Here is a 66,067-nt window from a genome sequence, read left to right as displayed (position 1 = left end):
ATTTTATTTCGCACATCAATATATAAATGTAAATTGTTTTGCATACAAATTCATAGATAATAGAGCAGGATTAAATTTTGCATTTTAGTTGAATATTTACTTTGGTCCAATTTTTTTTTCTCTAACTTGTGTACTTTAATATGTACTATAATTAAGATTGATAGTATATTTTTTCATTTGTTAAAAAATATAAAATTAATTTTTCAAATTTTTTTGTTATCATCCCATAATAATTTTTATTATTCTATATTATTATATTAACCGTGCATCGCACGGGTAAAAATCTAGTTATGTGGAATAGTAACTAAATTTATGGAGCCCAAATTAAGCCTAATATGCACCTAAATCATGAGAAAAAACTAATATGGTCAAGTTACAACAAAAAGACAAAAAAAAAAAAAAAAAAAAAACTGTAGTTCGTGGGACGACACGCATGTTATTAGATTGTTGTTAACATCTTTTTGTTGAGAGATGTTGAATTATGCGGACGAGAAGCGACGGATTAGGCTAACTTTTTCCTTCGCTGCCGCCCTTTGACTGTTTTTGTCCGTCCGTCCCCTCTCCGCATGCGGACTGTGCGGATCCCCGGTAACAAGGGGTTTAATCTTCTTCTACGAAAGAAAAAGAAAAAATCTAATTCTTTTTTCCTTTTTCACTTTATTTACTTTAGTTGTTGGATGTTACGATTTTCAATAGGGGCTTCTTTAAATATAAATATATTCGTGCTGTGACCTACTTAAGCTGCAGTTTCTTACCAGAAAAAAAAAATAAAATAAAGAAAATCGTACATAGCACAGTTAATTAAAGACTCAGGTGGTTAATATGCGAAATATAGTTGCTTTGCATTTCTTGTTAAGTTTATTTTTTAAAACTAAACAAAACAAATTGTTTGCTATTTTTTCCCAATAAACCAACAAAAAACAGAACCAAAAAAAGACCTCATTTTAAGCAGAGTCACCTGATTCACGGGTGAGTTGCTTTTTGTTTACAAAATTCTCTCTAATTTTTCGGGAAGGGGTATACACACTTCTTAGTTCTTACCACTTTAAATAGAAAATTATTATATAAATTAAGCATCGAGATCTGCTTCTGCTTTTTTTTTTTTTTTTTTTTTTTGAGAGAGAGAGAGATAGGTAGCATGTTATTCGCTTTGTTTATTTTATTTAAAAATAAATTTAGCTAAAAATGTGAATTAACTAAGATTCGAATTTGAGATATCGGGTACAAATTATTAAGTCTTTTGTCACTTGCGCGAGAGACGATCAGTTCTGCTTTTCTCTATGATATTTTTGTGGTTGCTACATATAGAATTTATAGTAGATGAGCATGAAAGTGATTCCCACCGAATCAACAAGTTAAGCGATTAATAAAGCATTTGTACTTTTTACAGTACTAGCTAGTAGTTGGAGCGGGGACGGTTGGTCCTTAAAAAAAGTGAACAGATTTGTTTGTTAGGCAGTTTTAGGATGCATCTGATACAATTTATTGCGCATGGGTCGGCTAAATTGTGGGAGCGAGCACAGAGTAATTGGTGGTTGGTTCCTCTAATTTTTTCTTTTAAAATTAAAAAAAAAAAGAGACAGGGACTTGTGGGACCTATGTATTGTACGAATAATGAATCTATCCTGCAATTTTTTTTCTCCCTTCCCATCCTTATCCCCAAGCACTCTATGAGAAATTGACTGGGGTTCCTACTTTTCGTATCCCGATTTCACATAAAAATGATCAAATTCTGACCGTCTCTAGCACAAATGGCAAAGAACTTAGTGATTGATAATCGAGATCCTAATTGTGAATTCTAGTTGATTCACATTTCTAGTTAAGTTTATTTCTGAATGAAATAAATGAAGCGGATAGCATGCTATTCATCTCTTAAAAAAAAAAATAAAAAGCTTTAAATATCATTCCTGTCATTTTGCACTTTTTTATTTTAGTACCATGTGGTTTAAAGTGTATCAATTTAGTATCCGTGGTTTTATTTTTCTTTTTTTATTATTCCCTTTACTAATTTTTTTTTTATTAAATCAGTTACAAAGTTAAAATTAAAAGATGTTAAAGTAAATATTCGATAAACTTAGATCGAATATCTGAAGTTTTTTATATATAATTTAACGAAAAGTTAACAGAGGAGCTCACGAAAAAAAAAACATTGTACTAAATTGATACACTTTAAACCATAGGGTATTAAAATGAAAAAGTGTGAAACTATAGGGGTAGTATTTGAAGTTTATCCAAAAATATATTCGGAGTTGATCTCATGCATCGCATTGAGAATTTTGTTGTGAATTATTGATTTAAAAATAAGCTTGGAAAAGGTATATTTTATGTGTTGGTTGTTCGATTTTGCTCTTGGGGCTTGTTGTGGTGAGTTTGTTTTTTCCCCCTTTGAGAAAATGGTATCCTGCTACATTTTCGTTTATTTTTTTTATATATTGTTGTAGTGAGTTTTATAGTAACATTTTGCTAGAGAAACAAATAGCCAAAAGTCCTTTTAATCAGTACAAAATTATACATTTTATCGGGCAAAGTTGATGATATATAAATTAACAAACATGATGTTATCGAAAGATTTTAGAAAAAATAGATGTAAAAATATTATATTTCTGCTGAACTTTGTTCCCTAAGTTTTTTATTTGAGTAATCTTATCTGTATATTTTTTAAAAAAATTATATATGTTTGTACAGAGAATATTTTTCTTATAATATATTTACCTCTTTATGCAAGTTGATCAGCCATGTTACTATCCTTGATAAATGTCTCCGAGTAACAGTACATCTGCATAGGGATGCTTATGTTTTCGAGGCATTATTAACAGGGACATTTATATGATGTCACACAAAGATAGGGGCCAATGTTATTTCATATGGACTCGCAACTTGCAAGTGGCATAATCTTTTCTCCTATGTCCAAATTAAGTCATAGTTTGAAACGCTTTTCTTTTCTTTTTTTTGCATTTTGATGTTTTTTTTTCTTTTTTCAAATTAGAGATAAAAGACACGGATGTTAAATAATTATGAACCAAATCAAAGAGCATCTTTTAATTCCCCGTGCCTAATTTTCTATTTCGGATTGTGGTGTTTGGAGCACTACGTCTCTTCCTTTCTTGATTCGGTGAAGTTTTTAATTATTTATGAACCAATAACACGATGAGCTTGTGATAAGTAAATCTACATTAATATGTATGGATTGTCCTTTGCTATACAGATATTGTGACAGAGACCATGCATGTTTGAATTAAAATAAAAACGTTATGCTGTATATTTTATACGCTATATCTCAATTATTCCTTTTATATATATATATATATATATATATATATATATATATATTGTTACTTCAATTTCTATTTAGAAGATGCTTTAATTACCTTATCTTTTTCACTTGAATTCTTACCCTTATATTGTATTGCATTTTTATGCTTTTCTATGTACACTCTTGTCTGAAAAGTTTCGGAGCCAATTTCACATGATCATACCGAAAAAAAAGAAAAAAAAAGAATCATAATACCAGAACAAAGATTACTCAATCATGGACCAATAAGAACAACTCCAGTGAAAGAAAAAGAAAAAGTTAAAAGATTTCTAATGATGGGCTACAGTTAGAAAGGATGATACGTAGATATGGGATTAATACTTTGTTTACTTCCCTTGTAGATCACACCATAGGTGTAAACCATTTATGTTCCTCTCTATAACCGTCCTTTTCTTTTCCTCTATTTATTTTTTACCTTTTCTCAAAGAATGTGTACATAAATAAATACCATCTTATTCCCATCTTTATTAATTACCTCTTACACGCAACGCATTTAGACATCAATCTCTAACTAATCCCTTTGTTTTTTTCTTTGTAGCTTCAGCTTCAAGCTTTTCTCGTAAGTGATAAGCCCATGCAGAGGCGTGGGCAAGGACGCAAAGTTGTGGATTGTGAAATATGTAGTCGTTATAGGTGATATGATGGGTCACTTTAATTGAGCTAAATTATTGCCTTGTAGTTGTAGATATTGCTTAGAAGGAATTAAATTTTTTTTTTCCTTTTTTGGCCTTTATCTCCTTCGTACTCCATCCAAGTATTTTGCCTTCTAGAAGATGATATTCTCAAAAAAGAAAAAAGAAAAAAAGAAAAAGCAATTTAACTTTATGTGACCTAATGGAACTTAAAACCCCTTAGCATATGTGCATGCATGATGCATTACGAGCCTCTCCAATGATACTATCTTGGGCCATAAGGAAGATGAGCTTAGTGATCTAATTAGGTGCCGTTTGAAAAAAAAAAAAAAAGTGATTTGATTAGGTGAGTTGTGGGAGTCTAATAATGTAGAGCATATGTGGAAATGGTTTTGTATATTAATTTCTATGTACAAGAGGAAATGATTAGCTCAGCAAGATCTTAGTGTGGAAGAGGTCGATCTTTCGTTGTTGCGAGTAAAAGTGGGTTTTTAACATTGGACGACAAACTGTATATCCTGTATAGGATTTATATATAATCAATTGTGTTTAGTCACATGAGATAGTGAATGATCTAATCGATTACAGTATTAGAACTCGAGTCGAAGTGATGTCGAAAAAGCAATAATCGTTGTTGTTTCAGCATCAAGCAACTGCCATAGATAAGATTATCTCTTTTCTCTCTCGCTTCCTCTGTGCACGCATACGCACACACAGAGGTGTCAAAGAGACAAGCTTTGTTATGATGGATGGGGCATCACTCCACCAAATTTCCCACTTCAAGTCAACAACAACCTAATCCGACCACCTAAATACCAAACTTTAGAATTAGAGGCCTCTGCATGAAGTGAAGTTTGAACAAGAAGCTGAAAAGTACATAACAATCTCTATATTTTTCTCATTTCTTTTGGGGTCAAAAACCAGAGAATCTACTTATAGTGTCAAATGCCTAATCTAATTATTAATCTCGGACATAATTAAGTTTAGACCTATCATATTTGATCCACATGGCCTGTTAATAATAATTTCTGCTCGATTAATATTACTCTAAATGTAGATTATAGCTGCATAATCAAGTCACATACCACTATATATCTTTTGAAAATAGAGAACAATACTAACAAGGGCATCAATGCGACGGTTGTTTTCCTCCAACTAAAAGGTGCTCTTTATGTCAAACCACGCTGTAATATTTTCAGATCGTAAATACGACCATGTCGAATGGTCAATGCCGTAAAGGAAGTAAAGATCTTCTCAAGATAGTGAGAGGGGGACACCTTAAACTTAATGGACATTTACAAAAGTTAAAAGGGCTCCTTGTAATATGGATTATAGATAGCATGCGCCTTGAAGTTGAAATGATCTATGGATTTGAAATGATAATAAAATATTAGATCCCTTCGAAGACTAATTGGAGTGCCCAAAAAGCCAAGATTATTTTGGCATTTACAGTGGTGAAGGGTCGTTATCTGGTATTTTGTAGGCGCAAAATTGCTTCTTCATAGCAAATTAGCTGCACTGTAAAGTGTTCTAAACTCAAGGTAAAAAAAAAATATTGCATGATTTGAGAGTATGAATCTTTTGATATATCAAGCAACTTATGTGATTGATCTTTTAAATAAGCATCTCATCCTACCATATTATATTAAACCCAGAATACATTGCTCCTTTGATTCTATTTTGATACATGAATATTTTATTCAAGATTTTTTTTTTTTTGATATACACAAAAAGCATGAATAATTTATTATTAAATATCTTATTCCAGGCATCCAAATTCAAGACTTTAATATCATATCACCTTCAAATATAACGATCTTTAATTTGTATCTAACTTAATTACTCATGATAATCTCTTCTATAATCTGTGCTAATATGTCCCATATGCTTGACCCATGGCTTGGGACACAGGCCCTAGCATAGCAATATGATGCTCATATTAGTTGCACTATATATATGTGGGGCAAATACACATTTGTAGCATGTAGGCTATTTCCTGTTAGCAAGGAACATTCCTTTATCCTACGCAAAAACTAGTAAATCCTATGGGGCCAAGGCTATGTTGGTACCAAATATCTCGACACGAAAAAGGATAATAATACGGTGTTTAAATTGTCATCGTGCATCAATAGCAAAATGTATCTAAATTATTATTATTAGATGATTCAACTATATTCTATTAATTCGTTTGTAAAAATTTTCTACATATGAGAGATCAAATTTACTTTTTAAATTAGTAATTGGAGAGAGAGCGAGAGAGAGAGATAAGCCGCAATTACAGTTAGCCTTACTCAGTGGTCCAATCACAACCGTCCGATCTGCATCCGACGGTCCAAATTAACGTTATGGTAATAACGCTACGTGATTGGGTGGATGGGGGTTACACGTAAGGGTTAGAGAAAAAAGATGGGGCCCACTTACTCATTTCCCACCAATATAAATACAACTCATTTTGCTTCTCACTCTTCAATTCCCCCACCCTGGATTCTAGTTTTTCTCTTTCAAGGAAAGAAGAGGAGAGGAGAGAGAAAAAATAATTTTTTTAAAAAAAAAGAAAAAGAAAAAAAGGGTAGAATAAGCAAAAGCAAGGGAGGAGGAGTAGAGTGAGAAAACATTTAAAAAATAAAAATAAAATAGATAGGAGAGAGAAAAGACAAGGGTCAGGGGAAGTGGAAACGTAGAGAGAGAGAGAGAGAGAGAGAGAGAGAGAGAGAGAGAAAAAGTAAAAAAATTTAGTAAAAAATATATATATAAACCAGCTGTTCTTGTGTCCTTCTCCCTCTGCCTCCCTCCTCCCCAGTTCCCACCATTTTCTCTCTCCACTCTCTCTCTCTCTCTCTTTCTCTCTCCATAGAGAGAGAGGGGGAGAAGTGTTGAGCTTTAGAGGAGAGGAGAGGACCCAAGGAGCCATTTTTATGGGCGGCGGTGGCACTGCTCGTTTTGGCGGCGGCGGCGGCGGCGGCGGCGCTGCTTGCTCCGGCGGCGGCCACCGTGTCCTACGACCACAAGGCCATCACCATTAATGGGCAGCGGAGGATCCTCATCTCCGGTTCCATTCACTACCCGCGGAGCGTCCCCGAGGTCCCCTTCCCCTCCCCATTTTTGTTCCCTCTCGTAAATGTGGCTCCTTTATATACGCTGGTCTCCTATGGAGGAGCTTCTTAGCTATTTTCTACTCACTTTTTCGTTTTATTTAATTTTTTTATTTTTTATTTTTTGATTTGGGCCCTCTTTTTCTTTTTTGGGTGGGGGTCGGATTCAGATGTGGCCGGATCTGATTCAGAAGGCTAAAGATGGAGGATTGGACGTAATACAAACTTATGTCTTTTGGAATGGCCATGAACCTTCCCCTGGTCAGGTACCAAAAAAGTTTTTTTTTTTCCTTTTTAAAAGGAGCTTTTTTTAATCTCTGTCTCTGCATTTAGGAACTATGTCTATATTAGAGATTCATACATGGGTTTTTATTTATTTATTTATGTTTTTTTGTAGTATAATTTCGAGGGGAGATATGATTTGGTTCAATTCATCAAGCTGGTTAAACAAGCAGGGCTCTATGTTCATCTCCGCATTGGTCCCTATGTTTGCGCCGAATGGAATTTTGGGTAAAAGAATTTAATAAATTTTTTTTTTTTCTGATAAGGACTCCTCTGATCACTGATTTAATATTTCCAATTTGGCATTAATTTTTCAATTTTATCCTGTTCGATTCTCAGAGGTTTCCCTGTTTGGCTCAAATATGTCCCTGGTATCAGCTTTAGAACCGATAACGAGCCTTTCAAGGTAGGAATCTATTAAAATCCTTCTTCTCTTCGCCTTTCTTTCTTTTTATAGTTTTTGTTGATTAAAATTTACTATCATGTTCACATTTAACTGTTGGCTATATTTTGAAAACTTTTTTTTTTTAAAAAAAAGGCGGCAATGGAGAAATTCACGACGAAGATCGTCGACATGATGAAGTCCGAAGCTCTGTTTGAATCGCAAGGTGGTCCTGTGATTCTTTCTCAGGCATGTCCTGTATCTTCTATTTTTTTTCCTGTTGGCATATCAATTAGTCCTGTACAAAATATATTTAGGTAAGGAATAGAAATTGATGGAGCTTTATTGGGGTATCTTCTTCGATTCGCCAACTAATATTTACTATATACAGATCGAGAACGAGTTTGGGCCTCTGGAATGGGACCAGGGGGAGCCCGCGAAGGCCTACGCGTCCTGGGCCGCTAATATGGCGGTCGGCCTCAACACCGGAGTCCCGTGGGTTATGTGCAAAGAAGACGACGCACCCGATCCAGTTGTATGTATACCCCTTCCTCACTTCACTAAGCCTCTTTCTCTCATCACTTTGAATCTAATCTGTTTCATACTATTTCGCTTCACTTCATTGTTCGTCGCAGATATTTCTTTATAGATGGCATCATTTTTATTTGTTTTACTCTTTTGATTTACTTTAGATTTTCTTTCCTCTGTGGCTCCTACCACAGCTTGTACTTTACTCCCCTCAATAATTAAAACCTGCAGATTAAATAGCCCATTGAATTATTGGAAAAACCTGCATTTTTAGTACTTCACACCCCTACGAAACAGGGTAAAGTGCTAGTGGTTTACGATTTTAGGGTCGTTTTACATATCAAGGGCGTAAAGTGCAGAGTACGATATATTTGGTCGAGTTATCTGCATTTTAGCCTTACGTATAATTCAGGGTTTTATTTTGCTAGTGTTTGTTACTGTAACTCAACTGTATTTGAACTTGCCACTTACAGATTAACACATGCAATGGATTCTACTGTGATTGGTTCTCACCAAACAAGCCATACAAGCCCACTATGTGGACCGAAGCTTGGACTGCTTGGTATTCTTTTTCTACTTACCAAACCAACTAACACTCTTATTTATTCTTCCGTCTAGAATCGGAAGTACAAGTCCCCAAATCCCCCATTATGACATCAACTCTCGCATGTCCTTATCTGTTTGATGAAACGCAGGTACACAGGATTCGGTACTCCGGTCCCTCACCGACCTGTCGAGGATCTGGCATTTGGCGTTGCCAAGTTTATTCAAAAAGGCGGATCTTTCGTTAACTACTATATGGTGAGAAATCTTAATTTAAACATTAAATTTGTTGAAACTTTTGGCATGCCTGCCAATTTAAGTGTTGCTTATTTTTTTTCTGCTTACGTTTCAGTACCATGGAGGAACAAACTTTGGCCGGACGGCTGGCGGCCCCTTCATCGCGACGAGCTATGATTATGATGCGCCAATAGATGAATATGGTGAGCTGAACTTGCTTCTTTATATTCTTAAATTTCTCTTGTTGGTTTAAATTCTAAAATTTTCCTTCTTTCTCTCAATTTCTCTTGTTGGTTTAAATTCTAGATTTTTTCCTTCTTTCTCTCATTTCGTCCTACATCGTACAAGGTGCTTAACTAAAAATTTGCTCTTAGAGTGGTAAAGGACTTGATGGTTGGTACCCGAGACCCAAGTTCGAATCCTAGTTGATTCACATTTCCAGCTAAGTTTATTTCTAAATGAAATAAACGAAGCGGGTAGCGTGCTACCTATCTCTCTCAAAAAAAAAAAAAAAAATATTTACTCTCAGTTATTATTACAGGACATGGTAAATTGATTTCATCACAAATTTGCTCTAGTTTTGTTTGCAACTGTTAAATCACAAGTCTTCACCACTCACTCTCTCGAAAAAAAAAAAAAGGAGCAAAGGAATGAAAGGAAAGGAAGGAGAACAAAGGCGTATAGCGATAATTTTGTTGTTTCTAGAATCGTGACATAACTAACTCAAATTAGTTGTCTTGTTTACAATAATTATTTCATATTGGAAACATGGGTTTAAATTTGTCCACTTTCAGGTCTACTAAGGCAACCAAAGTGGGGCCATTTGAGGGACTTGCATAAAGCTATCAAGCTGTGCGAACCGGCTCTGGTATCCGGCGACCCTGTGGTCACGTCACTGGGAAGGTCTCAACAGGTTCGGATTTTTAATGCAGCTTGATCTTTCCTTTCTTCTTTAGGAGTATTTTGATGTGGTTTGCAACTAATACTTTTTTTTGGCTTTTTTTTAAAAAAAATTGTATACAGTCCTCTGTTTTTAGGTCGATCTCAGGGGATTGCGCTGCTTTCCTTGCAAATTATGATTCGGGGTCTTACGCGAGAGTAACTTTCAATGGAATGCACTATGATCTTCCGCCTTGGTCCATAAGTATTCTTCCTGACTGCAAAACAACAGTATTCAACACCGCAAGGGTGAGGATTTAAATGCTTAATTATATGTATTGTAATTGCTTCTTTCTTCTTAATCATTCATAACAAACCTTTGTTCTTGTTGTAATTGGTCTAGTGAAACACTATTTTCTCTAAAACTTTAGCACTCTCATTCAAATATGCTTGAGGAGATTCCTTTTTAATGTCAATGGTGGATAAGGCTGGTCAGACTTAAACTTAGAACCTCTACTACGATAACATGAGCATGCGAACCTATCACTTTCTATAAAAGTTTAAGCTGCTAGAGAAACAGTAAATAATATTTCAATGTGATAATAATATGTAATATTGGATTTTTACCTTGCTAAATGCACTAAATCTATATGCTTCTACTTATAAATCTCAATTGCTATTAGCAGGTAGGGGCTCAGACTTCGCAGATGTCAATGGCGGCTGTCGGAGGATTTTCATGGCAGTCATTTAATGAAGAGATTGACTCCTTGGATGATGATTCTTTCACGACAGTTGGATTATTGGAGCAGATAAATGTCACACGAGATACTACAGACTATTTATGGTATACGACATAGTAAGTACTCGACTTATTCCCGGCTTGGACGTAAACTGTGATAGAAGTTGATAGATTCTTCTGATCTGACCATTGTGCTGAATTTTTTTATTTTCAGCGTGGACATAGGCCAGGATGAGCAGTTTCTTAAGAACGGGCAGTATCCTGTCCTCACCGTGATGTCAGCTGGTCATTCGTTACATGTTTTCATTAATGGACAGTTGGCAGGTTAGTTGGCTTCCCTTGTAAGGTTTACCGAAAGGGACTTTTATATATATATATATATATATATATATATATATATATATATATATATATATATATATATATATATATATATCTCCCTGCAAAGTGCAAACCATATATTTGTAAGATATGAATTTTCATATGTATCTCGCTCCTAAGTGCAGATTCTTATGAAGATATAGGCAAGGGTGTTTATATAAGTTTGTTTTCCGAGAGCGAATATCAAAATTGATACTTTTGCGACTAGGAAGAAATTAGAGGACTCTTCTGTGTGTTTAATGTGTCCCTTTTTTTGGCTTAATCTTTGTTTTGTGTCTTCTGTAATCCTTTACCAGGGACGGTGTATGGTAGCATCGACAACCCTAAATTGACATATACTGGAAATGTGAAGCTTTGGGCAGGCAGCAATACTATTTCCATCTTAAGTGTGTCGGTTGGTCTCCCTGTAAGTTCATCATTACCTCTCGTTGGGTATCCAATTAGAATTTGGTGTCTACCGTGTGGTTTTCTGAAAATTCTGCGGGTGTCCTTTTTTTTTTTTTTCCAATCATCGTAGAACGTTGGAGAGCATTTCGAGACATGGAATGCTGGAGTACTTGGTCCGGTGACACTGAAGGGTCTAAATGAGGGAAGAAGGGATCTCACATGGCAGAAATGGACTTACCAGGTTAAAATCATCTCACGACAATATGTTTTAATTAGTGTTGAATTTTGTACAACTTAGTAATTCGATGAACATGTGCAGATTGGTTTAAAAGGCGAATCTTTGAGTCTTGATACACTAACCGGAAGCTCCTCAGTTGAGTGGGAAGCAGCTTCTCAAAATCATCCTCTAACATGGTACAAGGTGATGATTTGCAACACATAATTCAGTCATTTCTACATTAAATTTCCTATGATTTTCGCACTAAGTAGTTACTACTACGACTAAAACATGCAACCATGTGGTTACAAGACTGAGACCATTTCACCGAGCAAATGGCCCTTGGAAAGAGAACCTGAAAACTAACATATTTTTCTAAAATGGGCTATTTCAGGCTTTCTTCAATGCACCGGGTGGGGATGAACCATTGGCCTTAGATATGAGTAGCATGGGAAAAGGACAAGTGTGGATTAATGGACAGAGTATTGGTCGGTATTGGCCCGGTTACAAAGCATACGGCACATGCGGGAGTTGCGATTACCGTGGAACATATGATGAGACTAAATGCCAAACTAACTGTGGAGATTCCTCTCAAAGATGGTAGTTATTCTATTTCGCTACAAAATCATCTATTTTCATATGTAACTCTGTAAAATCTTAATTTCCATATATATACCTCTTGAATGTGCATTTTTTTTCAAATATATGAAATTCAAATTTTGCAAGGATGTATACTGAAGTAGATAATTCTGCAGTGGTATTTATCTTTGTATTTCCAGCTTAAATAATTCTGCTATTCTTGTGGATCAGGTACCATGTTCCTCGTTCATGGCTGAATCCAACTGGAAACCTAATAGTCGTATTGGAAGAGTGGGGTGGCGACCCCACCGGTATTTCTATGGTGAAGAGAACTATTGGGAGTGTTTGTGCCGATGTCTCAGAATGGCAACCATCGATGAAGAATTGGCGCACTAAAGACTACGAGAGGTCAAAAGTCCACCTATTTTGTCATCCTGGACAAAAAATAACACAGATCAAATTCGCTAGCTTCGGTACACCACAAGGAGTTTGCGGAAGCTTCTCGGAAGGGAGTTGTCACGCCCATAAGTCATACGATGCTTTCGAGAAGGTAAATTTTTTATAAATTGTTTGCTTCAAATATCATATGCTTTCTTGGTTATTTTAGTGAGGATTTAAATTGGTGGTGTTTATTGTAGCACTGTGTCGGCCAAGAATGGTGCTCGGTGAATATATTTCCCGAGGTCTTTGGAGGAGATCCTTGTCCAAATACAATGAAGAGGCTCGCAGTTGAAGCTATATGTGGATAACTTAGTAAAGGAACAAAGAAGATGAACTCATCTCTCTTCTTTTCTCTTTGTATACACACATTCATGGTTCTATTTATAGAGTCTCGCTTTCCATCTGAAGTGTACACAGCTGAGTCCCAAGTACTACTGCTTTTGGCAAGAGGCGTGAAGTCGCAGGAACTGCATCACACTTAAGGTCAGAAGCAGCAAATATAGGTTGTATGAGATCGAAAGAAGCTATTTTTATGTACAAAAGTTTAGCTGATTTGTTGATGAGAAAGAATGTGTTAAATTGTGTGGGGAGGGCAATTGGCGGCCGTTAGGTTAGAGAGTCGAAATGAGACTCTGCCTATATTGAGTCCATTTGGAGCAAAGTGCTCTTGAAACCAAAGGGAGCGAACCCTTGGGTTGCGTTAGATTGTAATTTAATTATTTTCATATGAACACATTAGTTGTGTAAGCTGTAAGGTAGCATTTCTTATTGTTCCATTGAATAAAGCATGCAATTAATATATGTTATTTCATTGTACCAATGAAAGATTGTTGGCTCCACGGACCGCAATTGACAGTTTTTCCTGATTCTTTGTCGTAGTTTGGCCTACCTCGTTAAAGCGGCCCTATTCAAAGTTTTTGCTACGGTGAGAAGCTGAAATGAGTTTTATGTCTATTTTCTTTCGGCTTTGCTTTTGCTTCCAACTAAACCACATCCATAAGCACTGTTCTGCTGTTGGTGAAGGCTGATTAGTGCTTTCTCCTTGTATGCTATTGAAGCAACATTTTAGTAATCAAAAGTTCAGAACTAGACCATCAACAAAGGCTAAACAGGTTCTCAAGGCCTCAAGCCAGAAGCTCTCATTTAAGACTTCTCTTCTGCCACAGAAAAACTGTCGCGAAATTTGTGCTTCTGCGGCCGGCTATGTCAGCCTCTTCCTAAATACATTACATTTGGTGATGATTAACCACTGTGTTACTACTCACCATTTGCTGTAGATATATACTTTGGACATCATAAAAGTTACTAGTACACATGATGTGATCCATAGAAGTTGTTTGTAGACAAAGAAGGTTATGGAATTACTTTATCATGCAACTTTACAAAGCACAATGAGCTATGTTATAGTGAAAGCAGCAACCACCCACCTATATTTCACTTTGTTGAGCTATGAACACTTGAGTTAGCTTAGAGGTGTAATAAAAACCATTTAAACCTTCTCTCTCTTGCAGCTGTAAAAGTTACTTCTTCATGATTTCTCAACTACCAAGAGGAAGGCATTAATATATTCTCTAGTTGTAAAGTGATTTGGGCTTTTGATTATAGTAAGATAGATCTACAAAGAGCACTAGCATAAATAGGGTAATGATAAGTGGAAGTTTAAACTAATGAGTTGAGTACTCATTGAACTGAGAATTGTGTTGAGATGAAATAAGTATCATGTTTGAATTTCCTTGAGATATATATATATATATTTTTTTCTGTTGTCCAACCAAACATCTCTATAGCCCAAACCCAGCTCTGATATAATCTGCAGGCCCGGCCTACTCCCTTAAAGGCCCAAACCAACACTTTCCAGCCCAACATGTGTATAAATCTTCGGTTACAAAGTACAATATTCTTTCTTGTTGTTACATAATAATAAGAATAAAAGGAAGAGACTTGTCACAATAGAAGGGGTGAAAGTGGTTAGGATTAGGAATGTATGGACATCAAAATTTAGTATTCAACATGTAATCTATCCGAATTCGAATTCAAAAAAAAATTGCAAATATGGTTTCTTCAAAGCTCTGACCGTATTTGACATGTTTTCACTCCGAAATTATAAAAAAGAAATTAATATGAGTAAAGCTACTATGCTATTGAAAGTATAAAAAATCTAACACTTCCAACTTTTTAGCCCTTAGATCATTTTTAATCATTTTTAACTTTTGGATTAATATTATTATCCTATGGGAACCACTCAACCCTAGGGGTATTATTAATATATATTGTAGCTCTACACTATTAAATTATCTATACTTCCGATATTATAGTAACTCTACACTATTAATATATATTGTAAGGGAATAATTTAGTAATTTTTTATTGTGTTCTTCATTTATTTTACTATAAGTTTTATTTTAAAATTATGTTTGTATTTGTTAAAATATAAAATTTTATTGAATAGAATATAGGCATACAAAATTTATACACGAGTGTGAACCTTAAATTGCATTGTGTATCTTATTTGCGCTAATGTTAATTCATATTTATATTTACATATTAAGATATATTATTATTCGAATACAAATATGACTCGTATATAAATCCGAATCTGTTTATATAGTAATAAAAAATTTAGCATCAGCATAGAATTCTAGCTCAACTCTATATCTATAATAATATATCTTAACTGGCAAACATCCCTTCTAACAGGCATTATTACCAAATATACATATACACACATATATAGAATTGTTTTTTCTAACTATCTTCTATATCTATAAATTATTCTTCCTGAATTTGTCAATGACAATATTTCCTTTATTGGGTGCAGGCTCCACTCTAATCAACTTAAGTTCTTCATTTGTTTTTTAATCTTTGCTTGAATCGAATCAATCATTGTTGAATGTGGGCTTTCCCGAACCGGCTTAAGTCCTTCATATGTCTTTCTTTACTTGAACCAAGTTGGATTTTTTTTTTTTATTTGAACCGAACTAGATCACACTTTTGCATTAATTGGGCTTAAATGTTCTTCTACTTCTTACGACTGTTACCTATCTTTATCGGCAAGATAAATTTCATCTCTTATCGTCGCTTATTCTATCGCTATTTCCTCTTTTTTTATTATTGTTTTCTATTTGTTTTCTAATTATCTATTCGTCGTATCGTACGGATTACTATACTGGTTAATAATTAAGATCAAAATTCAATAAAATTTAATTTTTTTGTATAAAATAAAAAATAATAGTAATTCCAGCACTTACATATCAAGCTATATATTAACCCCTAACTAATATTATGGGAGGGAGGGTTTCACCACCTACTCCTCCAGCTTTAACAGCAGGTGGCGCGAAAGCAGCACGCGCGCGCGACACGTGTGAGGAGCGCCCCCTGCATGCACTGGCCCATCCTCCTCACGCTTTCAACGCAACCATCCCCATTGCTGCTCTGCTATGCTATTATGCTCTGCTCTATACGAGACTATATATATATATATATATATATGCTACTATTTTATTTCATTTTATTTTATTTTATTCTATTTATTCTCTCTTCAGAGAACAGAAAACGCTCGTCAAAGTCCACGTGGCAGAGGATGTGCGGGGTTGGTGGTTGCCCGTTACGGTATCCCCTTTGTCCGCATCCGATACGCCACGGAATAAACCCCATCCCACCCTCCCCATCCGACACGGCGACACGGGAACGGGGTGGCGGGGGAGGTTATTTTTTTTATTTTTATTTTTTTTTTGCATTATCCTGTATTTATATTTTTTTAAAAAATTAAATAATTTGAATTATTTTGAGAATTTGTTAGGAAAAAAATTTTGGCAAAAATCTTTTATCACGACGAGACTATTTACTACTGTATATTAATATTAATAATAGAATTAGACTATTATACTAACGCTATTCTTATTTATTTTTGGGAGCTCACATGTTGAATGAACTAGGTCCAGCGGGGAAGGAACAACCGGTCTACAGATGACGTGGTGGACTAGGTACAGGCAATGGCAATATTTGCAAGAGTAACGGCGTTTCGCGCTACGGGATCGGCTCGTGAGCGAGCCGCGCTTTACACGGAACGGGGCGCCCCGAACCCGCGATTGGTGCAGCGCCCTGGCTAAACAGCTGGGCACGTGGGACCCACCACCCCCTAGTGGAAGAGGCCGCGTGATTGGGCGGTCCAGATGCGTACACGTGTCGGCATCACGTCGGATCAGATTTGATTTGCATGGGATTGGGCGGTGATCCGAACGAGGGCGCTGAAGCCCATTTGGCGTTCTTTGAAACCGAGTGCACGTAAGAGAACGGGTAAAATGACCGTTTTGTCCCGCTATGAACTAATACCAAAAATTTAAAAAAATTAATGGGGACTATCCTCAATAAGATATCGTCCCATCAGTCATTCATACTGTTTTGAGATTCTTATTAGCGTTTATATAACGAATGATAAATGAATCGATCTCACGTTATGAATTATCTCCATCAAATTTAATTTTGTTCGGCTAAAGGACTCTTCAAATGGAGAATTTGAATAACCAAGCTTAAGCTTACGGTGGTGTTACTAACTGATGCTTGGTTCAATAGACAATAGCGGAACACATTTGATAGTTGGCTCAAGTGTTAGCTTATATAACAAAAGAAACTATAATTTTATCCTTTTTTTAAAATAAATTTAGCTACAATTAGAATTCGAATTTAAAATCTCAAAAATAAATCATTAAACCATTTGTTCGTTGCGTTAGAAACGGTTGGTACCTATAATTAAATGTTACTTGATTAGAATTGTAAACAAAACCAGGTTGAAAACGGCTAAGAGCTTCATTACCTACATTCCATACAAGCACTGGATCTTCGGTGCTTGATCGGTGGAAATGTCCAATCGTTGAACAGTCGACGCATCCTACGTATAGTATCTTAAAATTTTTCAAATAGTTAGTTAGTAAGAGGATTACTTGAGTTTCAAATTAGAGTTTCTGATATCTAACAAATACTTATAAGAATGGGTAAAAAAAAAAAAGCACATTAACATCAAAATCACAATAAGTTCTGCATGATAGTCTGAAAATTAAGCATGATACATAGAAACTGCATGCTGTATGTTATCCATTACACTGCAGCCAAGCTAATAAGCTACGTGAGAAGCCAAAAACCTCAACTCCTCTCTCTCTCTCTCTCTCTCTCTCACACACACACACACACACACACAAACACATTCTCATTAGTAGAGGAATTAATCTCTCTCTCTCTCTCTCTCTCACACACACACACACACAAACACATTCTCATTAGTAGAGGAATTAATTAAGGGGTAACCAAAGGTCTCCTTTAAAAAAGGCCATTGATTCCCGGTGCAGTGAAATCAGAGCCTTTTCAACACTTGGCCTCTCCCTCTCACATACTTCCACCACTCCCTCCTCAACACTCACTCCACCTCCAACCCCCACCCTCTCTATCTCAAATGCACTCAAAAATATTAATAGAAAACAGCTCAAACAAAATTGTTATATTATTTTGCTTTAAGATATATATATATATATATATAATAATTAAATAAATTATATTATGTAGACTGATTGAAAAGATAACGAAAGAGACAACGAAATAGCAAACAATAAGTTACGCGATTTATGATGAATGTAAAAACTGAATCAATACTTGATGATAAAGTGAAAAATTAGAATTAGAACCGGGTCCGATACCACATTTATTCGAAATATTAATCTAATCTAATAGAAAACGACGACCATGGCTCAAAAAATAGTCCTCTTGTAACATTTCTCTCGTGTGCCTCTCCACGCGCTCCCCCTTATCCTTTTCTCACTATGTTCTCTCTCTCTCTCTCTCTCCCTCTCTCTCTCTTTCTCTCTAAATATATAAACCCACATTGCTCCCCCTCCTCCTCCTCCTCGTACTCCACGCTCCACTTAAACCCTAGTTATACTTAACCCTCCACTCTCCAACACCCATCTCTCTCTCTCTCTCTCTCTCTCTCTCTCTCTCTCTCATGGCAGGGCCCACCAAGAACGGCGCCTCCTCCTCCGCCGCCGCCGCGGGCTCCGACGACCTCCGCACCGCCGCCGCCGCCGTCGGCGGATTCCGCGCGGGGCGGAAGCGGCGGTCGTCCGGTCGGCAGCGCCGCCGCAAGCCGCCACACGCACGTGTAAGCTCCTCCTCCGCCGCCGCCGCGGCGCCGCCCCCGCCACTCACTCTGCAAAAAGTTTCACGTAGATCGGATATCGCCTCTTGCAGTGTTTTGTAACACGAGAAAAGAGATCGATCATGAAGTTGATGGGCCGTTTCGTAACATGGGCCCATTGGATCCGCTAATGGGCTTGATTTTTTAATTCATCTTTTTCCTATTTTTAATCTATTGGGTTCCAATAGAAAAAATTAACTAATGAACTCACTAATCTTTTTTGGGAAGTGTAATTAGTAGCTTGATGGATCTTTTACATATTGCTGTTGCACTTCAGATGAATTACCTGCTCATAGCTTATCCACTAATTTAGTTCATCAATTTTGGGCCCATTATGGTAACATATGAGTTGGTGTGCATTTTTAGGTCTTTAACTATCATGAAATGAAATGCTACTATAAATTAATAATTCTGCTTCAGTAATTGAACACAATTATTATGAGCTTTGTTTCTATATATATATATATATAGCTAGTTGTTAGATTGGTGTCATGATTACATTAACTGTTGATCGCCAAATTCTTGGCGAGATCAGGAGAATAACGGCCCTGTCGGTTTGCCGATTCATGTTAATGTTGCACTGGTTGCTCGAGATTGGATATTGTGCTTAACGGTGTATATAACGATCGTTGTCGTTCATTCGGTTGTCGGTACTTCAATCCATTTCCGACATGTTTATTGTTGTTTATCTGTTTGAAATTGGCTAGGTTTCCTCTCTTTTGATTGTACGTCGATGTCGTTACTCTGTTAAGTAAAACATGTTTATGTGTGTATAATCGTCTAAGATTTACTGCACTCTAGTGATGATTATGCTACTTAAGTAAGTTCCCTGAATTGTCATGTTGAGCTTTTAGTACAGTTAATTTTGGTAATTCTTACGTGAATCACAGAAAAACTCCTTATTAAGATTTTAGTGTAGGTTGCTCTGGTGATTGTTACTGCTTTGTTGATGTTGTTTTGTCGTTCTCGTTGTCTCAAATTATCTTTCATAATAGCTAAATTTGCACAATGGTAATGTCCTTGTTAATTACTTCTTAACCCTCTCTTCATGTGATGTAGTGATGCATCTCTTGTTTGCAGGAAACTGCGCTGGATTTGAATGTGCCTGCTCTTGATCCTGATGTAAGATTTATGTTCAAAGTCTGATCAACTTCTTTTTGTTAAATTATTCGATCCCTAAATCCCTGTCGAGTGATTCTTGGTGATCTCTATTGCATTTAATAGCAAGCTGTGGATGGCTTGAGATTTATTCTTCAAAAAGAGCTCAGAAACAGCGATGTTGGCCCGCTCGGCAGGATTGTTCTTCCAAAGGTCAGTAATTAATACAAATCTTTAATCTACTTTGAAGTTAAATTCCTCTGCTTATATCATTTTCAAGCATTACTCAATGTATTGTATGCATTATTTCCTTTTTTGCATCCACAATTACAGAAGGAGGCGGAGGCGCATCTTCCGACACTTAAAGCTCGCGACGGCATAAGTATAAATATGTATGATTTGGAGACCTTTCAACTCTGGACATTTAAATACAGGTGTGGCCTCAGAGTTTCGCGACATGAACCCATCGATTCATATGCTTTTGGTCATTTTTATTCACCAACAAATCATACTTTTAAATATGATCTTTTATGAGATTGTGTTGGTTGTTCTATCTTAAAAGATGATATCTTTGTCTTTAAACTTTGAATTGTGATTTTTTTTTTCATATATTCTCCATTATTTTTCATTGTTTTTAAACCTTCTTTCTTTAATTTTATGATAGATATTGGCCTAACAATAGAAGCAGGATGTACATACTTGAAAATGCCGGTAACATACACTTTGTAATTTGCTGATCTCTGCAATAAGTTATTTCTCCTTATGTTTGCTACTAGTAATTAGCTTCTTATCTGAACTTTTTTTTTTTTGACTCAGGGGAGTATGTTAAGTCTCATGGTCTTCAACTTGGTGATTACATCATGATGTACAAAGATGATACCAAAGACAAATTTGTATCCCTCCCACTTCTGTTCTGATTCTGTTACTGTAATCATATAAATCATTTCCCTTTCTTACTCTTCTTGACTATTTGACAAATAGATAATCCGAGCAAAAAAGACAGCAAACAAGGAAGAGGCTGTCGATTCGACAGACGATGGGATTTTCGACTCAATCGTGCCGGACATTGTTGTAGCGAGTGCGAGGTACTCTGACCTCTTCCTACCATTGGGGGATGGTATGTCCATGGCATACAACCTAAGCTTCGCATTCGCAGCAGATTTTTCGATGAGTTTCCCCGATGAGAGAGCAATGGGGAACGACAGCATCAATAAGAGCGACGGCTAAGTCCTCCGATCTCCAAATTTGAGATTTAATTAAGTTAATTTTTCGCGTTTAATTATGTCTTTTTGGTTGCAGTTCTATTCAGGAACTGTTGTTTGTTGCTTGGTGAATAATTCTGGTAAAAGCCAGATATGTGGGATATATAATATGTATGGCCAGAAACATGTAAAATGTACTAAAAACTATTTTTGTTTATTTGTGAGATGTGTTGTGTTCTAGTATCATCTATGACTCGAGTATTTTGATGACCTGAATATTTTCCAATTCCGCCTAATGTTTTCAGGTGTTGCCGACAATCTACTGAACTGAAGAGTAATAACTTCAAAGCAATGGGACCCTACTTTAAATAATATCTGCATAAGAATGAAAGATCATATAAACCTATATAACAGTAAAGCATATGTTTTCAGTGAGCAGTCACCACGGCGGCCTGTTGTTTAAGAAGAAACTTGGGAGAATTTAACACCATGTATCCTAGTACTACTAACAATCAAATCCTGTCAAAAGTCTGATGATCACCTAATAGCATTACATAGTAAACTATAATAGATAGCATTTAAGCATAGCTTACCTAGTTTAGACCAAAAACAGTTCCTGCAGAGACTGACCATCATGAGATAATCGACATTGTCATTGCATGTGTCCGAAAAATTCTAGTGTCACCGACCGTAGCAGCAAAAAACATCAACTCATTAGGAAAGGTAGAATCGCACTGCATTGTAGTGTCATCCTGGTCCACAACCTTTCAACTGTTGCAATTCAATCTCCGACATTTGCATTTCATTATAATCTCTTTCATTTTATTAGATCCTTCGGTTAAACGTTGGCAGGTTAAATGTTGGCAACGTAAGTTGCAACAACATGGATATTCCTATACAATTTAGCAGAGAAACTTAGTGAACTGATAAGATTGCAAGGAAATGCAGAAGATATGGACATCTAATCATAAAACTGACCGTCGGGAACCAAATTGAAACTCCTAAAATGGTTTGCGACCAAATTGAAGTATTCACATGACAACCGTTAAATGCATGGCATCACAAGAAAAGAAAAAAAACATGCAAAAGTAAACTCCTTCAAGCAAAAGAAGATGTCTATCGGAATAAATTTCTATTTAGGCGCATTCCAGAACAAATTTCTAACCATGTTAACTATTTTACTTTTCTACAAGAGATAGAATCCAAGCGAAGAAGAAGAATATATAGCAATTTTATTTGTCTACAAGAGTAAGAATGTGAGCAAAGAAGAAGAATACACCATGTTATGTGTTGAAGCACTCGATACTGGTGAGTTCACTGGGCCTCTTTGGATCATTTACAGTAGCTATAAATCATGTAGCTTTTCTGCATTGCTGCTATCTTAACCTCTTCAGAGATGCTGATTCCTCGGTTCAACCACAAAGAGGCATCATTGCCACAAGATGAACCTGGGTTATTTCCAAGCGATACACAGGCTTCAGAACTGTACTCTCGGTAATGCACGATAAATGGAGCTTGGTTCCAATCAACTGGTTGGACCAATCTGACCCATCCGATATGCTGGCTTGGATCTTCATAGGTTGGATATCAGTGTAACCAGCTAATGAAGTATTTGCTTTCTTAAGAACCCGAATCGGTGTGCCATCCATGTACCAGCTTCAAGAATGAATAGAATGCTTTCAGTTTAAAAAGTTTATCCAACTCTTTTCCAACAGTAAAATGTACAATGTGGAGAATCCCTGCAGTACCTTATTTAATACTCGGTGGAATTTTGTACAAAGTTAAACAAAGTGCCGAAGAAAAGTTCAGTGACCAAGTCGCTACATCGAGATAGTACAGTGACTATCAATACATTTTACCTTATTTTCAACAAAACTAAGTGATTATTCAGCTTAAGACTGAAGACAGAAGCAAAGGATTTAAGGGTCGCATGAAAATCAAAGTTAACTCACATTATTTTTTTTGGGTTCCAACAGATTGGTGCAGTTGTGGAACTCAGAAGTTGGGTCAAACCAGAATTGAAACTGTTGCTCTCTGCTGCCATTTCTACTTTCGAAAAGGTTAGTGTGTAATATGTACATGTCTTCGCTAGTGTTACCCAAGAACTCGAGATCGACCTCATCATGATTCTTCAGTGGTGAATTGAGCTGCAGAAAAATAAACAAACAAGCAAGAAATCATATTCAAGATGTAACCATTTTATCCCGATAGTGCGATGAGACTTATTTCCAAATCTCATTACACACAACAAATAGAAAAATCGTACCAACTAAAATCATCATTATAGCAACCGAGTTTAACGCGACAGGTAAATTCTAGCCAATTAGGGAAGAAGAAATTTAACCAGCAAAGATCAACTTACATAGAAGGTTGCGATTGTGCCTGATGAATTTTCAGGAATAAGTTTAAACTGCACATTGAATCCACCAACGAAAAAACTCATTTTTTGATTCGACGACCAACCCTGAGTATCTACCGATCATAAGCTGAAGCTCTTGTCCGTCATCCAATATCTTTGCACGCCCATCTCTCCACGCAATATTGAAATGAGAGTTAAAATCTGCTGTCGAGAACAGAAAAGTTTCAGATAGAGAAAGAAGCACCAGTGCGAAAGATGCTGCTAGCCTCCAAGAAGGATACATGTTGGATAGAACAATGCAGTTTGCTAGAGAGAACCAAGTGTATAATTTATAGAACTAAAAGATACTTTTAGGAAAAGATTAATTGAAAGGTGATGCTGCCGAATTGCCCCACAGATTCGACTGGCAAGAGAATGCAGTTTTGAGAAAAACAAGTGTAGAAATACTCTTATTAGCTATAAGTAATACTCAAAACTCTTCTGCTAAATAGTGAAAAAAAAGCCCAAAATACTTGCAGATTGGTTGATCCGAGAAGTTTTCAATTTAAGGGGGAAAAAACAATTTGTCTTTCACCAACAACCAAATTTGACGCATTTATTTTATTTCTCTAAAGAAAAGAGAAAGTTTTATATACTTAGTGTAACACCACATTGATGCGACCATGCAAAGAAGAGTTTAATTTTTTCTCTGTTTTTTTTTTTTTTTTTTAAAGTAACCTCATTATTACTGAGTCATGCTGAGTAAGGGCAGCATCAGCTGTTCTCTTCTAATTAGCTACCGAAATAAGACACTTATGTTTGATATTAATTCCTAATCTTTTCAATGTTGAAGTAATTAGTGTTAATTATATAAAAAGAGTTATGATACTAACATGTCCCTGTTATGCAGAGGATCTCAAATTGGCACAAACTCAACTCCAGTTCGGAAACCTTTAAATCTCCGATTTAATCCAACTTGTAAACTAACTTCTTTCTTTTCTTTTTTTCTTTTTTTGACATATAAATCAGACACTTAACCTCTTTGTCTCACTTAAAATTTAAATTTTTTCTCACAGGGAGCGTGTTTTTAAATTAAATCATCTTCCAAATCGAAAAACCTTCACTAGATATCCAAATCAATATGTGTGATATCAAAAAATCTAAATTATGTGTCCATGATTACCATGGGAAGTTCACATCATCATAATCAACTTAAAATACAAAATAAAATGGATGGAAGAGCTATTCTAAATCAACGCAGCAGCGCAAAACGCAGTTCCAAAGTTAAAAAAGCCCATTATTACTATACACTAGATAAGATGAAAAATTTATAGAGAAGAAGAGATACTCACTGCTTCATCAGTGCACCAATCGAAACAGAGCCACTGAGCACCGAAATGGTCGATTAGGGTTTCATCCTCTGGAACCATTTGAACCAAAACCCTAAACCCTCGACGCTCCCTCCCCATGAGGGTGATGATGAAGAAGAAGAAGAGGAGCTTCGGCTGTTACTCTAAGCCCAATGGCCCGGCCCAATAATTTAAGGTCTTGTGACTGCGTTTTTCGTAATTTGGCCCAACCGACTATCATCTATATTAAGCCCACAGAAACTAGGGCCGGGCCCAGGAAATGAATCATAGAAGAAAATTAATTTTGGTTATGTTCTATGATCCAAAAACAGAATTTTTTTTAGAGCTTAATTTGGCCCCCTTAAAATTTTTTTTTTTCACAAATAACCCCATCAAATTTATAATTACACATTTAGCCCTATTTCCGCCACGTAGGCGCCACATCAGCGTCACGCCAGTTGGAGGGGTGTTAAGTTGAACACGGTAAATCATTCACCGTGTTTCATACTTATATTCCCCTGTTAGACACGGTGAATGAATTACCGTATTCAACTTATTTCAGCATCTCCCCTTGCTTGCGTGGCGCTTATGTGGTACCTGCGTGGCAGGGATAGAATCAAAATTGCAATTATAGATTTACTGGGATTATTTGTGAAAATAAATTTGTTGATGGGCCAAATGCAAAAATACCCTTTTTTATTATATATATAATTTATCTTTTGAAGTATAAGATAAATTATGTATCTTTTGGGTTTGTTTCGGTAACAGTTTATTTTTTATTTTTTTTCAAAAAAATTTGTCAAACTTATTCCAGCCGAAGGACAAGATTCCATGGTGCTAGTAAACTAAAGTGAACAAGGTACAGGTCAATTTTTTTTGCATCTTTGATCGCTAAAAGCAAGAATATTACACACAGCATTTGATTTATACTCCCAAAATTCACTGCTAAATTAACTATACAATTAAGTAAAAAAAAAAATCTCAATTTCCCATCCCTCGGTCATTCCCATGCTTGATCATTAATCAGATATGGTATGTACATTCACATGATTTCATACGCTCAAAAAAGAAAATCTAAAGTTCCTTTCAATCTTTTTTGCCTTTTGCTGTAAAATTACGGTAACAACTGTTGCTGGAGAAATATATGATTTTTTTTTTAGAGCACAAAAGTCGGTACTTTTAGCCACTGCAACACCAAATGAGGCCTAACTGATGCGACCCAGCTTATCGGCAAATCAAGTAACAAAACTTGCACAAAATTATTCACATGAATTACAATTGAGCAGTCCCTGTTCTGCTAAAGTTCAGGTGATGCATTTGAACTGCTCAAAGCTTCTGCAAACCTCTTCAACACAACCTCTTCAACTGCATCAAATTCTCCAGGGTCCATCTCCGAACCGCGCCGGTTTGGATAGAAGACGGGACTCCCCTCTCCGAATTCCGTATTCTTTCCATCAAAGGAAAATACAACATCGCTCCTCGACCGCGAGTGGTTCTGCGGTCGTCGGAGTTGGTCGCGTACTTGTTCCGGGGAGAGGCACGAAGAGAGACTATCAAATGACTTCCTCGTAAACTCGTCGTCTACCGTGAAGCTCATGGGCGAAGCTTCTGCTCTTTCTGAGCTGCTCCACATTGTAGGAGATTGACCTGCAGACGCGATTTTCCTACCGCTGCTTCTGCTTGTTCCACACACCAGCTTCTTGAGCTTGCTGTAGAGCTTCGGCGGCTTTTCCGAACCGCTGCTTCTTTTCGCTGTTGTGAAACCGCATGGCGATTCTTGAGACGAGGAAAATGTATCAATATTACATGCTGAGTTTGAGTATTCCAATATGAGCTGTTTGGCCTTTTCTTCTGACCTGTGGCTAGGGATTTTGTTGAGGTCTCTTGCTGATATTTTCCCTGGAGGGGGCTGGAAATTCCTTAACTCGTATCTTAAGCATGCATTGATCCATCTGAGGTACACCAGTTCCTCGATATCCCTGCATTGATTGCTTCGCAGCCGTTCGATTTCCTTCGATAGATTCTCGTTGGCCTCTCGTAATCTAATTGCTTCCTCCAGTATATCTTCCTGCAAAATGAGTATTCACAATTCTCTCAGAAAAAAAGTAATCACAAGTCAATACCCTTCTCTGTATTTGAATTCTAAAAATTATGATTTTACCACTTTATCTTTCATTATTTCAAATTTTTAAAAGCGAGAGATGCTTAAAACAAATATTTTGGAATAGTAAAACTAAAATCCTTATTATAGAGTTACCCTTTATTTCAAACCCCGCGTAAGTTTTATACAATTTGCCTAAAAATTGAGCGAAAACAAATCAAATTTTGATGTAGTAAACTTACCTCAGGGCTCTTGAAACTCTCCAACTTCCGCGCCAACTCCAAATTCTCTTCTTCGAGCCTCGAATTCATCTTTCGAAGCTTCGCGGCCTCTTCGTCTAACTGCGTCAGCCTCGCCAACTTGCTCTCGAGCTCTGTTTTCTCTTCTTCATCTTTATTCTCCTTCTCCGCCAACACATCAATCCTATTTTTAAGCTCCGCCATCCTCGCCCTCGTCTCCTCTCCGTCCAATTTAAGCTGCTTCTTTAGAAGCTTAATCTTCGCCTTCATCAATTCTAGCTTATTTTTCAGCCCCTCAAACTCCAAAATTTGATTTTTAAGCCTCTGGTTCTCGTCTTGTAATGACTCAACCTTCAAAGTTAAGAACTTGGCCTCTACAGAGCTTATTTTAAGCCGATTCTCGAGCTCTTTCGTCGCAGCCTCCCGCTCTTTTAATCCATAGTTTTCGAGCATTTCCATCTCGAGTTCTCTTTGTCTCTGGGAGAGGGACTCTACCAAATTCCGAAGGCGCATGATCTCCTGCTCCATCTCCAAATCTTGGCTATTGGGTTTCTCGTCGCTCGCACGAACGATCAAATCGGTTTTCCGGCCTTCTTTAGTCGCATCATCCTCTGTTACAGCTGCTTGATTAGGCTCTTCATCCTCTGAATTTGAACTGATTGAAGGAGCGGTTCTGATCGCGGCGGCCGATGCGCCGTGGATTACTTTTGCGAAAGCATCTTCCTTTAGAAAAAGAAAAACATCCAATTCAGATATCTTACAACCAAGCTTTTGAAGAGAAAAAGGCAATATAAACCCAATAATTAATGAAGAGCTTACACTTTGTAGAACTCTAAGGCCATTACTGATTCCTCCGAAATTGCCAGTTCTGGAAACAGTGCAAATCTCTCCATCTTTTCCCGAATGATCAGACCCTGTCACTAAGAACAGAGTAAAAGTGCATAAAACACCAAATAGATTAAAACCAGAGCATAGAAGGGACAGTGATATCAGGTATTGAACAAACCTGAAGCAGAGGGAGGAGGAGGAAGCCGCGGCCGAGGAAGCGGATTCGCCGCGAAGTATCGGGCGAAGGCGAGGGCGAAAGCCGCGCCGACCGTGGCGATTGGTTCCATTTTTAACTAAGTAGTGTAAGGTAATTGGAATCGGAAGTAGAAGAAGATGATGAGTTTGGGATAGGTGGGTCTAATTTCTAAGCTCTGTAAAGTCCCACCCCCTCTTCTTTCCCCTCCTCCATCTACACGCTCTTTGAGAAAAGAGGACCCGTTTGTGATTTGTTCCCTCTATTAGGTATGATGAAAAGAGTCAAAGAGGGGAGAAACAAGGGAGAGATGAGGAAGGAAACAGAGAGTATTAGAGGAGGGAGACGAGGAAAAAAAATGGCTTCTTTGGCTCTCTGTGGTGTACAGAGTTTGTTGTTGTCTTAATTCTGTGGGGCCGCCGAAGTTTTGTCATTGGGTTTTCATTGGGTTTGACTTCGATTTGGTCTCTCTCGGAAAACTTTGGAATGCACCACGTGTAACGGCACAGCTCATGCACCGCAATTGATATTGGATACATATACATAGAGCTAGGCGTATAGAGTTATTGTCCCCTACGAATACAGATTTCTTCGTGTTTGTAAGTTATGTTTGACGATAGAATTTTCGAATCGACAATATATACAGTTAATTATAATCTAAAGTTTTTGAAACATTTAAAAAAAATATTTTGTAATTCAAAATTATATTTATATATATATATATATATTGAAATAGACTGGAATACTATTAATAGCACCAAACTATTGGTATATTGATTTTTTAGCCCTCGGATTGAGAATGGGTGGTTAGGATGATGTAGCCCTCTGGTTGAGTGAGTGGTTGGTGAATAGATAATCTAACAATACAAATAATAAATGGTTAAATTTAACGGTGAAAAAACCGAATAGTACAAATTCTTTGTGCTATCAATAGTACCCCAGCTGGACTTATATATATATAATATTATTATATGGGTTGAGCTAGAATACTCCCAAAAGCGCCAAGGGGTTGGTGCTTTTGAGTTTTTAGCCTTTGGATGGAAAGATGTAGGGTTGTAATGATGGTAGTAGGTGGTGGTAGGTGGAATAATGTTTGATCCAAATGTTATTAGTAATCAAGGAGTAGATTCAAGAGTTAGAAACTTAGAAGCACCAAGGGGTTGGTGCTTCTAAAAGTATTCTAGCTTAATTCATATATATATATATATATATATATATATGGAGAGAGAGAGAGAGAGAGAGAGAGAGAGAGAGAGAGAGAGAGTCCGGCTGTGGTGCTATTGATAGCACCAAGGATTTGGTGCTATCGAGTTTTTCGTTAGATTTAATCATTTGATTATTTTTACTCGTTAGATTATACTATTCAACCAACCACTCACTCAATTTTAGTGGACCCACATCATCCTAACCATCCATTTCTCAATTCGAGGGCTAAAATATCAATAGCACCAATGCCAATAGATTGGTGCTATTGATAGTATTCCAGCCTAGTTCTATATATATATATAAACTATGTATTGTAAAATTTGAAGTATAAAACTTATTATTTGAATATCACAAGTCTGAAAAATCTAAGAAATACTTGGCAAACCTAGACTAAAGTTATATATATATAATATTTTTTTATTGTAAATCCGAAGGCTAAAATCTAGTAGTTGAATTTCAGCGAGTCCAAAAAAACTTAGGCGATGTTTTGCAAACCTAAACTAAAGTTTGTGCAAATAAAGTTATAAGAAATCAACTTACTTTTCTTTTCAAACTGTAAATGAATTTGTGAGTTTTTCTCGTAATTTGTAAATTCACACATGGTCAGATGCACATCCTATCTGTAATCTAAAGATGTCGCACTCAAATTCTACCATAATCTTTGGAGTTCTATCTATCTTTTTGCATCTTAACTTTGAGGGATCGATGTGGGCCATGTGGCACAGTTTTAAGGACGGCGTGCACTCGGTGCATGAAATAGTTTGTTCTGAATCTGAGGCTCATTTGATTGGATAGCGTGGAAAATGCAGCGTGAGTTATTAATACAAAAAATTAGCGCCTGGATCTGATTCACCACGTCATTCCGTGGACACTGGGCATTAGCAGTCCATCATTCAATGGACGGTGGCGATTTAAAGACCGAAGATGTGAAGGATAGAATTAGCTGTGAGGTCCACAGATGACGTGGTGAACCAGGTCTACGCAGTAGTTTCCCACGAAAAGGTGTCGTCGCGGGAAGCGCGGGAGATGAACCGTTCGAGAATGTTCGCGATTTCATTTATTTATCATTAAAAATGTAGGATGCGTTGGATTCTTAATAATCACAATTTATTTCCGTGCTCAAGATTAATTCTTCAAAATTAATTAAGCCTAGCCGTTCTATTACTTAGAGCACGTATTATTTTATTGTGTTTAAATAAATTAAATAGTGTAGATAAATGTTATATAACTCAGAAACATTGAATTGAATCTCACTGTTTTTTTTTTTTTTTGGTGAATACATATATGATAACTTATTCATCAACTGCATCACTCTCTAATGTTAACGGGCTATCGTCGTCCCTCCGTGTTTCATACAGCTTAAAATCATGTACGTACGTATTGCGACAACTAAATAATTAATAATGAACACATTAGTAAACTAAACTATGAGTAATAATTTAAATGGTAAACCAGCAAAATACATTTAAAAAAATTGATATATAGTTTTGCGGTTTAATTATTATCAAATTATTAGTGTAAGGCACAACTAACTAGGGATTTGAGGAAGAAGACTCCTGGTAGGGAAATAAGAAAGAAAAAAAAATAATAACTTGGCTAATTGTTAAGTGGAACGCGCATATTGTGAAAAATGAACGCTCTCTACAATATTATAAGGGCGTGTTTGATTCGCGTTATCTTTTTAAGATTTCTAGTAATCCAATAGAAATAAAAAAATATAACGGTATTTGGTTAAACGCATTAAGTAATCTAGTTGGTAATATTAGATTTACTTGGGAATGAGATGCATCCCAAAGTACTAATCTCATTCATTTAAGAAATGGTGGGTATCCTTATATTAATGGATTGGGATAATTATAATATGTCCGATATTTTTCTTTTTTCCCACCCGACGACTAGTTGGTATTATTTTTCTTTACACTCTAACCTCATTTCTCTCTCTAAACTTATCTTTTTCTCTCTAAACTTCAACTTTTTTTCTCTCTCAAAACTAAGCTATTTCTCCTCCTCTTTTTCTAAAATCTCAACCCTTTCATTCTCTCTAACCTCGACTCTATTTCTCTTCCTAATTCTTTAACTATGCTCTCTCTTTCTACCCTATATTTTCTCTCTTTTATTTCTAAAAGAATGTTAAAATTTTTTATAGTATTATTTAAAATTAATTAAAAAAAATAAATTAACTAATTCTATATTTTTTGTAATCTTAAATAACATAACTAAATAATATAACCGTACGAACCAAATACCGAAATATTATATTTTTAATAATAAGATGAATGATAATAAAATTTTCGGATATCTTTTTACTTTTAGTAATTTTTTATAGTGCGAACCAAACGTGCCTGTACATATACGCGTAACTATACATTCTGCGTACTTTAATTAATTCCCGAGTGTGATACAAGCCAAGTGTGCGTTCACACGTACGAAAAGGCCACGTTGTAATTAAGTATAACCTCAAAAAACGCTCAACAATTAATTAGCTCGAACGTTTAATTATTAATTAATGTCATTATCTAGTGCACATGGTTTAGTTGAAGTTAATTAATTAATTTAGATTCTGGTCATTGTTTATTAACCAGTTGTCGATGCGTAAGTGGTCGCATCCTTTACGACATGTCCCACGCGTGAATGCCGGTGCAGCTAGGGCAGGGTTAAATCAGCAAAGAAAAAAAAAATATTTAAAATGTACCAGTTATATTTGTAACGTAGTGTTTTTAACCAATCAAATGGGTCATTTTGAATTAATCCATCACAATATGATTAGATAGGTCATTTTGAATTAATCTGTCATATTATGATTATAAAGAAAATAATTATTTTATATTTTTTTTACAAAAAATTATAATTAATTTATTATTATCGATATAGTGTAAGTGTGACATAATAGGCTTACTCAATTAGTAAAGGTTATCTCACACGTACAATGTCAGCATTAATTGCATATGTGACATCTTTCGATTGTACGAATTTTGCCACGTGTAAACAATCCGATGACTAACTTTTAATGGACTAATGTACCAGTTGACTTTTCTATATCTTGTTTGTTAGAACGACTGAGACAGAGTTGATGCCTTACTTGGAGCGTGTAAAATAAAAAATAAAACTTTGGGTTTGGATTGGAGGAAATTAATTTTCGTCTACAATCTAAACCCCTATAGTAACCCAAAAAGTAATTAACATATGTTCCATATTAATTTGTTATTATATTGTTGGTGATATATATATATATATATATATATATAGTAGGGCTAGAATACTTTTACAAGTATCACCCAAGTGATACTTGTGTGTTTTTAGCCCTTGGATGGAGAGATGTGAGGTTGAGATGATGGGGGTAGGTGGTGATAGGTGGTGGTAGGTGGAATANAACCACCGCTGCTTTGGATTTTAGTCCCTGCACCCTCCCTCCCCCCCCTCCTTTTACGAAAAATTCTAGAATGCATCGGGTATATTGATGACGTGGCGTAACAAACCAATCAAAAAATCCTTTTTAGAAATATATGTCCTATCATGATTATAAAAAAATATTTTTATTGTACTTTTGTTTGAAAAGAAGAAAGATGATTGACTTGTTATTGATGACGTGGTGCAAGTGTGATAGTGTAGAATTCCTCCTCCTTTCACCCAAAAACGTCGCCACGAACGCGACAAGCAACCGCACCCGAGGGGAAACTCTCATCTCTCAATTAATTGTAACACTTCACCCACCTTAATTAACTTAATTAAGACATATTATAGGAAATTATTTTTAAACACAAGTTTAAATATTTATAAGCTTTGTTTTAAAAAAAAAAAAGAAAAAAAGAGAAACGCATGTGAAAGTGAAATCCCGATGTGCAAACGCCCCCATAAGAAAACACCCTGCGAGCAGAGCACACGTGGACACGTGCAGTTCCCCCTAATCTCCTTTAGATCCTTCCTATGCTTGATTTTTTACGGCAAAATGTACAAAACCCCTCCAACTTTAGCTGATTTGCAAAGTATTTCCTAAACTTATCTAAGCTCTCTGTTGCTACCTAACTCTTAAAAATTTTAATTTTGCTATGAGCCTTTTAATTTATTTAATGTACAAAACCCCTCCAACTTTAGCTGATTTGCAAACTAGCTCCTAAACTTATCCATTATGCTATCAATCATTTTGATCTTACTACCTGACTCTTAAAAATTTTAATTTTATTTTGATCTTTTTAATAATAACTTCTTCGCTTAAAATTTGAATATGTTGTTTTATTTTATGAATTTAATTAGCTTATTTTATATTATTTATGTAACTATATATTCAACAAAATAAGTAATTAAGTTAAATTTTGTATCAGAAGAATCATCAAATGACATATATTAAATAAATTGAAAGGTTCGTTAGTAAAATCAAAATTTTAAAAGATTGAATAATCCAATCAAAATATATAGTCTACATAGTTTACAAAAGGATCATACGTATTTACCTGGTTTAAGAGGCTCCTCTCCTCAATAGAAATTGCTAATTACACAATCTTGTGATGATATATATGTCATGCACACAATAATTTTGTTAGATATTAAAATATAAAAAAAATATATTTTTTCTCTTCTATTTTTTATAAGTAGAAATGAGAATTGAAAAACAAGATGGAGCAAATTTCAATAATTATTTTTTAAAATATTTTAGAATAGAAAAAAGTATATTTTTGGATTTTAAAATTTTATAGGATTTTAAGCAAATTTACATAATTAAAGCAGCTATGTAATTAATAACTTTAACTGAAGATAGCTATTTAATTGAATTTAACAAACTTAAATATTAACATTAAATATTCAGATGCATGCTTATTAGTAAAATTGGAAAAATTCATGGGGTTTATTTACATTTATCCCTTCCCTATATAAAGAGACAAATTATAATGTTTTGTCCCTATACTTCTCAGTACTCAGTAGTCACTACATTATATCTTAATCAGGAGACAAACTATGGCCCACATGCCCCAAATCTCTCCAATGAATCCAAACCAGTACTAGTGACACACTAATTAGATAAATTAATTAATACAAAAGATCCTTTTTGTGATATATATATATATATATATATATATATATATATATATATATATATATATATATATATATATATATATATATACAGGCAATTAGATAAGTGTACATGGGCTGCGAATTGAGAATTAGGTGATAGGTGACAGAGAGAGAAGTGAGCACGCATAGCCTCAAGCATGGACTCTCCCTAGCTTTATATATGCACCATGCAAGAAAACCACCATGTGTGCTCACTCTCTTCTGTCACCCTTAGCTCCTCACGTACTAAGTTAATTTGTATGTATATACTTACCATGCATAGCCTTGTTGAGGATTATCACAAACCTTATGGAAAAGCCATTGGAAGAAGCTCTTTTGATTATATATAGAGAGGTAGAAGCTTGAATTAAGTGCTCAATTGCTTGAGTAAAGCTGTGGAGAGGTTTGATGGGATGGGGTTTATATAGGAGTACTCCTGAATAATAATATTGAATGGAATATATAATATTAGGAGGCTCTAGCTGCTCCTATTAATCCTTTCTCTTAATTAATTAGTATTATAAACATAAAGCTATTCTCCTTTTATTCCTATCTATCCTATATTTATACTATCGCTTAATTAACAATGCTTCTCGTGCAAATGATTCTAATTTAATAGGCTAAATGCTAAATGCTAAATGCCTTCTCTGCGCCAGTAACTCATCACCTTTGCATTCTCTCTCTCATGCAAGGAATGTGGTTGATAACGGCCTCCACTGCATCAAATGCGTGTCTTAAAAATTGAAAAGTTAAAGTGTGTCTAGAACGATGATTTGGGTATACGCACACACATATATATAAATTTTTTATGAAAACTTAATTCGCTGTATCATATGATGAAGTATTTGTAAAGGAGGAGAAAAAAAGGGTAAAAGTATATATAGGTGTGGAGAACTTGGAGGAAGGGAAGGTTCTCTGATTAACTAATGGCGATCCTTAATTAGATTACTGCAGTGAAAAAGTGGATTAAGTGATCTCTCCTTTGCATTAATTTATTAAACCAACAAGAAAGCGAAGAAACAAAATTCCCACTAGATAACCTATTGGTTAGAGAACAATTAGTGTTGTAGGAGGAAAAGAAAATTAATTGATCATCGTTTACATTATCATCTTTTTTTTTTATTACCTTCTACTTGCATATATTCTTCAATTTATGTGTGATATTAATTACTCCTTAATTTATCTATAAAAGAGTAAGGACTAGCCTGAACTTAAAGGCTCTTGTAGCCAGAGGAAATTGAGATACTTGAGAAAACCATTGTATATATTTTTTGACGTGTTGGTACGTAGATCGGGTTAACTATCATCGTACGTACAAGTTGTATATTATTGATTAGTTGGTAGCTTATTAATTAATGCTCGTGATAACTTTAGTTTTGAGTCTCATTTGCACTTGTTAAATTGCCGCATCCTAGTCTAATCAAGATTCTTGATGCATTGGTGAAAAGAGTCAAGTCGCGCATCATCGAGAGAGAGTTTATGCATGGACATAGTTGTAGGATATGGTAATTTTTTTACTTTGTCTTTGGTAATAATAGAAGTTTTCTTTTTGTCTTTGTTTGTAAACATAAGCCAATAGTGGATGAACAATATAAATATTAATTTGTATACTTTTTTTTGATTTTTTTTGTATCTGATGAACTAGTCTTTTTTCGTTTTTCTCATAACAAAAGACTCCACCCGGAATCAGAATTTGGGGTGATAGGTGGAAAATTTTCTTACATTATGTACAGATCATATTTCTAACCTGTATTAGTTCAAACGTGATATATCAAATTATTTTAATAAATTCTACAATGGAACGCACGAATTGTCACATATTTTTCGATGAATTGAAACAAAAATAAAGTGCAAAAATAAAACTGAAGGCAGTGGTCTTTTTATAAAAATTTAAACTATTATATACACTGAAAAAAAAACTAACTCACTTTGCCACTACACATCGAAACTAAGGGCCTATTTTTCTCACCAAAGGTGAAATTCAAAGTGAAGTAGTCTTTCAAACGAACAAGAGTTCAGGTAAAAATTATTTCGTTGTTTGCTTGTATAGCAGTGGAACTAAAGTTTACTTAGTTTTGCTGTTTGTTTAATAGAAAATGAATAATATAAAAAATTAAAGAAACAAAAGATAGATTGATATTTTATTTTGTTTATTTTGTTATTTTTCTATTTGACTTCAACGACGGAAAGGTCGAAGTTACTGATGGTATTTTAAGAAATTCTAAGTTTCAACTAAAAGTAAATTTATGATGAGCAAAACAACGAAAGTAAATATTTATGGCCGAAACACCCCTATGTAGCCGTGGTAAAACAAACACATTAAGGAGATATTATGACGTATATCTAAAGATGTCCGTGGATCGGGTCGGGTTTGGGTAATTAATATACTGTACCCATACCCTAAAAAGAAATGGTTACAAAAAAATATATATACCCTACCCATTTAACTTCGGGTCGGGTCCGGGTCTGGGTACTAAAGTTTCTAATATACCCATCGGGTCTATTTGAGCGGGTCTGGGTAGTGACTATCCGTATACTACCCGTTCAAAATCAGATATGGATCGGGTCTAAATCGGGTACGGATATCCGTATAAATATATTTTTTTATAAACTTTATTAAATAGTCAATAAACAAACTATATTGTTGACAATGAAATATTGTTGGCGGAAATAAAATGAAAAAAAAGAGTAGAAAACAAAGAGTAAAAAAATTAGAAAAAAGTAATGAATAAAAGAGACGGCTAGGGTTTCATTAGGATGAAAATACATAGTGACTCATCATCTATAAGTCATATTAAAATTGATCCTTCAACTTCAAAAGTTTATTTATTTTTTATTTACTATCGGATATTTCATCGGATCCGGGTCCGGGTCCGGATTTGAAAACTATTCCGGACCCTACCCATTTAAAAGTTAGGTTCGGGTCGGGTCCAAATCGGGTATGAGTATAAAATATCCGGACCTATACCCGAAATTTTAATGGGTAATTTTTTTTATCCGTATACTATTCATTTTTTATTGGGTCCGGTTCGGGTCCGGTTCAGGTCCGGATAGGGTCCGGATCGGGTATGGGATATCGGATATTTTGGACACCTTTACGTATATCCTACCAAAAAAAAAAGAATAGTAGAAATTATATATGGCATGTATGCATGTGCTGCTGCTTTACCACTCATGCAACACATTTTATATTTCATTATTAATATTTGAGAAATACAATTTATCATTAAATAAATTATTTATAAAGATTATGATTTTTTAATATATATTAAGAAATTATAAAGAATATAATTTTATAATATTAAAAAAATTATTTACAATGATTATTGCAAGAAGCTAGGGTTTCGTAATTGATTTGTGCATTATTTATTTCATTTATTTTTCTAAGATAAATTCAGAGAGAAATATAAAATAACTAAACTTCTAATTTAGAACCTTGAATATTAATCCTTTAATCAACTGCGTTAGGAACAATCCGTTTCAAAAAGGAGATGTAACATCGACCGTCCCTAGAGCAAGTGGCAAAGGGCTTGGTGATTGGTACCCGAGATCCAAGTTCGAATCCTAGTTGATTTACATTTCTAGCTAAGTTTATTTCTAAATGAAATAAACGAAGCACGTAGTATGCTACCTATCTCTCTCAAAAAAGAAAAAGAAAAAGAAAAAGATGTAACTGGCATGCACCCAATGTATCCACAGCTCTCATCCTCAGTATATAATTAATATTTTACTATTAATATTTAAAATAGAATGATTTAATCTATGATGTTTTAAAACACTATTTATAATTTTTTTTATAATTTTTAATTAAAAAATTAGAGTGTCAAAGAGGTTTCTATAATTTAGCTAATAAACATCTATTTTTGAGCGTATAATTTGCTCCAACTAAAAGAGAAGTATATTCACTTTAACCAAAAAAAAAGAGCAATTATGTAACCCTCATGTAGCATAGATAATGTTTCATTACTAATATTTCAAAATAAAATATAGATTATTAGATTTCTCGAAAAAAATGCTGAAAAAAACTTTTGAAGAAAATTTTTTTTTATGAGAAATTATTTTCCTAAATTTTCGCCATTTGATTCGAAGAAAAATAAACATTTTTAATTTTTTTCTTCATATTTAATAATCTAGCATTCTCGTTTTGCTCTTTTCTAAAGAAAAATAAAAATACTAATTTTTTTATAAAATATAAAAAATTGTAAAATTTATTTTTTTAATTAAATGGACGAAAAATTAATAAAATAATTTTCATTAAAAATATTTCCACACTTTTTCCGGACCACCGTTTGTCCGAACTAAAGCGAAGCCGTCCCAGAAATTATGCTTGCACATGGTGTACATCCGTACTTCTCGTACACTACCAATTTTATTTTATTATTAATATTTTAAAATAAAATTTTAAAAAATATATATAATCAAAACATCAAGTAGTCTCTCAAACATCAATTATATAGAAATAAAACTATTTTATTTTTAGAAGAACTAAATTTAAAAAATTATAATAACTGAATAAATATCCGCCTTTTCGATATCACATAAATATCGCATACAAATAAATTAAGTTTTAATTTAAAAATATTTGCTGTATTTTTTTTGGAAGATAGGTAGCATACTACTTACTTCGTTTATTTCATTTAGAAATAAACTTAGCTGAAAATGTGAATCAACTAGGATTCAAACTTGAGACCTCTGGTACCAACCATCAAATTCTTTGCCATTTGTTCTAGGAACGGTCGGTATCTGCTGTATTATTCTAAAAAAGTGCCGTGTATAAGATATACTTGTACACCGGGCGCAAGCAAAGTTGGTCTCTGGAAAAGAGAACCATATCCTCTAACGGGCCCATTCAGGCAATTGTAGCCAATCAGCTACTGCCATGTGTACTATCCGTGGCACCAGCCAACCGCTCGTTTCTTCGCGTAGATGACACTTCGCCTCTGTGTCTCTCCTCCCTCCTCCCTACTCCCTACTCCCCACTCCCTCCTACCGCTCTCCTCCGCTCACGCTCTTCACGACTCATTCCTCCATCGACTCAAACTATATAAAACCCTAACCCCTCCTCCTCCTCCTCCTCCTCTCTACCAAACCCTAAACCCTAATCGCGTAATCCGCATCAAAAGGAGGAGAAGAAGAAGATAAGGGACGATGGAGTGCCTCACCGGGGGGAGCTCCGCCACCGCCGCCGTCGCCGCCGCCGCCGCCGCCGCAGCCGCTGCGATGTCGCCGTCGCTCGGAGGGTGGAGGTGTAGGCGGAGGAGAGCGGCGGATGTGGCGGAGGCGGCGGTGGGAGGGTTCCGGCTCTATTACGAGAGGCGGCGCTCGTTGGAGCTTCTCCGGTCGCTCCGGGCCGCGGCGGCGGGGGGAGGAGGGAGAGAGAGCTGCGTCGCGGCGGAGATGGCGGCGGCGAGGGAGGCGGCGGTGGGGGTGGAGGGGTTCGCCGACGAGGAGGATTATGTCAAGGCGGGGGGGAGTGAGATGTTCTATGTCAAAATGCAGGAGAGGAAGCCGATGGGGAAGCAGAGCAAGATCGGAAACAAGGTGCTGTATCGTTCCCCTTCTTTGATGTAATAGGCATTGTAGAGGAATCCGTTTCTTACTGTTTTTTATGCTTATTTTGTGCACTTGTTGCTTGTTTAGTGAGTTCCTTATTGGTAATTTGTGTTCTATTTGTACTTCTTTCCTGCTCTCATTGTGAAATGTGGAGATTATGCCCTAATTTCTAACTCTGTATGAAGCTTAATTAGATAGAAATGTGCAGTATATATTAGATTTCGTTCATTATTTGTGTCTCATTGGTCATTACTTCAAACAAGTTTCTCTTCTTCTTCTTCTTCTTCTTCTTCTTCTTCTTCTTCTTTGTGTGGAAAAGACACTTCAAAAAAGTTGTACTTATGATATCTTTTACTGAGTGGTTGTTCAAATTGCCACTCTCATTAGTCATTACTTCAAAAATGTTACTACTCGAAGAAGTTGAACAGTCATTTGTATCCTTTTTCTTTATTCTTTTTGTCAAATATTCCTGTGTCCCTTAAAGCCTTATGGGTCACAAAGTGTCATAAAAATTTCCCTCCTTTCTGGACATTGGATATGTGAGGCAGTAGAATTAACCTTCAAAACTGCTCTGCAATTTATTTGAGCATTTCAAGTGTTCAAAAATTTATGAGCCTTAATGTTTTGCTGATAAATTGTGCAGTTGCGACCTATAGCTGGCGGGGATTCAGTGCTTGATCTGATTGTAATAGGTTGTGGCCCTGCTGGTCTTTCACTGGCAGCAGAATCGGCTGGGAGGGGACTAACTGTTGGTCTTATTGGACCAGATCTTCCTTTTACGAATAATTATGGTGTATGGGAAGATGAATTCAAAGGTAATAATACAAGCACCATTGGTGTCCAGATAATCATATATCTTGCTTATTTATCCTATGTTTTCATTTTTCTTGCAAGAATAGCTAGGCTTTTCTTAGGCTGAATTTTGAAAGTTTACACTACAACTTGTACCAATTTTTTTTGTTTTCCCTAATGCCGGTAAATTTCTCATTAATTGAGAGGCAGACTTTGTTTGATTCATTATTTCAATTTTTATTGGAGTTAACGAACCGTATTCTTTTAGATCTTGGACTTGAGAGCTGTATTGAGCATGTCTGGCGGGATACTATTCTATACCTTGATAGTGATGATCCAATAGTAATTGGTCGTGCGTATGGAAGAGTTGACCGCGATTTGTTACACGACGAATTGCTAAGAAGGTAGGGATTATCTTGAAATGACATCAAAGTGGCACCTTGTTTTTGTATTAAAAAAATTTAGTTTATACGGTCATGTTTTCAATATTTCAGGTGCTATGAATCTGGTGTCACATACCTTAATTCAAAAGTGGAAAAGATCATTGAAGCAAGTGATGGGTGCAGCCTAGTTTTATGCGAAGCAGACTGTATGATTCTCTGCAGGTAGTGCAGAATTATACGAATAATAGCATTGTAATCATAACTATCTAACTGCTGCCTGTACAGGCTTGCCATTGTTGCATCTGGAGCGGCCTCTGGGAAGCTTCTCCAGTATGAGCTAGGGCCTCGTGTTTCTATACAGACAGCATATGGGGTGGAAGTTGAGGTAGGAAACATTTTTGTTTAATATTTCAGTGATTTCTATAGCCTTCTGGGCTCAAAATTTTGAATAGTTCCTGAAGATTTTTTTTTTTATTTTCCATCCCTAGTTGGAATATTTTTACTTAATTCTAAATCTAAAATAATCTCTTAATGTGATAACAGATTACAGCATCATATACTGTTTTTCATTGAGAAAGTAAAGGGCACTTTATGCTTGCTTTAGCTGTATATTCTTTCAGAATGGTTTTTAATTTTCAGGTGGAAAACAATCCATATGATCCCAGCTTAATGGTTTTCATGGACTACAGAGACTTTGTGAAAGACAAAAAGCCATGCCCTGAAGCTGAATACCCTACATTTCTTTATGCCATGTCCATGTCACCTACAAGAGTTTTCTTTGAGGTTCATATTCAACTTAATTAATGTTCTTTCTAAAACCTTTTTTATTTATAATTCATTTAGTGACTTGTTATCTGTTATAGGAAACATGCCTTGCTTCGAAAGATGCTATGCCCTTTGAGCTTCTCAAGAAGAAACTAATGTCTCGTTTAGAAGCCATGGGTGTTCGAATATTAAAAGTGTATGAAGAGGTATGCTATTAGTATATTTATTTCTCTTTTCAATATCTAGCCTCTCCAACCTGAGTAATTTAGCTATCAATTAGAATAGATGTGAGAATGAAAAAAGAGAATATTGAATTTGTTTCATCTTTCTCTTTTGTTATATTTTCCTTAGATTGGTATTAGTACTTTAAACATTCTGCAAGATTTGAACTGTTTGATTTGTTTCAAAGGAATGGTCCTATATTCCAGTTGGTGGATCCTTGCCAAACACAGACCAGAAAAATCTTGCATTTGGTGCTGCAGCCAGCTTTGTGCATCCAGCTACTGGTAGGGTGAATTCGTTAATCATTTTCAAACTTTATTTTCTTAAAACTGCTTAACAAAAACCGTTCATATTAAATAGGATATTCGGTCGTGCGGTCGTTGTCTGAAGCTCCAAAGTATGCATCAGTGATAGCTAGTATTTTGAAGAAAGGTACCTACTCAAGATCAGGTTTGCCAGGTGGAAGTACTCATAATCCCTCAGTTCTAGGTATGAAAATGCTCCTATTTATTTGCAAATGCCCAATTTATTTATTGTTATGTACTTTTAACTTTTTCCATGATGATTTTTCCTCAATCGAAGCGCTACTTGAACAGAAGATACTTTCAAGCAAAAACATGATATCCTTTCATTAGAAGGAGAAAAGAAAGTAAGAAAACTATACGTATGAACAAGTAGGTGTAGATTAAATAATGTCATTGCAAAGACTTAGTATAGTTACTAGTGACCGGAGTGAACCGAAAAACTATGCAAATGATCCATACCATGTCAGAGAAACCCTCTTAGAGATTTTGAACATGAAATTGTGGTAGAACCTAGGTTACCTAAAACGCAGATCGATATGGTTCTCAGAATGAAAACAGGATTGCAGAATGCGACTAACTCTAAAACATGGTACGATGGGGGTAGTCTTCATTGACATGCTTCTATAGGAATGGAAAACATTTACTTGAAACACAACATGAATTAATGAAAATAATTGATACAGACCCACATATGTACATACACATACATACTATACTAATATACATAAATATGTGTAGATATTGCTCTCGATATGATTCTGGTGTAGAGTAAACAGGTTAGCATGGGACTGCTTATTTGGTCGTTCCAATTCATTAGTGATCCATGAATTGGATTGCATGTTCCAGTTCAAAATTTGTAGGGTGTTTTACGAATAGGGTAACCATGGGTAGAACCCTGGTAGTTTTCTATTGTAGTTAATATACAACTTATGTACATTGTCAAAGTAACCCTGGTAGTTTTCTATTGTAGTTAATATACAACTTATGTACATTCTCAAAGTAACTATACCACTTTGATAGTCTAGTTGATGTTGCTATCTTAGTTTTGCTATCATTCTGGTTTTCAGCATGGAGGACACTGTGGCCTCAAGAAAGGAAGCGCCAAAGGTCATTCTTTCTCTTTGGGTTGGCGTTGATACTGCAGTTGGATATTGAAGGCATAAGAACTTTCTTCCAAACCTTTTTCCGCTTACCTAACTGGTAATTTGCTAATACTGCTCAGAGCTTTTCAATGCAATATAGTATGGTCTATGTAAAGGTAGAAACTAAAATTCAGAGTGCGCAAAAATGATATTCATTTGTCATCTTGACATTTTACTTCTAGAATCCATCTCTTGAATATACTCTTCCAGGTCGCAATCATGTATGACTAGCAAAAAAATTTTTGTATGCAAATTCACTGTTTATATAATTCCTCAAATCCTAGTTAGAAATTTGGTCCATGACATTTGACCTCAGTTTCATTTAAATAATCAAAGTTCTAATTCTGACAATTTAGTCTTTGAAGTTTGTCTTTCATAAAAGTGAAGTCCTCAACTAATCTGAAAAGGCACTAAATGCATGACTGTTAAGAGTCTGCTGGTGAGAGCGGTTTTTTGAGGTTATGCTGGCGTAATTTCTTTTTCTTTCTGAAGCGATAGCTAACTGAAGGCTTTTATTGTGATACAGGAGAAATTTCAGGGGCTAGATTTCAAAATTGAAATACCAGAGAACGTTGAAATTGTGATCAAACTTTACGGATTAAATTTGTTGCTATCCAATTATATATATATAGAGAGAGAGAGAGAGTCCGGCTACAATGTTATCGATAGTACTAAGCACTTGGATGAATTTGTGTATATATATATATATATATATATATATATATATATAGAGTTGAGCTAGAATACTATCGATAGCAAACGGGCTCCTTTACCATCCATTTTTTTCGATGATGGAGCCTCCAAATCGACGATCGGCACGTTGAACATGATCTATATCACTTGAAGTGTTTAGAATCAAATTTCAAATCTTTTCGACATCATTTGCTTAATGATCAAAGAGTTTCAAAATTTATAATTTTAATGGTCGATATGAGGCATTTTCTCGTTTAACGGTGAAAGATATCCAAATCAATTGAATTTTTGTTAGAAAATTCTTTAAACTATTTAAAACAAGATCTATACTTTTGATCTTCATTACAAGACTCCTATCATCATTATTTTGAGAATATTCATTTTCAGCCGTTCATTTTTGTGTCAACTCGATGGATAAGAGAACAATATTGAAAATGTATGAAATTTGATTTCTAAATACTTCAAATGGTATAGATCATGTTCAACGGTGCCGATTGTCGATTTGAAGGCTCCATCATCGAAAACAAATGGGTGGCAATGGAGCCCGTTTGCTACCGATAGCATTCCAGCTCAACTCTATATATATGTATATATATATCTTTGCATCGTTTTTGTTGCAATCTATTGGTTCACATTTATTGACATTATTTATTTGACATTCTTGCAGGATGTGGCAGGGTTTCCTCGGCTCCACACTCTCGTCGGTAGATCTCATATGGTTTGCTTTCTACATGTTTGCTCTCGCACCGAATAGCATGAGAATGTGCCTCATCAGACATCTCCTTTCTGATCCAACTGGCGCCCTTATGATGAAGACATACCTTGCCCTGTAAAATCTACTTTCACTTCTTCAGTTCTCTTTTAGAAAGAAGGTTTCTCACCAATTTGTTCAAGTTTTTTTTTCCCCTGTATAATTGTATATATTTTAGAGGAACTTCATTCTGGTAAGCTTTATAATCAAACATCATCTTTCGCGATAATAATGGCTTCTGGCTAGAGAAGCTTATCCAAGCATGGAGATGAATCCCTTTGCTTCATTCGATATAGTTTTTCCTTGAAATGTATGTTTTGTGAATGTAATTATTCTTTTTCCTGAACAATCGCTCTTATCTGCAAAACATTGATCCTCCTGTTTGGTTGGAATCGGTGCACGAACATAATGATTGGCTTGAGTTGGACAAATGGGGAAACAGTATTCTTTTGTTTTTCCAAAATTCGTGAATCCTTAATATTATACCAGACATATTTGTAGAAGGTCATGTACGAGCGATTCTCAAGTAATGTTAGATGACCATCTTCAACTTCTCTTGTAAAACGATAGCCCCTGTCCCTTTCGCATAACATGATACATGCAAAAAAAGGGAAAAAAAAAGGGTTCCCAAATGGCTGTGGGTGTCATTTTACAGTTGGAATCCGATACAGAGAATTACGTGCATCAATGGAAAAAAAAAAAATTAAGATCCACTGACAGGTCATTTTTATTTTCCCTTTTCTCTCTATCCGGAGGCACTTTGTCATTGTTCTTCCCAATCCAAGGTTTCCCACAAGAGCTCCAAACAATGAAACAGTATTGCTCCACATTAAATGTTTCCCTCAGAATCACCTGGTAAGAAAACACGCCATTTAACATGTGACTTCATGAGGCTGGAGCGAGGATAGTGACACAGTAAAACCTTCCAAGTGAAAAATTTCAGCACTAGTTTCATTCACCCGATGAATTTAGCTACATAAAAGGCCTCACGAGAAGAAAATTTTTTCTTAAAAAAAAATCTAAAAAAAAGATAAAAGAAGAGTAATAAAAAGGTTAAAACGCTTAAAGCGTCAAATCAAAAACTCAAAAGAATGGGGATATCACCTAGCTCGATAGAACTCAGTTCATCCTGTTGCCAGTTTCCTAACATGTTGGGCAATAAAAGTAGCGTTAGTTGATAGAGTTTTAAAAATAACATTATTTCTTTCGCGTCAGATCGTCCATCATGTTGCCGCCAATGTTTATGTCTTCAGGGCGTCACCCCCTCTTCGTAATCTCTCCCAAACTGTAATGACGTCCTCAATCAGAGAAAAAGGAAGGAGCTCTTCGAGGTTGGAGATAAATAGAATTTATTAACAACACATCCGACCAACAGGTGATCTACATTCTCCGGAGTGGTGCCGCACGATATACACCAGGAGTTCTCTGACCATCCCTTTTTAAAAAGATTGTCCACAATAGTAGTCTCTCTTTTAGGGCTAACCAGAGAAAAAATTTAAGTTTAGCCGGAATTTTGAGTCTCCAAATGACGGGCGTCACAGCATCACTGACACCCTCACTCCTCATTAACGAATACATGGATTTGACCGTGAACCTATCTCCTGAATTCCATAGCCAGCAGATAACATCAAGTTGATTTTGAGCCCCTAGATAAACAAGTATTAATGCATGTGGCACTAATGGGCCAGCCTAATATTAAATCCACAAACATACATAAACAATTATTAATGCATGTGGCACTAATGGGCCAGCCCTAATAACTATAGTTATTCTAGAAATAAAGTATGGTCCCTGGTTACGCTAACGGGCCAGGCCCAGTATTGGCCTAAACTTGGCCCTGTATAGAGGCCTAATCGTCAGATAAAAGAGTGGACGGCTTTGATTCCATCAATCTTTTTTCTCCAATCTTATAGCAGAGCCTACTCAGTACCACGCCCGCACTCCGTGTCTTTCATGCGGTCCATAGACCATAGTCCATAGACTCCATACGCCTCGTGTCCTCTGCGAGAGTCGAGTCGCTGCTTTGGGAGTCGTTGGGGTTCTCGTAGATCTCACTCCATCTTCGTCTCCGATCTCGCGAACCATTTCACATGGAGATCGCGAAGAGGAATCTGTCACCACCCTTGGTAGGTGTAGGAGGAGGAAGAGGAGTTGAAGAAGACGACGACGCCATGGGGGCTTCCGGGCTCCTCCCCCTCGCCGGCGCTTCGAACCAACCCTACGTCTCCGAGCTCCTCTCCTTCTCCATCGAGCGCCTCCACAAGGTAAACCGATCCCATCCCTGTCTCCCCAATCTCTCTCCTCGCATCGTTCGATCCCTCGTCTTCTATATGGAATCGCAATAGATCTCTCTTCATCGGACCGCAGGAGCCGGAGCTTCTCCGCGTGGATGCCGAGCGGATCAGGCGACAGATGCAAGAGGTGGCTGTGGAGAACTACGGCGCGTTCATCGCCGCCTCCGAATCCCTCTCCTTCATTAGGAATCAGCTCGAGGATTTCGACAAGCATTTGGAGTCTCTGGTACGCTTTCTATGGATCTGTTTTTGTATTTGAGTTCAAATTGTTTGGAACTTTGATTTGGGAGATCTCCGCAAACTGCTGGATCGGAGTTGCCTTTTTGGAGAACTTCGGCTACTAAAATTTCTAATTAATTGTTAATAGGAAGTGATTTGGGAGAAAAGGTGTTGCTGCACCAAGTTTTTAATTAGAAATAGAAAAAAACCCGAAATTGTCGACTATGCCTATTCATGAAATTAAATTCCTGTATACGATAGTAGCTTGTTCCTCCCGACGCTTCTCAATCTTGTGACATGTGATATCTTATCTGCCGAGGGTGTAACCATTATTTTGGTATACTACTATCTCTTAAGCACGATCAAACATTTTTTAGTGGAATTAAGGCTGTATTTTAATTTCTTTAATCAGATGTTGACCGCATTACTACCTTCTTAATGTAGATAGAGGAGATTCCAAATCTTACATCTGGTTGCTCCGAGTTTCTCGAATCTGCACAGCAGATTTTGGAGGAACGGAAGCTTAATCAGACGCTACTGGCCAATCACACGACCTTGCTCGACCTGCTTGAAATTCCCCAATTGATGGACACGTATGTGCGCTTTTCGTAGCATTGTATATTGCTTAGAACTTGTAAATTGTTTATATTCTTTATGCTTTAGTGACTGTTCTTCTCATGATTGTGCTGTAAAGATGCCTGAAGGATTTTGTTGGCATATTTGCATATTGGAGTTTTGATTACTCTTATTTATTACTTCTGAGTTCTGACTGAGAACTTAGTTGGCGATAGTAACGATAGTTGTTCTTAACTTTGCTTGGATGCACTCTTTAGCCTGTTCATGTATATTAGGATAATGAAGACTTTTAGATCTCTAGTGCTCAGTTTGCTTGTACAATATTTGTTTTAGATCTGCTATCGAGTCTCGGGAAAATTTTACCTTGACATCTATTATTTCTACTTGCAGATGTATACGCAATGGCAATTATGATGAGGCCCTTGACTTGGAAGCTTTTGTTAGCAAATTGTCAAAATTACATTCTGAGTAAGCCCTTCTTTGTGATATTTAGGCTAGGTTTCCATTTGCTTGAATTGCACAAAAAAATTTAGAGAAAAACATTTGTGGCCATAGCTATAGATTCCATCATGATTGCTAGCATTTGTTATGTGGAATCAAGGTTACCTGTCATTCAGGCATTAGCTGCAGACGTGAGGAAGACCACACAGTCTATGCTCTCACATCTTCTTCAGAAGCTTCGATCTAACATCCAGGTAAAACTGATGTTGATTTTGTTTATTTATTTATTTTGGTTCTTTTCTTTGTTGTGTTTGTTTTTTTCGGTGGGGTGTGGGGGTTAGGATGCGCTGGGGGTGGGTGGGTGGGGAGATATGAGTTGGAGTTGCTAACTGTACTGCATTGTTTCTATCCTGTTGCCTGTAACATTTACCTACTGTTGGATTACTGTGAAACTACTTTCTTGTAAAATGATGCTTGTACATGTAAGATTACTGTTTGTTGTATAAACATGATTGAATTTGTCGTTATCTGGTGGTGTACAGTTGCCTGAATGTCTTCGTATTGTTGCACATTTGCGGCGTATAGGAGTTTTCAATGAATCTGAATTGCGTTTGCAGGTATCGCCCAGTTTGTTTTAGTTAACTTCTTATTGAAACACCATATATTTTGGAAACTTTCTTTAGAAGGCTGCTTTACATCTAAACTACTGCTTTACTTAAATAAAGCTGCTTAGGGAAACGGAAAGAATGATATTGCAGTATAATTTTTCTAACCATCTAGTTCAACATCTAGTTCTTGAGGTGCAGAGAAGCATGGCTATCTGGGATCCTTGATGACTTGGACCAGAGGAACGTTTATGACTATCTGAAAGGAATGGTGAACTGCCACAGGATGCATCTATTTGATGTTGTTAATCAATACCGAGCCATATTTAACAATGATAAGTCTGGAAGTGAGGAGAACTACGATGGTGGACTTCTTTTCAGTTGGGCTATGCATCAAATCAGCAATCATCTAAGTACTCTTGAAGCCATGCTCCCAAAAATTACTGAAGGTGGATCGCTTTCCAATATCCTCGATCAGTGCATGGTGAGGATTTACCTATTGCTTTTCAGGGTATTTGGATATATACATCTTAATATAGGCGAAATTATGCCCTGCAGAGTTGCTATTTTGTGCATGCCCTGGAAATGGTATTTGTTGGTATTCGTGCCTCTCATGGTTTTATATATTGAAATATTTCTTAAGAGAAATATATGGAAATGTTTCTTCAGAGTTCGGAGAAACCATGGTAGGGGCACGCAGGCAAATACAATCCTTTCAGGGATGTTTGTGCAATATTGCATATTTGCAAGGTGATTTCTTTTGTTGCAGATGTTTTTTGAGAGCTTGCTGCTTCAGGTTGGAAGAGGCTTACTCATTCTAGTTACCTTTTTTCGCCCTGTTTCTACAGTATTGTGCAATGGGTCTTGGCTTGGTCGGATTGGACTTCCGAGGCTTGCTTCCACCACTTTTTGAAAAGTAAATTACTATCTTTTGATTTATATTAAATAGCATGTTACTTGGCCATATTCTTCTTTATCTGTTTGTTGTTCATCAAATAGCATGTTATAATTAGTTAAAATAGCTAATCCAATTGATATTATCTCCTAATTTACAGTGCAGTTTTTAACTTATTCTCGAAGAATATGAGTACAGCGGTTGAGAATTTTCAGGTTTGTCTTTCCTAGAGTTCCACCCAATTTCTTAATGTTCATCATAGAATTGCTGACGTAATCAGGAGGAATAAAAAAATAAATACTACCAAATTTTTAATAATTTTACTCATCAATTTGGTGTATATTAGGTTATCTTAGATTCACATCGGTGGGTTCCCATGCCGTCCGTTGGCTTTGCTACAAATGGAGTCATTGATGAGTCCCAGGATGATGTTAGCCCACCTTCTGTTCTAATGGAGCATCCACCTCTTGCGGTGTTTGTTAATGGTAACTTCTATATTTTCTGTCAGTTGATGCTGGTAATAATTAAGCCTAATTACAGTTTTCTGTCATGGCTTATGCACTCGTTGGATAGCATATTTTAATTTTTTGTCAACAGATATAGAAGAAACGGGGTGAATCTTGAATAATATGATATAACCCACTGGCTTTTTCTTTCCTTATCTTGGGATTTAGTTTTAAGTCATGACTTTGTATTACAAACCACAATCAGCAAACATTTTATTTCACCGTCTCATTTTAATACAGGTTTTTCAGTAGCTATGAACGAGCTAAGGCCCTGTGCTCCTGTGAGCTTGAAGCACATCCTCGCTCAGGAGGTCGTCAAGGGACTACAGGCTGTTTCTGACTCTCTTGTTCAATACAATGCTATGCGAATGTTGCGTGGAAACGAGTCCACTCTTTTCCTCTCACTTTGTCAGGCATTTATTGAGGTTAGCCATAGCTTTTCCTCCCCTGAATTTTAGTTTCTCGTTTTTTATTATGGATTCTTTGTTTTGCATACTTCTTAAATATGTGAAATGGAATCCCCGGTAAAGTTGGTATTAGCCTATGTGGCCCTGCAAATCGTGTCTCGTCGCAGTCATGCCCCCAGGGTGTACATGCAAACAATCATTTTTGCATAAATAGTCTGGCTAGGGCATGCACACAAATAAGCGAAGTTTTCATGGGCACTCATGGAAAACTAATGGAAAATACCAACTTACGCTGATATTTATGCAATATATCATCTTTTTTAGGCTCCAATATGTAGAAAACAAGATGCTCTAAAACAGATCATGATGAGATTCTATTTGAAACTTTTAGGTTGCCTTTCCTTACTGTGCAACTTGTTTTGGTCGCTGTTACCCCAACGGAGCAACCTTAATCATAGAATCCAGAAGTTTGTTCAACGGTGTCGGTCGATTAATAACAATACCTCCTGCAAGAACCAACAGTTCGGTAGACAATGTTGAAGAAAAGCAACAATTTGTAGATAATGGGGGCAATACATCAATTGCTGATAATGGGCCTTTGGCTGATGAACAAAAAGTAGAGGTGGCAGATACTGCTCAAACAGACACAACACTCTCACGAACGGAAACAGAAAGCAGTACGTGATGTTGTCCTGTTGATTCGATTGTCAAGCCTGGAAAGTTTTGTTATCAATGAGGATTTCTTTGCGCGATAGGTTTTCAAACAGATATATCTTCTTATGGGATCAGTTATTAGCAAGATTTTGAGTTTCACAGAGATCACCTTCATAGCTGATCCGAGCCGCGTCGGTTGGACCTGTTGCACTATCCTTGCTGTATGTTATTGAGTAGAAGCTTCAGTTTTTTCTCAAGCATACTTTTAGCATTTCTAGAAAACTCTATTTTTTGTTGTCTGGTGTTAATTTGTACTCTCTGAACGGTACAGTAAATGAAAACTCAAAATATTTGTATTCTTTTAGGAGGAAATTCAAAATGTTTGTAGAGAGCTTGTGTTTCTGATATTTTGATTGTCAATGCAAATAATTCCTTGTGTTTCTGATTTTCTTGCATTCCTTTTTTTTTTCTTTTTCTTTTTTTTTTTTCTCTTTCCTTTCTGAAGTTGGGAGATGAAGATAGAACCACAAGAGTCAAAATTGATAGAGATGCTAAGGACTAAACTTACCTGCTGCATATACTCCTTGGTTGTTCATTACTTGTGGTGCACTCTATATTATTAGTACCTCTAGGATGGCGTATTGCTCTTCAATCATGATGCAGTGAATTGGGCAATATCTACTAATTGCCGCTGAAATCAAAAGAATTATCTTTAAACAATTATGAGGTGCAAAATAATCATCTAAGTTAGGAAAACAAAGCAGAAACTATACTCTCTCTTGTGAGTTCTTTTGTAATCTTATTATTATGACTCGATTCCAAGCATTTCGACTCAAAATACTAAATTAAATTGCACTTATATATTATATAAATTAATTTGGGGTTTTTAATTCGTAGAACCAGTCAACTCTCATGACCGAACAACGTGGGAGGAAAGGGCTATTTTTTTTTAATGGCTTTCCTTCTTTTCTCAGTCAACTGTCCAAGGACCCACCCGCGTCAATAATAGCATGAGGTGGGTCCTCATTCCATTGAGTTGGCCTGAAACCTAAAAGAGGGACGCGGAGGTGGTAGTGGTGGTGGTGGTGGTGGTGATGGTTATGGTGGCGGAAGAAGAGGAGGAGGAAGAGAGAGAAAGAGACCATTGCGGTGCCGTTTCTCTCTCTTCCCCTCTATCCTCCCCTCTACCCTTCTCTTCATCCAAGCCCTTTACCGTCGAAAACGTCGCCGCCGTCGTCGTCGTCTTCTTCTCCTCCTCGGAGGGTCTAAAATGCATACGCATACCGATGACGTCAACCGCTCAGCAACCGCGGCGTCTCTGACGGCGGTGGCGATCGACCGGGACAAGACCAGCCAGCAGGCGGTGAAATGGACGGTGGACCACCTCCTCGTCGGCAGCCAGAGCGTCACGCTCGTCCACGTCACCAACCGCAACGCTCTCACCCGTAGGTGCCCCTCCCCTATCTCGTCGTCGATCGTATCAGCGTCGCATGCACGGATTGCATGCTTTCCATGCATGCATACATACGTTCGTAAATTTGTAGTTCCTACGACAATTACGAGCATTATTCGGTGATGTTTTTTTTGTTTTTTTTTTTTTGCGTTCGGGGGGGGTGGTGGGGGACGTGCATGTAGATGGATTTGCCATGGCGGAGACCACGCAGGTCGCCGCGAGAGAGCAATTCGAGGCCGACATGGGGCAGCTGTTCCTTCCCTACAGAGGATTTTGCGCTCGGAAAGGGGTACGTGCGTATGTGCGGCGATCAATCACAACCCTGATATATATGAGCATAAAGTTGACTAACATATATCATTATAATAGATTTATGATTCTGCAAGTAATTAATGTGGTAACAATTAATTACGACAAGTTATATATGCTGAATATCCATCAGATTAATTGTTTGGTTTCTTCCATATTAGCCAGAAAATTTATTTCAGCTTTGGAGGTGACATTTTTGCCTGGGAATTGTATGATTAGAATGGCCCGATTAATGATCAGTTGATCACTCCGCTTACAATTCCCCGCATTTCCTAAAGATAAATTATGACCCTGCAATTCTAACAGTACTTAATGCATTAAGATTAGAGTTTGAGTAGATAACAGAAACAATGTGAAATATCACATTGTTCTTTGATTTTTATTCTGCAATATATATATATATATATGTAAGCGAACCACTAGACATAAACACCAATTATGTGAAAACAAAATTAAAATGGCTATCAAACTCAATATAGAGATTGTTGCTGTTACTTTTGCAGGTGCAGATGAATGAGGTGGTTCTTGAAGATGTTGATGTCTCCAAGGCCCTCATTGACTACATTGCCTCTTGCAACATCCACAACCTTGTTGTTGGCGCCTCCAATCGAAATGCACTCACAAAGTCTTTCTCCCTCTTTCTCTCTCTCTCTCTCTCTCTCCCCTTCTATCTCTAGATCTCTTGAATCTTTCTAGAGACTGCGTAAAATGCAACTGCTGTTCCAATCATGCAGGAAATTCCGGAACCCTGACGTGGCGACAAATGTGATAAAAGGTGCGCCGGAGTTCTGCGCGGTTTATGTCATAGCCAAAGGGAAGCCGGTGACGGTGAGGTCGGCGAAAAGTCCCGCACCGGCTAATGCTGCACCGCCTCGGCAGCCGCCGTTACCTGGGCCCATGCAACAACACCTTCCTGATCCTGATGACTCTGTGAAGTAAGTTTCATTTCATGCATCAATTTTGGAATCATATATAACATATCTTGAAGCGTCGTAGATTCTCAATTCAAAAGCAAAATGGGTGTCAACAAAACTAACGAACTTACATATCAACAAAACTTCCTGTGTCTGAAACAATCCAGAACACCATTTACAAGGGGAAGCTTAAGAGGGCAACAAGCTCCGCCGCCGTTGCCACAAATCCAACCAATTGCACCGGAGAGAAGGTCCTTCGAAAGGATCGGCGAGCATGCGCGACAACCGTCGAGGGATCGGCCCCTCTCCGGAGCAAGAACAGCACCAACCAACATGCTTTTGGAAGGCATCGAGCCCTCGTACCGCCCGACTAGGCCGATGACCTCCCGCGACTCCTCCGACGACGACTTGGATTTCCAAGGAGGCACCAGATTCCAGTCAGCGGATTTCGGGGACTCTCTTGAACTTCTATCTAATCAGTCTGACAGCCCCAAGGGTTCCCATTCTCCAGTCTCTGGTGTAAGTACACATCAGCCAAGCATCAAGCTCCATTTGTATGACATGCATTTACAAAATCCTTCGCCGAACGAGCGATGTAAAACTCTGGTTTCGCGGTAACTGTTACAGCGCGACTTAGAGGCTGAGATGAGAAGGCTGAAGCTTGAACTGAAGCAGACCATGGACATGTACAACAATGCTTGCAAGGAAGCAATTACGGCGAAACAGAAGGTGAGGTTTGGTTTTGATCTATCACATTTATCGTTATGTCAGATAGTAAGAGCATACTGGTTGTGTAAGGAAAATTTGCACAAACATATGTATGAAAACTTTGACTTAAAGCTATGTTGCAGGCCAAAGAGCTTCACCAGTGGAAGATCGAAGAAGCGCGAAAGTTCGAAGAAGCGCGGCAGGGGGAGGAGGCGGCCCTAGCGCTGGCAGAGATGGAGAAAGCCAAGGCGAGAGCAGCCCTCGAAGCAGCGGAAGCGGCAAAAAGGATCGCGGAGCTCGAGGCGCAGAGGAGACTGACTGCGGAGATGAAGGCCAAGCGCGAGATGGAAGAGAAGATGCGGGCGTTGGACGCGTTGGCGCAGAACGACATCCGCTATCGGAAGTACAGCATCGATGAGATCGAGATAGCCACCGATTACTTCGCGGAGAACTTGAAGATCGGCGAAGGCGGCTACGGGCCGGTGTATAGAGCATCACTCGATCACACTCCAGTGGCCATAAAGGTTTTGAGGCCAGATGCCGCGCAAGGAAGGAAACAATTCCAGCAAGAGGTAGAGATGAAATTATCTGCATTCTAAAGCGAGATTGTATATTTGAATTTCCAAGAACACTTCACTGAAGTGGATATAACCGAAAACGAAATGCAGGTCGAGGTACTCAGCTGCATAAGGCACCCCAACATGGTCTTGCTCCTCGGCGCGTGCCCCGAATACGGATGCTTGGTCTACGAGTACATGGACAATGGAAGCTTAGAGGATCGCCTCTTTCGCCGAGGCAAAACTCCTCCAATTCCCTGGAGCATCCGATTCAAAATCGCAGCTGAGATCGCGACCGGGCTTCTCTTCTTGCACCAGGCCAAGCCAGAACCTCTGGTCCACCGCGACCTGAAGCCCGCCAACATCCTTCTGGACCGCAACTACGTAAGCAAGATCAGCGACGTAGGCCTTGCGAGGCTGGTCCCCCCGGCCGTCGCGAACAACGTGACGCAGTATCGCATGACCTCTACTGCCGGAACCTTCTGCTACATCGATCCGGAGTACCAGCAGACAGGCATGCTCGGTATAAAATCGGACATATATTCTCTAGGAGTAATGCTGCTTCAGATCATCACCGCAAAGCCGCCAATGGGCGTAACTCACCATGTCGAGAGGGCGATCGAGAACGGCACATTTGAGCAGATCCTCGATCCGACGGTGACGGACTGGCCGGTCGAGGAGGCTCTTGGGTTTGCGAAGCTTGCCCTGAAGTGTAGTGAATTGAGGAGGAAGGACCGACCGGATCTTGGCACGGTAGTCTTGCCCGAGCTCAATCGGTTGAGGAATCTGGGACACGCCTACGAAATGGGTTACAGCATCAGCAGCAGCACCGGTAGCAGCATGAGCAGTGGATCTCAGACCTTCAGTAATCCGAATCAACAGACGCGTTCGATGATCGGTCAGGTAAGTTTTTGCGCAATTATGGTTTCATCGACATACATCAAGTACTAATACAAGCTTTGAACTTAAGTTGTTGTTTTTTGTTTGTCACTCGAAACTAGGATAAGGCTTTGAGCACTCCGTCTGTCGGCGTGCCTTGGAGGTCTGCGGTCGATACGGTCGAAAGCTGAAGGATTGTCGTGGTACCACCGAGAAAACACAAATGATTAGGAGAGAAAAGTGGGTGGTTTTGTGCATTGAAGGGGATTGAGGGTTTGCCAATAATGTCATGTAATAACTTGGCTATCGTCGAGCTTAATTAAGTTTTGTTTACTTGCCACTGTTTCACGATGCTTGTAAGCTTGTGTTGTTCTTTTGCAAGCCATGCACAGTGAGAGGAAGAAGCGTTAAAGGTGGTGGCCTAACTTGTATTCCTTGCAGAAGTACTAAATCTGTACTGAAGCATCCTTGTTATGTTCTGACAAAATGATGGGATGAAAACACCGCACGCATAAAAATGATGAACACCGGAACTCGTTCGATTATTTATGGAGGTTTAATCACAATTCATGTTTTTCATAAAACCACGGAATTTTGGAGAGGAATCATTCATTCATACATTTAAAGGTTGAACTATAATAGTGACATGTTGGCATCAATCCCGAATTCTTGTAGAATCCGGGATCAAGAATACAGAGAATTAGTACTTCAGATAATCACGCGAAAAGTTGTACAGGAGAGCTTCCACAGAGGTAGTAATTACGCAATAAACTATGACAACTCCCTTAAACAAAGCCATGTTAGTTGGAAAACTATCTAAGGTTACAAAAATTACAACTACCAGGAGACTGGTCCCTTTTGATTTGATGATTAAGAGATTTGTCTGCGATGATTAAGTAAGAGATTTGCCTGCCCACTCACGCTCCCTTCGCTTCAACTTCGCCTGCATCTTGTTAAACTTCTCTTTACCCTTTTCAAGAAGGGGATCGTGCACCACATAGTCATTCGGATCATCTTTCCGAGCCATGCCATTCTGGAAAATGTTTATCAGCTTATCATAAATTATTATCTGATATAAATGATCACTTGTATGAGAGATAGGGAGAATAACTAAGATTACCTTTTCAGAAGGCTCAGGTATAAATTTCAACCTGTTCGTGTGCCATCCTGAATGATCTTCCTCCTCTTTACCCCTCGAGTTACTAGTACTAGGAGCAGGGATCTCTTTGAAGAAAGCAGCTTTAAATTTCTCCAACTTCGATAGTGTCTAAGATAAATGAACACCGATAAGTTTTGACTTTCAAAGAGGAAAAAAAAAAAAATCAAATACAAATGTTTTTCATCCTTTTTTTCCTTGGCAAAAGGCTGAGAAAGATAGACATCTTTAGTACATAATAAAATGATTGTAACTGAAATTGTCTACATACATCTTCTTCACGACCATGAAGCCGGCGCTTCTTCTGCTTCTGCATGTGTCTTTCTTGCTCCGCGTGACTAAGTAGCTGCAAATCAGCATCTGCTTTGGCCATTCTTTCAGCCCGGGCTTCCGATCCAATACCTTTTTTCTTCAGAGAGAGCTTCTCACCCTTGTTGGAGATCTGATGCTCAGAACCATCAATCTCTCTACTGAGAGGGAACAGATTTTTTTTTTTTAAAAGAAAATTATTAGAAGCAGTGCCACAAGGAAAAATTAAAAATATCTGTAACAAGAATCAGCAAATAAGATCTAACAGTATAGCAACTTGGATAGCAGCTCCTCTTTACTAACAAAATATAATTCCATATATAGCCATTCCTCTAATACTAGTTAATCTTGTACTATTGTTTTCCACACTTTGCAAACAAGAGAAATAGGGTTTAGGGTTTACAAATAAGAGAAATAAGAGTTATTTTACAAATACAAAGTTGAACGGGCAGACTATCTCAGTCACGCATAGGAAGCATAAAAAGACCCATAGTCTCTTGGAACCATGGCACAAGCCCTACTTTCATAATGATTAATATATCTCATTCATGTTGCCAGAGAAGGTGCAGCAAAATTAAAACGGCAAGTTCGTGAACTGATTAACTTCAAGTTGCTTGAAGACGCCTACAGATAGGAAGAAAATGTTTCTGGTCTTTGAGCTACCTACAAGCAGAAATGCATGTTCTCCTAGTACGTATGCCTGCTAAGTTAAATGTTCTTAAATCTCAACACATGGTCGATGTCAGCATAATTAGTTCGGTTATAACTAATGATGTTGAACCCTAATTGACATAACTAAGACAAATGGGATCCACCATTACGTCATGAGAAAAAACTATAACAAAATGAAAAACAGAAGAATGGCGAGATAGTATAAGTTCCATAGATATCATGAATAAGCAATAGCAATTAAGATATAAGCATATAGTTCCAAGGAAACAGATGAACAAGAAAAATATGTAATTTTGTTGATAACTGGAATAATACCTTGTAGCTGACCTCTCAGAATCCTTGCGAATCGATTTATCTGCAATGAGAACAAACCAACTTACATGATATTCAAACTAAGTGACAAAAGTAGTGTGTCTATGAAGTGTAAAGTTAGGAACTTGATCTGAAAATCAATTAAGGATGCTATTGTCAGAAGTTACAAGAATAGCACGGGAGTAAACCTGATAGTATACCCAAAGCTTAAAATAATGCAGTAAAAAAAGTTTAATTGTTCAAGGGCAAGTTTTTTCCCCCGCTTTAAAAACAAAACTTGCATGGTACAGCAGATTCAAATTCAATTGGGAAAGTAAGTTAAGAAGACAAAATGACAATTCAGAAAACATACGCTACCAGCAGTTAGCTTTTCACGAGTAGTAATATCTCCCATCTCCATCCGCTTTCTTAGAATTCGCGAGCGCATCCGTGCATCAAATTTAGCCTCATCACCATCATCAGCATCCTCATCACTATGATCATCAGTTTCCTGATAATTAAATTCCGAGTCTTTGGAGTCGCCTTTTTTTGAGCTTAAAGCCTCTCTCACCGATAAAATAGCACCCTTTTTCCTTTCCACTTCCTCCACAGTCTACAGGTTGGTAAAGATTTCCAATAGAATCTTCTTTTAGCATATTGAAACAACACACCAGTAACTATAAATTACATAGATCAGCTGATTCTAACATATAGAAATAAGCCAGAAGAACAGCTAGTTCTGCAATAGCTATTTTCAGCAGCAAAGATAGCAGCATAGAGTTCAAACTAACCTATTATCCAGTTGTCAAAGATAAATAAGCAAATAAATTATCATTTTGCGGTTTATTCCTACGGGAAAAAAATACTGAATCTCATTTCATGCAGTAAATGGTTCTTTATGTTGCATAACGATTGACAATCTCCTATCCTCTGTACCACTGATTTTCCCATCTGGATTCCACAATTACATTGGCTATTTATGGCAGCAGATATAGATGCTGCCTCCTGGGACGAAGAATAAAATTTAATTTTATTGGCAGAAAAATAATTCTAACAACTTCTCTTCATGAACAAGGAAATATTTATGCAACAAATAAATAACAGGAACGAATGGTTGACTTTAGAGAACAAAATTCGCACCAATGGTTCTTTTCCCGCTTCTTCTTTCAGAAAACGAGGATCATCTAATACATCATGAATACTCTTGATCTTGCCCTTTATAGTTTCTGCCTCATCTTCCTCCTCTTCTACTTCTTCTCCAAAAGATAACACATTTAACTGCCTGCAATGTAAAAGCTTTACAATAGGAGTAGGATCTCTTATAGCTTTTATTCTTTCTTTTCCATTAAGAAACTCTTGTAATAAAAAGGCATAGATATACGTACTTAACTGCTTTTGCCTTCTGTTTTTGTCCCTCAGCATCAGCTTTGGCTGAAGAGTGAGACTTCTCAATGACTTGTCTCGGTATGATATCATCAAAAGGATTCCACAATACCTGATCAAACAAACAAAAAAAAGGGGGCATATTTGGAAATTATGCACCAGGAAAAACTAATCAATCATAAGGCTTTTTTTTAAAATAAAATATAAATATAAAAGGGATGGTGACTCTCAAACATCTGGAGAACTGAAAAGAACAATTATAGATAAGCAACTAATATTCTGTGCAGTTGTATAACTAGAAATTCAAAGTCCATGCAATGAGTTGAAATTTGATGAGGAAAAAAAAAAAAGGTACCTCGACAGAGAGGATTTTTGGAGGGGGATACAATGGTCGGTCATCCTTATCAGTCTCAACCTCTCCCAGCCTCAAAAGGTTATATAAGGAATCTCCTGTGACCTGCAAACACTAGAAAGGGTTAAACAACAACTTACATTACTAGATGATTCTAAGCAAAAAAGAAAAAGGAAAGGAAAAATTAGCACCTTTCCAAAAATTGTATTCTTCCGGTCAAGCCAATCACAACGGTCGAGTGATATAAAGAATTGGCTTCCATTTGAATGAGGTGTACCAGCATTTGCACATGCAACTAAACCCCTATGGTTAAATCTGAGACGAGAATGAAATTCATCAGCAAACGGAGCTCCATAGATGCTTTCGCCACCTACAAGTTGGAAAGCTGTCAATTCATTTGGCAGCAGCTAATATAAAAATTTCAATTAAGCAATATTGAGGAAATATTAAAGTAACTCGGAGAGACCATTGTATAATCCTCAAAAGAATAAATTTGCGCAAACACAACTTTTAAAACAGCCTATAAAGTGCAAAACATTATCTTGATCTGAGAGTGTCATCACAATTTTCCATAAAATATTACTCTCCTTCTTCTTTGGTAAAAAAGTTTCAACATATGATCCAAAATTTTTGCTGCAGTATGAAAATTACACAATGTTTTTATCTTTTACATCTAAATTGTTCAAAAACAACAAGGCATAACGCCATATACTGGCCAAATCTAACTATCTAATCCTGCATCATAAGTTTCCAGGGCAAATTGGAGGGCAAACTCAATATAAGTTCGGACTGCTCGGCAAAACCTAGCATCAACAAGGCAATCTAATCCCAAATTCGAGATTGACCACATGCAAAACCTGGTATGACTTGTCAAAAATCACGAGAATATATATATATATATATATAAAGAAAAAACCAATAAAAACTGGTTCATCCCGCTTCTAAGAGAATCGATGGAGTGCGATGAAATTAACCAAAAGTAAAGCTCAAAATCAACTTGAATTCGGGCCGCTGAACAAAACCTAGCACCAACAAGGCAATCTAATCCCAAATTCGAGATGGCCACATGCAAAACCTAGTATAATTTTTTAAAAGAGATCAAAAAAATATCAGATCAACAACCAGTAAAAATCACCGCAACCCGCTTCAAAGAGTATCCACGGAGTGCGATGAAACTAAGCAAAATTAGAGCTCGAAATCAACATCAATCCGAGCAGCAAAACACATAAGCAGTAAAATTTATTGAAAAACTCCTAAACCATCGCCCCCTCCTCCCCTGTTGAAAAATTCCCAAAACATCAAAAATTTGTGCTTCTAACAGTGAATTAGATTCCCATGGTGTTTGACGGAAAAAAAAAAAGAAGAAAGAAAAGGAAAGGATAGGGAGCGGAAAAGGAGGAAAAAGGTACCGGTGCCGGTGCCGGTGGGGTCGCCGCCCTGGACAAGGAAGGACTTGATGACGCGGTGGAAGATGGTGCGGTCGTAGTAGCCGTCGAGGCAGAGCTGCACGAAGTTGCGCGCCGCCTTGGGCGCCTCCTTCGGCCACAGCTCGATGTCCAGCGGCCCCATCGTCGTCCTCACCACCACCTTCCCCCGCGTCGGCGGCTCCAGCACATACACCGTCGACATCCTCTCTCTCTCTCTCTCTCTCTCTCTCTCTCCGAGCCCCAGCCCCTACTCGAATTGAAGAATATAAGAACGTACGATGTATGTGGTCGAACCAATAACCAGTGGTTCGAGTCAAGTCGACTCGAGTCGGTTCGAGCGATTTCAATTCTTCTTTGGACCCGTAAAAGGTTATTGTCATGTGTTATTGCAGCTCGGAATGCTTTTGATCTTTTTTAGAAAAAAAAAATAAAAAAAAATTAACCCCACACTAGTACACTACTACGTTTAGTGATTTGATCCTCCGTTGCCTACAAGTTTAGTGATTTGATCTTTTGAAAATTACATATCGTATTTGCTTAATGATTGAGATTGTCCAAATTATAAGAAAGATTAGATACCTCTCGAAAATAATGTCCAATTCACATTGTTTTCCTAACTACCCTTGCGGTTCTTCCAATTTAATTCACGAGTACGACATCTACGAATTGCTGCGGTTATGCAAAACTACCCCCGTGATACTAACATTTTGGGACAGGACGAAAACTGCAAAAAGAACTGTGTTTCTGTCCCCGCCGCGAGCCATTTATTACCCAGAATCTTCCTAGCAAAAATTTTGTTCTCTCTCGGCAAATCATCATGGCGAGCTTTTGATTGAAGCCATTCATTCGGTGGGACTAAGAAGCTTCAGTTCTACATGTGTATATTCATCCGCGAATTGATTCCTCCATAGAAGGTAATCCATGCTCGGTCGGCAATGATTTCACAGAATTTTTAAGATTATGAATTAATGCCACATAGCAAATAAAAAGACTAAGATCGATGCAGGAAAAATACAACAAATGTGTTGAATTAAACCAATTTTAACAACAGCAACAACAACAATAATAATAGTAATAATAATATCCAAAATCATTACAACCTTACAGTAGAAGGAAGAAAATCCCAATCACCAATCCAATCCTCGTGTCTAATCTAATCTAAGCAAAATCTCCTACTCTCTACCAGTCAGTGCACGACCGGGACGCTTTTTTATGGTTTATAGTTTATACACGCCCCCTCGCCTTGTTCCCCACAATTATTAATGCTTCCGAACGATGGAATCGTAGTTAATTTGTTTGTAAAAGTTTGGAATCGAAAGAAGCAGGGGAGGCAGGGAGGGAAAAGGGGGGGGAAGAGGGAGGGAGGGAGAGAGAGAGGGAGAGAGAGGTGATCAAAAGAATGCGGTGCCGGCGAGGCCGTGGTGCAGCAGGTTGTGCGCAATGTTGTCCCTGGCCTGCTTGGCGGCGGGGGAGCGGATGGTGTTGTCGGGCACGACCTCGTCGTCGACGAGGTCGTAGCGGAGGTCGGGGTCGAACTGCTCGCGGCGGATCTCGCAGACGTTGTGCAGCACGCAGCAGGCGCCGAGGACGACGGGCAGGTCCTGCAGCTTGACCTCGGTGCGCTTCTGCAGGCAGCTCCAGCGGCCCTTGAGCCTGGCGAAGGCGTCGGTGGCGACGCGGCGCACCTCCCCGACCTTCTCGTTGAAGGCGTGCTGCGTCCAGGTGAGGTTCTGGTGGGTGTAGGGCACGAGCACCCAATCCATGAGCGGGTAGCTGGGGCCCCCGACGATCCACGAGCCCTTGAGCATGCCGGCGGCGGCGCGCTGGAAGAGCGCGGAGCGCTCGAGCACCTGCTCGTCGGGCATGGAGCCGGGCCAGCCGATGCAGACGTCCGTGAAGGCGCCGTCCGGGTCGACCACGCCCTGGACCGTGATCGAGTAGGACGTCTTCTGGTTGCGCTCCGTGTGGCGCCGGTTGAAGTAGGCGGCGACGCTGATCTTGGGCGCGATGATCGGGATGTGCGTCGTGTACATGGACCCCGCCACGCCCGGGATGCCCGACAGCGACTCGAAGCGGGACTTGATGGCCGACGGGTCCGGGGGCCACTGCAGGAACCGGGGCATCAGCACCGTCTTGATCGCCGAGCACACCTCCAGCACCAGCTTGTGGCAGGTCGAGATCCCCAGCCCGAACCGCTTCGACACCAGCCGCAGGGGCTCGCCCGTCGCCAGCCGCCACACGCACACCGCCACGCGCTGCCGCACCGGGATCGCCGCGCGGAGCATCGTGTCCTCCTTCGCCACCGCCGACCCCAGCTCCTCGCAGATCATGTCGAACGTCGCCCGCCCCATCCGGAACGCGCGCCGGAACTCCGCCTCGGGGAAGTCCGGGTGGTTGCACTGGTCCCACCACGCGCGCGACCGGTCCTTCACCCACAGCCGCCGAGGGTGAGGCCCCGCCCCCCCCGCCTGCGAACTTCGCCCGGGCGAGGACTCTCCCGCCTCCGCCTCCGCCTCCGCCTCCCCGGCCGCCGCGGCGGCGGCGGCGGACGACGCGGCGGCGAGGCGGGCGCGCTGGGACCGGAGCGAGTCGGAGTCGTCGAGCTCGTCGAAGTGGTCCCGCAGCCGCGAGTAGTAGTCGAGCATCGCCGCGGTCTTCTGGTGGTGGTTGGACTCGAGGAGCGAGAGATCCCGCCGCGCCGACTCGTCCGATTCGCGCCGATCCGACTCGTCCTGGGCGTCGAGCGCCGCGATCGAGGTGAGTAGCTTCGCGATCGACCGCTTCTTATTACTATGATTACTACCGCCGCCGCCGCTACTATTCTTCCTCTTCCTAGAATCAACCTTATTCCCATCATCCGCGGCCCCTCCTTCGCCGCCGCCGCCACTGTTCTCGTCTCCTATCCGCTTCCGCCGCTTCGGCATGGCGGTATCGGCGGAGGCGAATAAGGGAGAAGCCGCGGATGACAAGGGGGGAGGAGGGGGGTCTTGAAGGATAGAATAGTAATAAGCGAAGTCGTCTTCGAAGGGGAGTTGATGAAGAGGGGCGGTGGTGACGCTGCTAGGATTGGGAGGTGGAGGAGGGGTTTGGCTTTTCATTCATATAATAATAATAATAATAACAACAATAATAATAATACTACTACTACAAATACTAATACTACTACTAAGAATAATAACAGTATCAGTTCTTCTGACTATTGGATCGTGCGTTTGGTGAGGCGTTGAGGGGAGGAAGAAAAAAAAAAAAAAAAAAAAGGTGGGGAGGCGGATTCGGATGGTGATAGGATGGGGAGATAGGGGGAGTGCGATTGGGGGACGACTAGTGTGAACGGTGTGGGTGATAAGGTGAGGAAAGGGTGGGGGGGAGGGAGGGTTTTATATGTTTAGGTGGTGCGGGGGAATACCGTGTGGACGCGGTTTGGAAGACGGATGAATCTTTCTTTCGACGGAAGGAAAGAGACCGCCATGCGGTGTGGGGTCTGACTAGCTGGGGCGTTCCTGTAAGCCGCGGCTCACGCGCTAACCAAGAAAACGGCAAAAATATTGCCTGCACCGGGCGTATCACTATAATATCCTATTTCTAGCAAGTTCATTTCTAAAGCTACCGTTTGGTTCGTGGTTAAGAAAAAACTAGTTATTCTAGGGATAGAGTTAAGTTCAGGGTTAAGGTGGGGTTAGAGTATTTTTTGTGTTTGGTTGGGGGTTGGAGTTAGTCCAGGATTAAGAAAAATAGTGTTTGGTTGCAGTAGAAGGGATAAGAAGGATAGTGGGTAAAATAGTATTTTATTTGGTTGAAGTTGTGGGGTGGGGTGGGATGGGGTTAGCTAACCCCACCCCCCAAATTGAGTATTTGAGAATAACTTCGGGGTTAAGGGGTTATTTCACCCCTTAATCCCGAACCAAACGGGGGTAAAAAGAAATATAGTGAACTTTACTTTTATCTATCTAAAAAAAAAAGTTAAAATATATATCACTTTTTTTCTTCGGAGGCCCCGACTGTCTTCATTATGTAAGCCTAGTTTATTTTCCTAAT

The 66,067-nt window shown here is 37.9% G+C and overlaps 8 protein-coding genes, 1 long non-coding RNA gene and 1 pseudogene across 16 annotated transcripts in view; 6 read left to right on the top strand and 4 right to left on the bottom strand.

Moving 5' to 3' along the window:
• LOC109721987 overlaps positions 1–4,046 on the top strand; it is a 13,698-nt gene extending 9,652 nt beyond the window's left edge. Inside the window, exon 3 of the long non-coding RNA XR_002219337.1 lies at positions 3,852–4,046. This is a non-coding gene — a long non-coding RNA (uncharacterized LOC109721987). The remainder of the gene's footprint in view (positions 1–3,851) is intronic.
• On the top strand, positions 6,886–12,216 carry LOC109722240 (beta-galactosidase 2). Its single transcript, XM_020250194.1, has 17 exons — positions 6,886–7,026; positions 7,208–7,303; positions 7,435–7,547; positions 7,659–7,725; positions 7,858–7,950; positions 8,093–8,236; positions 8,703–8,791; positions 8,925–9,030; positions 9,125–9,212; positions 9,804–9,922; positions 10,033–10,197; positions 10,575–10,744; positions 10,842–10,951; positions 11,305–11,414; positions 11,526–11,636; positions 11,715–11,816; positions 12,007–12,216. Exons 2-17 carry the CDS (start codon positions 7,208–7,210, stop codon positions 12,214–12,216), a joined length of 1,893 nt encoding a protein of 630 aa, XP_020105783.1. The 5' UTR covers positions 6,886–7,026.
• Positions 18,625–21,141, top strand: LOC109722130 (B3 domain-containing protein LFL1-like). Its single transcript, XM_020250016.1, has 7 exons — positions 18,625–18,870; positions 19,897–19,956; positions 20,041–20,127; positions 20,248–20,348; positions 20,579–20,625; positions 20,731–20,807; positions 20,896–21,141. Exons 1-7 carry the CDS (start codon positions 18,625–18,627, stop codon positions 21,139–21,141), a joined length of 864 nt encoding a protein of 287 aa, XP_020105605.1.
• On the bottom strand, positions 22,267–24,940 carry LOC109722129 (annotated as a pseudogene).
• Positions 25,872–28,526, bottom strand: LOC109721964 (protein CHUP1, chloroplastic-like). 2 transcript variants are annotated; one of them, XM_020249797.1, is made up of 4 exons: positions 28,150–28,526; positions 27,963–28,063; positions 27,147–27,866; positions 25,872–26,871 (listed from the first exon to the last, which is right to left on the bottom strand). In XM_020249797.1, exons 1-4 carry the CDS (start codon positions 28,256–28,258, stop codon positions 26,101–26,103), a joined length of 1,701 nt encoding a protein of 566 aa, XP_020105386.1. In that variant the 5' UTR covers positions 28,259–28,526; the 3' UTR covers positions 25,872–26,100. The 2 variants fall into 2 exon arrangements, with proteins under 2 accessions (XP_020105386.1, XP_020105387.1); XM_020249798.1 differs by having other exon boundaries at positions 27,963–28,057.
• Positions 39,362–45,392, top strand: LOC109722204 (lycopene epsilon cyclase, chloroplastic). Its single transcript, XM_020250148.1, has 11 exons — positions 39,362–39,960; positions 40,616–40,787; positions 41,033–41,168; positions 41,259–41,369; positions 41,433–41,532; positions 41,787–41,930; positions 42,011–42,118; positions 42,322–42,418; positions 42,495–42,623; positions 43,507–43,639; positions 44,942–45,392. The coding sequence occupies exons 1-11, from the start codon at positions 39,568–39,570 to the stop codon at positions 45,105–45,107; spliced, it is 1,689 nt and encodes a 562-aa protein (XP_020105737.1). The 5' UTR covers positions 39,362–39,567; the 3' UTR covers positions 45,108–45,392.
• Positions 46,994–52,064, top strand: LOC109722202 (conserved oligomeric Golgi complex subunit 8). The gene is made up of 12 exons (XM_020250139.1): positions 46,994–47,289; positions 47,393–47,545; positions 47,983–48,131; positions 48,505–48,582; positions 48,716–48,809; positions 49,098–49,172; positions 49,348–49,644; positions 50,009–50,076; positions 50,216–50,270; positions 50,402–50,540; positions 50,802–50,986; positions 51,360–52,064. The coding sequence occupies exons 1-12, from the start codon at positions 47,116–47,118 to the stop codon at positions 51,651–51,653; spliced, it is 1,761 nt and encodes a 586-aa protein (XP_020105728.1). The 5' UTR covers positions 46,994–47,115; the 3' UTR covers positions 51,654–52,064.
• LOC109722201 (U-box domain-containing protein 52-like) lies at positions 52,649–56,987 on the top strand. The gene is made up of 9 exons (XM_020250138.1): positions 52,649–53,067; positions 53,258–53,364; positions 53,888–54,009; positions 54,119–54,319; positions 54,466–54,817; positions 54,926–55,027; positions 55,150–55,578; positions 55,675–56,466; positions 56,565–56,987. The coding sequence occupies exons 1-9, from the start codon at positions 52,893–52,895 to the stop codon at positions 56,631–56,633; spliced, it is 2,349 nt and encodes a 782-aa protein (XP_020105727.1). The 5' UTR covers positions 52,649–52,892; the 3' UTR covers positions 56,634–56,987.
• LOC109722203 (peptidyl-prolyl cis-trans isomerase CYP57) lies at positions 57,071–62,427 on the bottom strand. Of its 7 annotated transcripts, none has more exons than XM_020250143.1 (10): positions 62,015–62,427; positions 60,797–60,920; positions 60,609–60,710; positions 60,256–60,365; positions 60,011–60,152; positions 59,249–59,483; positions 58,895–58,934; positions 57,870–58,068; positions 57,563–57,709; positions 57,071–57,475 (listed from the first exon to the last, which is right to left on the bottom strand). In XM_020250143.1, exons 1-10 carry the CDS (start codon positions 62,410–62,412, stop codon positions 57,335–57,337), a joined length of 1,638 nt encoding a protein of 545 aa, XP_020105732.1. In that variant the 5' UTR covers positions 62,413–62,427; the 3' UTR covers positions 57,071–57,334. The 7 variants fall into 7 exon arrangements, with proteins under 7 accessions (XP_020105732.1, XP_020105730.1, XP_020105731.1 ...); XM_020250145.1 differs by having other exon boundaries at positions 57,335–57,475; positions 57,870–58,065; positions 60,797–60,975; positions 62,015–62,234; XM_020250141.1 differs by having other exon boundaries at positions 57,071–57,709.
• Positions 63,034–65,383, bottom strand: LOC109722200 (protein ALP1-like). The gene has a single exon (XM_020250137.1). It carries the CDS (start codon positions 65,128–65,130, stop codon positions 63,424–63,426), a length of 1,707 nt encoding a protein of 568 aa, XP_020105726.1. The 5' UTR covers positions 65,131–65,383; the 3' UTR covers positions 63,034–63,423.

The sequence above is a fragment of the Ananas comosus genome, linkage group 16 (assembly GCF_001540865.1).
Source record: "Ananas comosus cultivar F153 linkage group 16, ASM154086v1, whole genome shotgun sequence".
Taxonomy (NCBI): domain Eukaryota; kingdom Viridiplantae; phylum Streptophyta; class Magnoliopsida; order Poales; family Bromeliaceae; genus Ananas; species Ananas comosus.
Note: the sequence above shows the minus strand (reverse complement) of the source record. Positions and strands in the feature narration are given on the sequence as shown.

Excerpts from the sequence above, each read along its gene's own strand:
- LOC109722200 (XM_020250137.1), bottom strand. The coding sequence starts at position 65,130 with ATGAAAAGCCAAACCCCTCCTCCACCTCCCAATCCTAGCAGCGTCACC.
- LOC109721964 (XM_020249797.1), bottom strand. The coding sequence starts at position 28,258 with ATGGAACCAATCGCCACGGTCGGCGCGGCTTTCGCCCTCGCCTTCGCC. Across the intron at positions 28,064-28,149 it reads TCCTCCTCCCTCTGCTTCAG|TGACAGGGTCTGATCATTCG; the intron begins GTTTGTTCAATA and ends CTCTGTTCTTAG. Across the intron at positions 27,867-27,962 it reads GCCTTAGAGTTCTACAAAGT|GAAGATGCTTTCGCAAAAGT; the intron begins GTAAGCTCTTCA and ends CTTTTTCTAAAG.
- LOC109722203 (XM_020250141.1), bottom strand. The coding sequence starts at position 62,412 with ATGACAATAACCTTTTACGGGTCCAAAGAAGAATTGAAATCGCTCGAA. Across the intron at positions 60,921-62,014 it reads CCCCACCGGCACCGGCACCG|ATTTAACCATAGGGGTTTAG; the intron begins GTACCTTTTTCC and ends TTCTCGTCTCAG. Across the intron at positions 60,366-60,608 it reads CAAAAATCCTCTCTGTCGAG|GTATTGTGGAATCCTTTTGA; the intron begins GTACCTTTTTTT and ends TTGTTTGATCAG.
- LOC109722201 (XM_020250138.1), top strand. The coding sequence starts at position 52,893 with ATGCATACGCATACCGATGACGTCAACCGCTCAGCAACCGCGGCGTCT. Across the intron at positions 53,365-53,887 it reads GATTTTGCGCTCGGAAAGGG|GTGCAGATGAATGAGGTGGT; the intron begins GTACGTGCGTAT and ends TTACTTTTGCAG. Across the intron at positions 55,579-55,674 it reads GGAAACAATTCCAGCAAGAG|GTCGAGGTACTCAGCTGCAT; the intron begins GTAGAGATGAAA and ends AACGAAATGCAG.
- LOC109722202 (XM_020250139.1), top strand. The coding sequence starts at position 47,116 with ATGGAGATCGCGAAGAGGAATCTGTCACCACCCTTGGTAGGTGTAGGA. Across the intron at positions 47,290-47,392 it reads CCATCGAGCGCCTCCACAAG|GAGCCGGAGCTTCTCCGCGT; the intron begins GTAAACCGATCC and ends ATCGGACCGCAG. Across the intron at positions 47,546-47,982 it reads ACAAGCATTTGGAGTCTCTG|ATAGAGGAGATTCCAAATCT; the intron begins GTACGCTTTCTA and ends TTCTTAATGTAG.
- LOC109722204 (XM_020250148.1), top strand. The coding sequence starts at position 39,568 with ATGGAGTGCCTCACCGGGGGGAGCTCCGCCACCGCCGCCGTCGCCGCC. Across the intron at positions 40,788-41,032 it reads ATGGGAAGATGAATTCAAAG|ATCTTGGACTTGAGAGCTGT; the intron begins GTAATAATACAA and ends GTATTCTTTTAG. Across the intron at positions 42,624-43,506 it reads TCATAATCCCTCAGTTCTAG|CATGGAGGACACTGTGGCCT; the intron begins GTATGAAAATGC and ends TCTGGTTTTCAG.
- LOC109722240 (XM_020250194.1), top strand. The coding sequence starts at position 7,208 with ATGTGGCCGGATCTGATTCAGAAGGCTAAAGATGGAGGATTGGACGTA. Across the intron at positions 10,745-10,841 it reads TATTTATGGTATACGACATA|CGTGGACATAGGCCAGGATG; the intron begins GTAAGTACTCGA and ends TTTTATTTTCAG. Across the intron at positions 11,415-11,525 it reads GTGTGTCGGTTGGTCTCCCT|AACGTTGGAGAGCATTTCGA; the intron begins GTAAGTTCATCA and ends CAATCATCGTAG.
- LOC109722130 (XM_020250016.1), top strand. The coding sequence starts at position 18,625 with ATGGCAGGGCCCACCAAGAACGGCGCCTCCTCCTCCGCCGCCGCCGCG. Across the intron at positions 19,957-20,040 it reads ATGTAAGATTTATGTTCAAA|CAAGCTGTGGATGGCTTGAG; the intron begins GTCTGATCAACT and ends TGCATTTAATAG. Across the intron at positions 20,808-20,895 it reads ATGATACCAAAGACAAATTT|ATAATCCGAGCAAAAAAGAC; the intron begins GTATCCCTCCCA and ends TTTGACAAATAG.